At 40.4% G+C, this 60,773-nt stretch overlaps 1 protein-coding gene across 6 annotated transcripts; it reads left to right on the forward strand.

Moving 5' to 3' along the window:
* Nucleotides 1-16,279: 16,279 nt before the first annotated feature.
* On the forward strand, nucleotides 16,280-41,618 carry pax2b (paired box 2b). Of its 6 annotated transcripts, none has more exons than XM_028430596.1 (12): nucleotides 16,286-16,328; nucleotides 17,727-17,904; nucleotides 18,373-18,570; nucleotides 21,243-21,322; nucleotides 21,403-21,522; nucleotides 22,117-22,131; nucleotides 28,516-28,542; nucleotides 28,748-28,923; nucleotides 31,055-31,169; nucleotides 37,749-37,850; nucleotides 39,630-39,716; nucleotides 40,095-41,618. In XM_028430596.1, exons 1-12 carry the CDS (start codon nucleotides 16,286-16,288, stop codon nucleotides 40,169-40,171), a joined length of 1,218 nt encoding a protein of 405 aa, XP_028286397.1. In that variant the 3' UTR covers nucleotides 40,172-41,618. The 6 variants fall into 6 exon arrangements, with proteins under 6 accessions (XP_028286402.1, XP_028286397.1, XP_028286400.1 ...); XM_028430599.1 differs by having other exon boundaries at nucleotides 17,739-17,904; XM_028430601.1 differs by lacking the exons at nucleotides 22,117-22,131; nucleotides 28,516-28,542 and adding an exon at nucleotides 16,910-16,912 and having other exon boundaries at nucleotides 16,280-16,328; nucleotides 17,739-17,904.
* Nucleotides 41,619-60,773: the final 19,155 nt, after the last annotated feature.

Below are 60,773 nucleotides of genomic sequence, written 5' to 3' on the forward strand. Positions count from 1 at the left end.
TGGAGGTTGAGTTGAGTGCTGCTGTGTGTGGTTCTGTCATTTACTTAGTTCAACAGAAAAAAAACATGTTGGTCATCATCTCAGTGCACAGCAGGCTATCCATTAAGATCTAATTGATCATCAGAAGGAATGGAAGGAAGAAATGGAGTTGATAATGGTGAGGGAAACCATTTTGTCTCACTCCCATTACAGAGTAACAACATTCTTGTTTAGTTATTATTCTCCTGTGACTATGAAAACAAGAAAGTCGGGGGCCACATGCTGCACTCCTCTATTGAAAAACTTTTTTCATAACAGATCTGCGTGAATCTTGGAACAAAGACTTGACTCGGGAAAACAAAAGAGAAACTGATGGGAATTTCACAATCAGCATGGTACCACACTGTGCATGATGTTACAGCAATGATCCAAATTAGACTTACATGTAGTACAATGGAGCCTTCATGTCAAGTGGTTAATGCAGCCTCCCACCCTGTCACCATGTCTGCTCCCCTACTGCAAAAAAAGAACAGCTTAAAAACTAATAAACTCATTTCATAATAGTATGTGCAGCTGGCCTGGTAATAAATCATAATGGGACTTCTTGTTCCACTCATACAGTTCTGAAGCACTGACCCCAATCACAACAAATATTTGGAATTATACAAGCTGGAGTTGATTGATTTCAGCAGATTTAGAGAATCTTTGAGGAGATAAATGTGACTGTCTTTAGCAGCACATTTGCATACATAAGCTGCTGATGCTTTATCTTTTATTCTGGAAAATAATTTAAAGGGACAGTTCACAGAACAAAAATCCAGGTTTCCCCATGTCCCTCAGTGCTACATGTTTACATAGATGCCTAGTTATTTTGGTCAGTTAGCTGCAGAGTTTTCTGCCTTTTTTCCTGATATATTAAATATATATTAGTGTATTACATTAGTGTATTGAAGACATTTCTCTAAAACTCCAGACTACCAGATAAATGCTTGATAAATGCTTTAAGGCACAGTTCAGTGTTGTCCTATACAACACTGCATAAATTTAAAAAGCATGCCTAAATCATCTCACAAATTACATCCAAGCACTTTGATATTAACCTGGGGTCCCTGAAACATTGAAATTTAATGTCTCAAATATCCACTAATTTTGCAAGATCATGGAACTGGGGGATTAAATTAGATTTTAATTGTTTTATTAAAAACCCTTTGATTTTTAATGAAGAAGCTTAGGTTTAAATTTTAAGGATCAATTAGGCTATTTTAACCTTCGTTCATGTCAGTTCCACTGTTTTTTTTTCATGGAAAACTTAACTCTATAAAGGTAAAACTGCAAAGACGACCTCGCAGCTAAAAAACAGGCTATTAAAGATATCTTAAGTGTAGGAGCAGGGAGGGCTGGTTGACACTCATTGGGGAAGTGTGAACATGGTAGTCAATCACTTGTAATAGCAAAGGAACAAAAGTGCATCCTGAGGATGTGCCAAACTCCACTACACACATTTTTCACCAGCCCCTCCCCTCTAAAACAAAAAACCAAGCAACCTTACATGCAAGTCACACATCCATTCAGCTCCCTGGGGTTCAAACCAATCTCTCTTGTCTCCAGCCGGTCCCCCTGCTTCAACCTGCAACAGCCATCAAGCCCATTAATCCATCCGCCGAACATGACTATGACTGATCTGGCTGCCAAACAATCAATTTGTAGCTCTCTCTCACTCTCTCTTCTGCTGTGGATGTACAAAATATCATGAAAAAGTATCAATGGTAGTTCCACCAGAGTGAAATAATAGAGTAATATGACAATCAGCGTTTGACCTTGGAGGACAGCTAATTCATCTGCCCATCTGTCTTAATTATTTCCTCTGAAATGCATACATAAGACAAGCTGAACGTTTCATTCCTTCTCAGATGACAATTCCATTTTTTATTTGAAGGTAATGCTTCCATTTTTTTATATGATGCAGCTTTTCTTTGTCATGAAATCTCAGGAATGGTCAACAAAGAGCAAGCACTTTGTAGGACTCACACCGTTGACCCCAAAGCGAAGGAACACAGTGAGACAATGCTCAAAATGAAGCTCTAAAGTAAGATTTTCAGAATAAAAAAAACGCAAAAATAACAGAACATGCTGTCATTTAACATGGATTATGTTTTAGCAGATGCTTTTTCTCTACAGTTAACATTGCTACTTGCATGGTGGAAAAGCCATTGTTGCTATTCACGCTCAGGTGATAGCATAGCAGAGAAAACTATTCACACCCAGCAGAAAGGCTTTCTAACATGTTGACGTGAAAGAGTATTTTAACTCCAACCCATCACGTTCTCCTGAACTTGAGTAATTCTGTTGCCTAACTAGACAAACAGCGTCAGCATAAGTCATAAAACTGACATTTACTTTTGCTCTTATGTCCCAACATCCTCAATCCTAATTTGAGACCCAATGAAGGTAACAGGGATTGAGAATATCTCCCTACATCTCTCGGTCTAAACAGCACAATGTGAATAGACACTTTGTGATAATATGTAATCATAAAAACTATGAACAAACTCTTCCTGTTTCATAAACTACATTTTAGTGGATCTGAAGACTTCTCCAGAGGACATGATTGAGGTGTCTTGCTTTTAACTTTTACTGGGCCAATAACAAGCGTGGCTGTGCTGCCTGTTCTTCAGCAGTGAATCACTCAAGGCTGAAACCGTCTGCTGTCAGCTACAAAGTGCCGCTGAGCAGCAGTTGGAGGCACTTGTAGCTTGTCAGTCTCAGTTGGTCTCCATCAGCGGGAGTTTTTGAGAGTCTGACAGACGATTCAACATGTGGTGGGATCAGTGCTGGCTGACGGTCAGCTGAGGGTTAGGAGAAGGCTTCTATGATGTTGTAGAGGGAGGGAGAAGAAAGGGTTTCTTTGACAGCTAGATCATTACTTTAGCTTTGTATGTTTCCTTGTTTGTTCCATCATTCTGAAGAGGGGAGATATACCAATAACTACAAACTGTATAGTCTTGGCTCTAACATTTGATTTGTCGGTTTGTTTGGGGTTTTATATTTTACAAAAAAAGCAATAAAGAATATGTCTTAGCTGCTGATCTGTTAGTTGCAAGTTGGAAATGAGACATTTATTGTCTTGAATAGTTTTAATAAAGACAAAATGTAAGGCCTACATATTCTAAAATAAAGCTACAAGGACACGGATAGTAAATACAAAGAAATGGAATTTATTATTTAGATTTCCTTTATGTCATCTATTGACATTTATGTTGGGGTTTTGTTTTGTTTTGTTGTTTTTTTTTTATTGCTTATGTCTGTTTTTTTATCACTATAATTTTTATAAAAAAAAATTTCTTGATGTGGAGTCTAGAAAAAGTTAAGGACTATTGAGGAATATTATGAGTCCTAGTCAAATTGATCAGATTAGTAAATGTCATATATGTCCTCATCCAATCTACACAATGATAAAGTTATTTAACCAATTTAGGTCAAAAGATGAAATTTTTTATGAATAAAAACAGAATGTAGACTGTAAAATTGGTGCAGCACACATTAATCATGCATACCTAAGGCCTACTGTGTCTTAATCAGGAAAACAGTGGGTATATTGTAAATAAGAGGGTGAAAATAAAAAAAAAGATGGGAAAACCATCTAGCAGTTTGGACACAGATCATAACTGTGTTTGACACAACCCTGCATGATGCTGGAAGTGCAGATAAAGCAGCTCACAGCGATCCATGCGAGAATGCAAAGCAGGCCATCTGATAGCACAGAGCAGAAGGTAGGAAGGAGGCATGTGTCTGGGAGAGGCAGCCGAGGAGCATTTGTCAGGAGACAGTGACAAAAGGGGGTTGAAGGGGCCTTGCTCGATGCTATTCAGAGACAATTTGTAAGCCCGGCTGTTGAAGCCAGGCCAAAGACTCCCGAACAGCTGGAGCCCTGCCGTGATTGATAAATGCAGGCCTCCAAGAACTTCATTTTGATATGAATGAAGACAAAAGCGCGACAACATTCTGTGAGTGTTTAATATTACCGTCATTAAGTGGCGTCAGTGGACAAATGCTCCTGTCCTCAGCTGGGGATACACAAACGCCAAAAGGGAGGTCAGTACCCCCTGGTAATTAACATTTTTATGACAAAATACCCTTTTTGAAGGCAATTTGTAATTAATTCAGGTTTCAAGCAGGGCGTTTAAAAGAGCATTTAATCTGGATTACACTAGAAAAGAGTGACAAGTCCTATAATGGATTATTATTATTATCTCTATTTTTATATTAGATAAACATTACACAACCTCAAGTTTGTTTTTTGGATGCTTTTTGGACCCTACAAACAAGGCGAGAGGCCTCTTTTTTATCACATAAACACATCTAATTTCTCTGCAGGCAGTTTGTCATGCTAATCATGCAATAACCAAATTCTTTATGTATTGACAGGGAAAGCATAAAGAGTTTCTCTGTCACAGGCTTTTGCAGATGTTGTGACCCATGCTCACATGGGTCAGTGAGAGCGAGGGTGACCAGCTATGATCCGATCACTTACTGGGTTCACTGACTTTTAAACCTCTTCATCAACTGATTTATGCTTTATCGAGTTCAAAGTTTGGAAGCAATACAACAGAAAGAATTTAATGAGCTAATCCTTTTTTCTTATTGATTATGCTTTTTCAAATAAGCTGTTTTTTTCAGCATAACACAGGATTTCTCCCATCTCTTTTATAGAATTGAGAGTAAACTATGCACATTCATCCCTGACCTATTTAATGGCTGGATAGTGCCACAGACCTACTACAGGGAAATTGAAAAGTTTTCCATCATTAAGTGATATATATGGCTGTGACAGAAGTCCATAAAAATTGGGAATTGTTCTATTCTAATTTAAAATTCCATTTCAGACACTCCTCACAGTGACAAAGGAGAACATCCATCCAGTAATACAGTTGAGAATTTGCTGCCAGGATTCACGATGAATGAGTGAATATTGATGAAGTTGAAAAACTCTGCCGGGTCCGTGTTTCGACATCACTCCAGTGGAGGATGGGATGGAGTGGTTATGGTGGATGGTGGATAGGGGGGATGGGCCGGCTTTTACTGGGTTTCCATGGAGAGAGGCACCTTTCTCAATATTCAGAATCCCAGTGTTCTGTGCCGAGTCTCAAAAGGAGATCAATCTCACTTTGAAGCACTGGGGGCTTCATTTGTTTGTGAAGGATGTGAGGTGCTGCCTAAATGACTATGCCAATTCTTCAAAAACCCCACTTGCAGTTGACACTCGGTGCCTCTGCAGTCATTGTTTTTACTTTTTTGTGGGGGGGGTTCAAGTTCACAGACACATGACAGAATCCAGCCCACTTTGGAAAGGCTCGCTCACGATGAAGGTTTAGACACTTGGCACTCATATTAGTTACAGAACTGAAGCCTGAACACTGCAGAGATCAGGAGAGAAGGAAAAGACATTTGGTGAAGTGGGAAAATAAAAAAAGATATGAGCAATAGATTTATGTAACATTAATATTCAGACAAAAAAGGTGAGTATAAGGATGATTTTTAAGACAAGGAATATAACTGTTGCAACATATCAGATGATGTTTTTTTGTTTTGTGTCATTCTTTCACATGCTTCTGTTTATTTATAGCTTTTGGATGCTCAAAGTTGGGTAAATATGTGGGCAAATGAATAAAACAAATATTTTACAAATCTATCTTACTTATTAGAAAATAAAACTAGGCTGTTTTTTGTTTGCAAATATAATTTTGCCAAATTTTGAACTGCTGGAACTACAGTTCAAGACAAGCTTTACTTGCTGTTTCCTTAAACATTACAATTCATATTTTTCTCATTTTTATACACTTTTGCTTCCTAATGTAATTTTTAAATTATTTTTTTAATGTTTTTTTTCATTTGTTTGTTTCTGCTGAAAAATTCAAGGCAAAGAGTCAAAAAGCACAAATAAAAGCAGCAGCTACATTTGACACACAAGTGATTTTAAAAAAAACTAAATCAACCGATATTTTCTGTCAGTGTTATTATTAAACGCAACAGTGAACACTGGAAATAAGTTCAAATATTTCTTAATATAATCCAGATCAATAGTGGATTTTTGTTTTGAAATTGGATAATCAATAAATGACTGTGGATCTAATCTTTTTATGACAATGTCATGCTGTGCCACCTCCAGAAAATTGAATGCATGGCGCCCCTGCCTGCAGTGTAACAACACAATACATGGATTTTAACCAGACACTTTCAAGTCCTGATGAGGTGACTGTAAGTTCGGAGGGTTTGGACTCCCCTCAGTGTGAAGCACTGCCAAAAAAAAAATCAATACTTTTAAGGTTTTTCTGGGAAGAAAATATTGAAATGCAGACTGGACAGAAGTGAAGAGAAGGCACAGAAATGAGGAAATGAGAAAAAAATTAAGTATATTTTGGAAACATATACTTTCAGAACAATAAACACAAAGCAAATATCTCAATAGCAACAAGCTTCTTTGCCATCTTTTTATCCTGATCAGCAGATTTTACATGTATTTACACAGGAAGGTACGTATCTGTGTACTGTGAACATGCCTTGCTGTCAATGTTCTCGATCTGCCACTGAAAATAAAATTTTATGTTACCTTATGTGCTGTGTTTAACTTCCAATAAAAGATAACAATAAAATGCATCCTCCATTTCTTTTGCTTTTGTTCAGGCAGTGGTGTTACAACAGTCTGATCCCAACATAAATAAGTCCTCCCTCAGCTGCCTGTGCTTAAGTAGCACCGCGTCAAGCCATTCTTCTCCCAGTTTTAGCAGTGCAATGGCCCATGCGTTTCCCCTCTCAGTGTGTTTAGAAGAGTACCCTGTATGTCTGCTCAGTTGTGCCTGGTTTACCAACACTATTGATTGCAGGTGATGTTCTGGACAGAGTCCATCTGACCTCTGTAGGGGCTTAAATACATCATTGTCCAGAGAGGGGCCTCCTGAGACTCTGGTTATACTGTGTGTGCAGCCCTGCGCCTCACTCTCAGACACACTGATGAAGTGGCAACAAAAAAAGTCAACAGGACACATGGATAAGCACTTCTTACTCCTTTTTACTGCGCTGCAAAATCTAAAAATAATGCAGGAGGACAGATAACCATGTTGGTTGAAACTGAAGCTTAAGTTCCAGCCTCTGGACACAGGAAACAGGATAAGAAATGGCACGCTGACTTGGCTGTGATACCTTCCCTCTTGTCACAGTTGCGCTGATCTGCTCTTCTTCCTCTCGTTACCTTGCTGTGAATTCTAATTGGCGTTATTAATCAGCAATCATGTTAACACTCTCCCTAATCTGTGTGGCAAGCTTTTCTTCCATACACACCTCAGAGCCATTGATGGAAATCCAATGAGACATAGGTTTACCTGCCATGAAAGTACCTCAGTCATCAACACATTGCAGGGAGTGAAGGGGGAAGTACACTTTAAATTAATTAACATCAAACCTCTTGTAGCACTTCATTTCTGTAAACAAACGGTCTAATATGTGGTAATTAATTAAATATGCCAAGCTTCCTCAATGTTTGTGTCGGCCTTTTTTTCCACTTGGTCAATTTAGGGGATATAAAGATGTTAAAACACAGTCATAGAAATGACTATATAATAGAAAAATGTTGAAAAAGTAGAGCAAAAACAAATAATTATGATTTCTGGAAATAAAAACTAATAAAATGTTTCAAGGGTGAGGAAATCATCAAGTTTGTTACCTAGACCAGCTTAGTAGGCTAGCTACATGCTAACAATGCAATAACAAAGAATGAGAAACCATTAATAGCAATTTTTATTTTTATTTATGGTCTCTGTGTTCTGTGTTGTGACAGCAAATTTTAATTGTGTTTTTTTTTTTCATCTTTTCGGCCCCTTTTGTTTACATTTGCATCAGTGATTGTTTCATTTTTTAAGCACTAAAAGTTATTTGTGAGTTTATTTCTCAGTGGCACTCCAAAATAGGGCCCCACTTTCTGTTTTCCTGATTTCCATTTCATATCTGCAACCCTCACACACCCAGCTCTGCATGAGAGCTGCTCATGGGTGATGATTTTTGAATCGATTTGCCATTCTCACAAACGAAGGGCACAAAAGGCTGAGCAATCAGTCCAAGGCTGGCTGCTTTTGGCCCAGAGAGAGGAGAGATACTCTGTGAGTGGAGGGCAAGCATGGCTGATCTGAATCATGAAGAATAATGTTTAGCCTGGCAGATGATTAGGGATGTTAATTTTTTTGGGTGGTGGGAGGGAGAAGGGGGGTGGGGGATGCAGGGCAAAGGGGGCTGGCACTTGGTGATGTCACTTTGGCTATCCGAACAATCTGGCAGGGCCGATGCTGGCGAAACGCTGCTCAATTTGCTGGGGCTCCTGCTCCATTTGCCTGTTAATGAGCACTGTTGTTGGAGGTACCCATGTGTACCATGTCATGAGGCTAGCAGGCAGCACCTTCACCTGACGCTCTGACCACAGAGGAAAATGGCAGCCGCCGTGACAGATGTTTTCACAGTCCTGGGGAGAGAGCCACGGGAGGCCTGTACAGTCAGAGGGGCCGGGATATATCTCTGGCAACAACTGCTACAACATGTGTCTGCCTCAGTGTACATCCACGGAAAACAAGGAGTCAGCTCTTTTCTTTAGAACAATATCAAAATGACAAGAGAGGCTGCCTCAGTATGACTAAACAAAGAAGAAATACAAATGTCTTCCAAGCAGAAAGACTACAAATTCTTGTTTCTGGTAAAAACAGGAGTGGAAAGACAGTGATATTTATAAAAAGCTGTGTGTATCAGTTTGAGCTTTTAGTGTCACAGGATGGATGGCCATTACGTCACAGCATGACAGCAGCACTTAATTAATAATGAAAGAGTGATATCTTCACTGTTCAAAATGCCATTTAGAAATCAGTACAAATCAATGGCTGCTTGCTCAAATGTTCAAAGACATCTAGAAATCTCAGCATCTTGGTCCAATGTCTGTGCAAAATAACACAAGTATAGTTTTTTGTGTAATTTTAGAAATATTGCACCTGCTGTTCATTAATTTACCCCATTACTATTCACTACCTTTCTATGGGTATGTTATATACAACATTTGTCAATGCAACTACATCCACTACCATTTGAGCCAACCCACCACATGTGCGAATTTTTCCAAGTCTTGTATTCAAATTGATTACTTTATTAAAACTACACAAATTGTCAATGTTTTCCACATGAATACAAGTTTCCCACAAATCTTCACATATATGGAAAGGTGGGAAAAAAATCCTCATGTGGGAAATATTTTAACAATATGCTTCACCAGGTCTCAATGTAAATTCCATATGTAGGCTATGTGTACATGGTACCACATGTGATCCACTATGTTATGACCACATGTGAAGGAACCACTACTTGTATTAGATTGCTATATTTAAGGTAAAGGATCCCAAAGTGAGCACAATCAGATTTGGGGGGGAGACAGAAGGAGCCACTAAGTTGAAAGTTGAAGGTTGCCATGGTTATTATATGCTAATACCTAAGCTATACATTTCAACATTATTACATGGTGCATCATTAAACAACAGATCCATAAAACAGACCACATTTTAACGACAAAAGCGCTGATCTGAGATAAGTATAAATACAGTGTAATTCAGCAGGGTTTCATGCCTGGTTAAGCATGTACATCTTTTGGCGGCCCACTAACAGATATTACTTCAGTGCAATATTTCAGAGCACATCAACATCCTGCTGAAATTAACTCTGATGCGTGAGCAGACCCGGGTCCAGCACTCTAAACTGTCTTATGATTATATGGAGATAGATAGAGCAAGTTGTATACAAAAATCCCCACAGTCTACAAGCTGTCCTGGCAAATACAAACACACTCCTGGAAAAAAAAGAAAAAAGAAATCATTCTGTAATGTTAACGCTGCTGGAAATAGATGGATGTTTTCGGATGTCTTTTCCTCCTTGTGATTACTAAATCCAAGGTTGATATACAGATGTAAATATGCTGCTCTGAGGCCCCCTCCTCCTCCTCTTTCCATCCCTCCCTCCCTCCCTCTTCTCTTCCATCTGGCAGACAATAGTTTAAAATTCTTAATCCATGAGCAACCATTGAACATTAGTGAATTGCAAATTACAGATGTTTTACTGTCTCTCCCCCTTCTTCTTTTTTTGTGCCTGTTCTGATCTGTGCATCCCACTGTCACTCAGTGTCGCACACGCATCCTTCGCTCCTCTGCATTCATTAGACACCCTGTGCCATCATGGCACCATATGACACTGTCATCATTTGGTAATTAAACCTTTGCTCGTTTAAATATGAAAAGCTGGCAAGGGTGTGATCATAAACAATGTTGTGCAAACCAGATTTTCCAGACTAAATGAGAATTCAAGCAGCATCATGCCAGAGACGTTTTCTTTTTTTCCCCTCTTTCCCTCACTGTCTTCACTTGGAAAACAAATGTAGGAGAAGTTGTTGTCTGCCAAACGTATTATTTAAAGCACCATAAAAGTGTGTGTGATATGATCATATCTTTCCTCTTTCATGTAAAAAATGACCCACAATAACATCAGGATTTTTAAATTCTACCTTTGAATGGTAAGTGCAGGACATAACATCCACGTTTGTGTCCTCTAAACACAGTTATGTGCTTAATCATGTTGGACAATAAAATCTGCGCCCTGCCTGAGGACAGCATCTCACAGATTCTCATCTACATTCACACAGAGGCCTCCATTGCAGGAGATTTAGCCAAATGGCTGCAAAGAGGAGGAATGCCCAAACCATTACAAGCCAAACTACTGGCTTTTTATTACCACTAAACAATCTTCCTCAGAGCCGTCCTTTAGTGCACGTCTGGGCTCAGAGCCGGCAAAGGAAGTACGTGGGAGGAGGCCATTCACTCACATTATGGCTTTCCATAGATCAAGGTCACAATTTTCATGATCATTACACCACTGAAGGTGACAGGAAGCATTTACAAAAGTGATCAGGAGCTTATGTGGGAGCTGCTCATCCGTAGATTTCTGGGGAGAGGAATATGTGTGTACTATACACATATTCACACACACACAATACACACAAACTAATCAGCAAATCACACTGTGCAGCCATCACTCCTCATATTATCATGTGATCATTACAGTGAAGATAACTAAGCAAGGACAAAGGACGGGGAAAAAAATCAAGAAATCAACTTTTGAGTTCAAAGCCTGCCACCAGGAGGTGACTGCTACATTATGCATTCACATGCCATAGGCTAACACATGTCAGCGGCCCACTGGACAGAAGCTCTGTTTCCCATATTGCTGACATGTGATTGGAAGCTGTTGGCTGTCTGGTTGGGACAGAGGCAGCTGGCGGGACACCTCCAATCCGCCTCAGGCTGGTCTCTGCTGCACACACACACAAAGAGAGAAGGAGAGAGACACTATAGGATGCCTGCTTCTCCCACAGCGATGAACCCAGGGCCTTCTGGGAGGGCTGGCTGCCTATATCCACTGAAAGACGGGCTTCTGTGCATCCTCCACTGTGGTTTGGGTGATGTTTTATTTTCACATGTGCAAAATAATAAAAGTGAGGACTTTTGTTGAAGGTCATTGTCGCAGTGATGATAAGTTTTATAGGAAAAAAATGAACTTTCTTTTACAATATTCTTGACTTTTGCCCTCACTATCCTGCTGCCAAGCCTCTCCAGTCTTTGTTAAGTTACAACCAGAGGGGCACACATTTAACTATTCATGTGGAAAGTTTGATGGGGAAGAGAAGGGATTTAGCTCTCGTTCCCAGTACAATAAAACATGCAACACGGAGAATACTTTTGGAAAATGACAAGATAAAGTCCTATTTTTAATCCTGGACTGCAGGGCATATTTAACAGTTAACTTGCAAATCTGCATAATGAATGAAGAGATGGAGTTTTATTCCCCTTAATTTGGTGACTGAAAGCAAAGATGGGAACATTTCTCCAGCTTGGTTTTTGTGTAAATTTTCTTTAAAAAAATAATAATATTTAAAATAATTTGTTCCTTTCATGTTTAAATGCTAATGAGATGTTAATTTCTCTTAATGATTTGCTGCACCCTAGGCATAAGAAAACTGCAGAAACTCCAGTGTCTGACTGCTTTTGTGCTCAGGGTGTGAAAAGTAATTTAACAAAGTGTTTCCTAATCAAAGTAATGTAACCTGATCTCATTTGTGACATGGAAACACTGATATCAGCACAGAAATGAACACTTTTTTCCTTTTTTCTTTTCTTTTTTTTGTTACAGTAAGCGGTGGGAAACGTCTTCCCTGTGTAGGTTTTATCATCTGAAATACGAGCCTGCATGGCTGCTGTAAACTTTCGCATTGACTTTTACGTCTGTTCTTAATTTTTGATGATTTGCCATCAAAGACAGTAAACGGTTAAATTGGCAGCAGTGGGGCGACACAAAGCAGCAGTATGGTGTAAAAATATAGGCATCAGACAAAAAATACATTTCAAAGAATTTGCAAATATTTTACAAATATTTTACTTGACAAATTTTAGACTTTAGTGGATGAACTGAATTTTACTTAAATGTAAACAGTTTGAATAAATACTAATTAAGGTAAAGATCATTTTTCCATGTTTATTCTTTATTGTGAGGTACAGTGTTCGTGTACGATATGTATGCATTAGTTATATATTCATTATATATTTTCAAACACTTGTGGCAGTTTTCACAAAAACGTAAAAGATGATTGATCACAAATGAATATTATTGGAATATTTCCGGTTTAAATCTTTTAATACAATCACAATCATCACATAAAAACCTCTAAAGATCGATACCAGAAAATACTGTGCGTGCGTGCGTGCGTGCGTGCGTGCGTATATGTGTGTGTGTGTGTGTGTACTGAAAATCAATAGGCGCTCTGATGTTATAATGATACACAGTATTATACAGGAAACATGTTCAAATGGGTGGTAAAATATTTAAAAATATGATTTTGTTTGTTTGTTTCTTCATAGGAATAAAATATACACACAGACACACAGATCACGTTGTAATTTCACGTTTAAACTGGGAGATCAATTGAAAATAGTTGTAATGATCCAATTAATTATGGGCAAAATTAAAAAGCAAGTGCAAAATCAATCTTTCACGGTGTCGAGGATGGAATCAAATTGATGCTCCATCTGTTCACCCCAGCGAGATTTGTAGCCCGGAGTGTAGCAGAAGTAGCCTGGCTGCTGGAGCTGCAGGACACGGTAAGCAAATGCAGCATACACTCTGCATGTATATTGTGTTTTTGTATTTTTTTAACATGAAGCTGGAACTTTTTAAAATTTTTACGCACTGGTGTATTTTAGGATCAAGTGGCAGTGTTTATTTTTAACAAATGTATTTATATAAAACACATGGAAATGTTGTTATAGATTATTTTTATTCATCCATGCAAATCATGTTCTGTTGTATATAATATTTGAAGATTGTGGACGGAATGCGTAAACAGTCTTAAATCAGCCTCAGATCTTCCTTAAGTCCAAAAGGATTAATGTTTTAACTTACAACCGGTGCTGTCAGCTAACCTCTGCAGGGAAACTCACATCGATTGGTGACGTTGCTCGAGAAGACCACCAGCCCGCACAGGAGGTGGAGAGTGGTGTGACACCTCTAAAGAAATCATAAAAAAAGTTATGTTGCTACCCGCGGCAGCAGCTCTCCACCACTCAGACGCCGCATCCTCCCCAAAAAGTGTGAGCTGATGTTCGGCGGGTGGACCATCGGCTGCTCCTTCCTCCCTCTCCTCCTCCTCCTCCTCCTCATTCCTCCTCCTTCCTCCAACCTCTCCTCTGCACAGGCCATTAGGAAGGGGGGCAAAAGATAAATTGCTCTCTGTCAATACATTACACCTCTCCTAATGGGTGCACGCAGGCTCCAAAAACATTTTCCAAACTCTTGACATGCGTCCTCTTAAACGCTGCAGCTGCGTGGAAACGACTCAGTGGTTTGGATTTAATTTCTACCAACGTGTTTTCTGGGTTAAATAATCACAAATATGAAAGTTTCATTATTACAAATATAAATAAGAAATGATAATTCAATCACTTTCGTGATTTTTATTGACTGACTTCTCTGACCCTGTTGTAGCTGCTGAATAGCGTCCCCCCCTCCTCCATAACACAGGGAGGGCCACACTAAAAGCACACGTGCTGCTTCAGCACGAGCCAAACAAAGTAAACACACAAAAACGGTGCATTCATTTGTACATGTGTTAAAAAAACAATTTCAGCATTTAGCCTCCTCCCCACACCCCCATACTCCTCCTCCCTCTTCTTCCTCCTGCTTATTTTATTTATTTATTTGTAGTGGAGAGATCAAAATGTGGGGAGCAGGAGGGCACGAGAGACACACAGAAAGAAAGGGGGAGAGAGAGAGAGAGAGAGAGAGAGAAGGGGGGAGGAAAGTGAGGAAGAGGGTGACGATGGAGCTGGTGATGGTGATAGTGGTGGTGGTGATGGTGGTGGGGGCGAGAATGTAGCTTTAAGGGAAATGTGCAGCCGGGTGTGAAATTACAGCCTATAGTGCTACATATTGTACCAGAAGCTCTCTCCAAAAACAGTAACAAAAAGAGAAATCATCCTCTAACCTGACCAGGAGGCAGCGCGGGAGATGTGGCCGTCTGCCCCTAAGAGATGTCCCGCAGCCCCATCCAACCCCACCCAACACACACTCCGCCCAAAAGCATGATGATAATGATTATTGGTAGTAGAAGTAGTAGTAGTAGTGTGTTGTAGTTGTTATTGTTGTTTTTAAATATTTTTAATGTGTTTCTTTTTAGCTTTTTTTTCCTGTATTAGCCTTTTTTATGTAGGCTATACAGAAATAATAAATAACTTACTGACAAGACATTTTTAACAGATGTGCATTAATGTGTATTTAAAGCATCTTAAAACTTTACTTTTATCAATATATCAATATTATTATGATTCATCTACAAAATTGTAGAGCAAATTGTTTCAATATATGTTGAAACAATTTTTAATATAAGACAAATGTATACATTTTGAGCAAACACTCAACTGAACACCAACTTTTACTCTTTTTTTGGCCCCTTTGACAGCACCCTGTTAAAATTGAGAGAAACTCTAACAGCGCCATCTACAGAAGCTGATGGGCACTGCAGGCGTGCAGAGCAGGTTCATCTCCAATCACTATAGTCCCAGTTTGGACCACTGCAATCATCACACCATCAGCTGAACGTAACAAAGGTCAATACATCTGCATTTAGCAGCCTACAGTAAGCAGTTGTAACATTTCGAAGGAAAAAAAGGAGTAAGTAGGATTATTTGGGGCCCACTTGGGTTCAACATAAGGACAAACTTTCAAATCTATAAAATAAAAAGATACAAAATCAGTCTCAAAAAATAAATATTTGAAGGGACATGTTGTATATTCCCCCCAAAAAAGCTGTTAGTCCGCCTTCAAAGAAAAAACACAAACTCAGATCCAAAAAATAATAATCTCTATTTCATTGATTTAAAACTTGCAGTAAGCAAGCATGAAATTCACAGTTGTTGTAATGTCTACTAAACTCTGATATCTCTTCCTTATTTATCTCCCTCCCCTTCCTGCCGGTGTGTCAGACCCTGAGACCTCCTCGTTTGGACCCCCTTTTTTTTCTTTTTCTGGCGTTGGCGAATCACAAAGTGTTGGCATCTATTGCCTTTGTCTGACAAGTCATCCATATAAGCAAAAAGGGGGGTCTGCAGAGGGAAGGAGGAGGAGGAGGAGGAGGAGGAGGGTTGCAGCTTTTAGAACCACAGACACAGAGAGAGGCTTCATTCCCAGCCCAAAGATCCAGCCTTACGCATCCAGCGCGAAACAGAAACCTGAGGTGTGTGTGTTCTTACGTGTGTGTGTTGCATGATTTCTGCGCCGTTTTGACACGTGAATCAAGGCCACCGGAGCTGAGGAGATACCGGGCCACGCACGCTGGAACCTTTTCCGTAAAAAAAGAAAGAAAAAGACGCTGGCATGCTGTGAGAATTATCCGGTCAGCGCAGGCTTTTTGAAAACACACCGCATTTACTGACAACAATCCTTCGGTCATGCTGCGCACCTGCCACCAGAGCTCCGCTGCCGGACCGGACTGTTAAAAAACAGAAGGGCAACTTTGGTGGGGGAAGAAGTTGCCATCAGATCGTGCTGTTGTAACGGGGGAGGTGGAGGGGCAAACTAAAAGTCCCTCCATCGAGAAGAATCACCTGTTTTTTCTTCACATTTTCATCCTTGATAGGAAGGCGAAACGGCGACTTCAGTTGATTATCTCTCTTTCCTTTGCTATCCAATGGATATTCACTGCAAAGCAGACCCCTTTACAGCGATGCACCGTAAGTAGCACAACCTGAGTTTCTCTGGCACTGCAGCGTTTGCATGCATGCGGGTAAAAATAATAAACAGGAGATGTTTTATTTCTGCAGCAGAGACTGAGAGAGAGAGAGAGGGAGAGAGTGGAGGAGAAGCATTTTATGTGTAACCAACATCTAAAAAAACAAACACGAAATTGAGAGTGGAATTAAAGCTGTTTTTATGCGTGTATCAGCCTGGTAAAAATTTCAAACAAGCAGCTCCACGCAGCAGCAGCAGCAAGGTGCACAAATTAAGTAAACAAAGAGCATGCGTTGGCAGGTATACTCACACTAATTTACACGTGTAGCTTCCCGCGCAGTGTATTTGTGATGGTGTGTGTGTGTGTGCGTGTGTGTGTGTGTGCAGGCCTAATAAGTCAGGACACATTAGTTACACATGTATTATTCAAATTATCCAGCTAACAGCAACTTAAGACCACATACAGTGAGGTACGTGTAATTTGGCGAATGTCTGTGAATTATTAACAGCATCTTCATTTGCTAAATAATATGTAATATGAGTAATCAAACTTGTTTAATTATTTAAAAATAGCACGATCGAGCGCGTAACTTAATATTTAACACGAGCCGTGGAGCTGATGAGAAAATATCACGCCTGCGAGAAAACGTTTAAGATACAAACAACTTCAGTGTATTAATATTTGTAATTAGCTTCAGAAAATAAATGTATGTATTTAAAAAAAATAAACAACAAAAGACTGAATTAATAGTCCACATTCAGTTAGGGTTAGGGCTGCCTAATTACTGTGTGAGAAATAAATAATAATAACTAAAAGATATGCATGCACGTGCAAGAATATTAATATTTTCATTTGGATTTTATTTTATTCCACTTTTATTTTGAAAATATTATTTAAAAATATGTTGATGACAAATGTTTTTAAAGGAAAAATATCAATTGAATTTACTTTTCTGGAAAATACTACATTTAAAAGTCTATTTTTTAAAATGCATGTTCAGTAGTTGCTGTGTTGTGATAATGTCACCAACACTTCCAAGCCACCTTTGACTCCTTTAATTATTTAGAATAATGACTGATGTCTGACACAATATTCAAATCTGGTCAACAGGGGCTCACAGAAAATGTGTGCTGGCTGAAAGTAACTTTCTAAATACATAAAATTGAATAAATATTTATTTCCCAATGAAATATAAGCGCTTTTATTAAGCAGCAATTTAATTCATGCCTTATTAAAAGTGCTAACATAGCATGAATAGGTTATAGTAGCAAGGAAGGAAGTTAAATAACGATTATTATAATAATAAAAATCATAATTTAAAAAGTACACACACTCACCTGCGCATTCCTTTTTTCTGACGACCTTATGTAATGTTACGTCTGTGTGTGTGCTGCTGTTGTATCCCACGTAGGGCACGGAGGTGTGAACCAGCTCGGCGGGGTGTTTGTGAACGGCAGACCCCTCCCGGACGTGGTGAGGCAGCGGATAGTAGAGCTGGCCCACCAGGGCGTCCGGCCCTGCGACATCTCCAGACAGCTGCGGGTCAGTCACGGGTGCGTCAGCAAGATACTGGGCAGGTAGGTGGTGAAAAGTCTGCAGGCAGAGCCAGGTAGATTCTACTGGATGAAGGAAAGTAGGCAAAAAAACACCACTTACATTTTCATTTTTAAACAGGTTTATATTTTTTTTATCTTTAGTGCTTTTAAAAGATAGATGGACAGTGGTAGCGTTTGGTTTTTCTATTTCTGGTGTGCGTAATTGCGCACAAAAAAATCAAAATGCACGCGCATTTTCTGAACGTTAACTATATACACATTAAACAAACTCTGTGTACATATATGCATAAGAGTTTGTTTAATTTTGAAACAAATACATTTCTAAAAACGCCATCTTTGTTTTTGGTTAATAAAAATATTTGACTGGACACTTTCACTAAAAACTAAACTATGATAAGAGCTCTATAAAACGTGTTTAAACGACCACAACATTAAACACTCCATGCACTTTCAGAATATAATAATAAATAATGATTTTTTTTTTTGCAGATATTATGAGACTGGTAGCATCAAACCGGGTGTGATTGGTGGGTCTAAACCCAAAGTCGCCACGCCAAAGGTGGTGGAAAAAATCGCAGACTACAAGAGACAAAATCCAACCATGTTTGCCTGGGAGATCCGTGACAGACTGCTGGCTGAGGGCATCTGCGACAACGACACTGTCCCCAGCGTCTCATCCATTAACAGGTAGGAGGAAATGTACAATATTCAATTGTTTTTCCTTGTGTGAATGTGCCGGGCCGCCTGATGTAAACAGTCTAATGAAGAGGGCCGGCTGAGCGCAAATTGAGAATCATTTATCATCAGCATATGTGTGTTATAAGCTGCAGCAGCATCACCATCACACACAACACAGAATATTGTTTGACCAACTTTGTGCTGCCCTGCTTGCCGAGGCTGCCTGCCTCCCTGCCTGCCTGCGGTCTCAGAGGTACAATTCAATCTTTCAGACCAAACTCCCTCAACAATCAGCAGTACATCCAGGACTGAGTGAATCTGTCGAGATGAAAACCGATCAATATTCGGTGACCAGATCCCGTGGCGCTATAAAGCAGGCCAATTTTCTTAGCACATCTAATGTGCTGCAAGGAGCTGCTGCACACACAGACAAAAGGAGAAGGATTTTTTTTCTGATTTTTTTCTTTCCTGAAAATAAAATAAGGTCATGGAGTAGGTCAAAATTAATTAGATGGCTTTGACGATGATGCCTTGGAGTAATTAATAAAATGCGTAAAAGTGCGTTATAAATTTAGCCCTAATTGTGGCACTAAAACGCGCATTTTGTGACTCAGTGTAAGGCGCCTTTTCATGCTAAAAAATGTTAACACTTTGAGAATGGCAGCTACAGGACGACCCCACTCCCTCCTTCCACCACCACCACCACCAGAGATCCCTTGTGATGAACTTTGGTTAAGAGGCACTGTTCCATAGAGCCAGCATCAGCATTACATTTTAATGAGCTGATGGGGAGAGCATGGACAGCTCCGCACAAGACATCTTTTAAATGGAGAAAAAAAGGCTGAAGAAAATTCATTTCATGCTTCGTGGCTGCTTAAAAAGCCCCATTTAAGGAGGCTCAGACACATGTATGTGATAAATTCAAAATGTACATTAATATCATTAAAGGAGCCCTATAAAGTTTTTCAATTCCAATTAAAGCTTTCTATTTTGGAAGGAAGCTCGGAGAGGGGAGGATGGGGAAGCCTTATGTGTCTTTGTTTATGTGGAAAATTAAATTGTGAATACAAAGAGCTGTAATTCTACCAGCCAAATATAAGAGCTACTTTGAATTTCTATTATGGCTTAATGCTGAGGATTTTTTTTTCTTTTCTGAGTAGCAGTGACACACATGCGCATTGTCACAATTGAGTATGAGGTGACACATGCATTTGTTTTGATTTAGCTGCAGCAGACTTTTTGAATATGTTTGAATGAAATGAAAACATCCTCAGTGGCTACATATCATCTGATTAAAGTACTTTAAAATCAGTGGAAACTATAGAGAGAGAGAGAGAGAGAGAGAAATCACTCCAGGTGCTTAAACAGGGCTTTCCCAAAGAAAAACACACACACACATGCACACATACACACTAAAGACTGGAGCCAAAGTCTTTTCCAGTTGGATGGTTCAGACTGGGGCCAGTTGTGGGTTTCTGTGGCAGACAGTCTGACCTCAGGACTGTTGACAAAAGAGGATGCTCGATTTAAACACCTTTCCCCTGCATGCATTATTAAATGCTACAGAGATAGTGTTGTACTGCGCATCAGGGTCACCAAACAAGTGACGCTGCCTTGCTGCTAGACATAAAGAAAGAAGAAAAAAAACGTCCTCAATGGCGTTCAATATTATTGATTCAGAAGTAAAGCAATTTTAATATCTCTTCAGGGGATTTTCAGCAACAGCCAGGCCATTAATTCATTCTCCTAAATTGCTTATTCAATATCAAGAACATGGATATCAAATAAAGTCTTTGAATTTATGTAGCACACACAAGTCAAGGGGTCGAATAACTGTTATGGGGGAGAAGTGAAAAAAATTAAAACATCAATATGCACTCTTTGGAAAAGCATGTTGTTAGGTGGCTTTGCCTCCAAGGGGAGTTTTTTTTATTTATGACAGTGTCAGATTTTTTTCTCTGAAGGCTTCTGGGTCATACAGTAACATCAATATGTGTTTCTGGGTGTGAGAGAAATAAAAGCAGTATTTTTCACAAATAAAAATATGCAAAGCAGTGGGAATCTCCTCTGTTCTCAAATAGCTCCTATGAACAGTCTGAAAGTTTACAAATTATTGTGACAGCTCTCCCCAAGTGCCATTCACATTAAAGGAATCTAATACTGGCGTAAGCTTGTGCAAGGCAATAAGGAACTATTGCTTTCCTGTCACATATAATTTATAGCTTTCTATTTGCATCTGTTTGCCCGTGTGACTAATCCCCAACTTTTTCTCTCCAAGCCCAGATCAATACAACCTCATCCACATTGGCATATTGGGGGGTTGCCGGTTTCTACGGAGGTGTTTGATCTGGGGAAGCAAAGAGGGCTGCTTATAGGGCTGCGATCGGCCTCCATGCACAGTGAGAGAGAGGGGGGTGGGGGCAGGGGGGCTGATTAGTGTGGGCCAGGTAGAGTCAGTGAAGCTGATCATTGAGGTGAATTGATGTGATTTCATGCTTTGTTTGCAAGATCACTCAGACCAAAAGTGCAATGAAGACTTTTCTCCCCAGACCTCACCTCTGAGGTAGAACTGCAGACCAGATCCCCTCTTATGTGTATGTAACTTATGATTTGATGTCTCCATCTCACATTGTGAATTAGAAGGATCAGTGACATTTTTTTTCTTTTCTTTTGTTCCACAGGATCATCCGAACAAAAGTCCAACAGCCTTTCCATCCATCCCCAGATGGGACATCTCTCTCAACACCAGGCCACACTATTGGTAATACTTCATCAGCATCAGCAGGATCTTTACATGGAATCAGCACATGCATGTATTAACTGTTAAATCCCTTCTCTTAGTACCAAGCACAGCTTCTCCACCTGTAACCAGCGCCTCCAACGACCCTGCAGGATCCTACTCCATCAATGGGATTCTGGGTATTCCACGATCCAACGGGGAGAAGAGGAAAAGAGAAGACGGTACGAGAGTTTTTTGTTTTATTTTTGGGAAAAAATCTAAAAGAAATTAAGCTATAAAATGCTCTTTGCTGAAGTTGCAATCACAGCGTAAAAACCTGCTCAGTTGCAGCAGATGACCCTTATAAAACACCTAAGTCTGAACTCTGTTACACTGCTGTGTCAACCTGCCAAGGAGTCTTTTGATTTGAAGACACGACCTCCACTGTTGTCTCCTGCAATTAATCTTTATGGAAGTGATTAAAGGGCTTTAGATAATTACATGTCAAGATGATGTAGCCAACCACCCAGGTCAGTCAAGAAAGCCGCTATAGCTCTGTGGAGGGCTTTTCATTTTTTCTCTCTCTCTCTCACTCTCTCTCTCTCGCTTTCTACAAAAGTGGTTCCACTTCTGGTGGATATAAGAAGGCCTGAGGCGATATAGATTATTGGTTCTGTAAGCAATAGGCTTTCTTAATGTCACTACATAAGAAGCTGATGAGAATAGCTAAACAGATGCACTCATGTTACGAGGCGTGTATACAGAGGGATGATGTGGCTGCTGAAAAGGGGCAGTTATCTCAAACAGGGTGGGGAATGAGTGCCTTATTTCTGCAGTGCTCTGGAATGAGAGCTAATCAGAGCACGGCAGCAGTTTACATAGCGTCTTCTTTGTTCTGGCGTTTGTTGAGAAGCACAAGGGGGGTTTTTGCAGGGATATTGAGTGGAATTGATGTTTTATGTGCGTGCAGGGAGGGAGGAGATGACTAATGACCTGTCAGAGGTAGATTTCCTGGCAAAGATATAAAAACCAGCATGACGTGGACATGGCAAATGACATAATCAAGCCCTTCCCTGTAAGAGATGCAATAGCGGAGGCATAATGCAAACGTCTGGTGTTTTCAAGGGTTCATTTTCAGTCGTTCGAGGACCTCTCACATTAGCCAGGGTGTAATGTCTAGTCACTGAATGATAGAATGCACACATTTCTATGCAGATTGCTACTGAAGGGCAAAGAGGTATTAAAGGGCATGGAGAGGAGTAAGGTGTGTGTGACAGAGAGAGAGAGCGAGAGAGGAAGGAGAGCTGGCCTGTTTTTGTGGAGGTCTTCCAGGTGACAGCGCCATGTTTCTATGGCTATTCAGTCTCAGATGATTCCCCTGATGTGCTGCCATTTCTGTGATTTAGGTGCTCGGCCAGTATTACGGTGAAAGAGAAGAAAGCTAGGTACACGTGTGTGTGTGTGTGTGTGTGTGTGTGTGTGTGGGACTTGTGCTGAGAGTGACGGAGGAAGGGAAGGGGAGCTTTGGTTCTTATATACTCTCTCTTTCAGCAGCCAGCTGAAGCCTACCTGGAACCACAGGGTCACGGATACTTTATCTTTCCAAAACATAAACCTTAAGGCCTTTGCCACACACGCATACATACACACACACACACACAGAGAGATACAAAAGCAATGTCTTGCCCCAAGCCACAGTTTGTAAGAATAGTATATTACACACGATGTGACCCTGCAGACACAATTGTCCTGTTGTCTCTTAAAGTAAAAAAAACAAAAACATCAAAATGTAAAGATTTTGCTTTTGAAACAGGGGCGATGGTAACTCGTGCTGTTTGCGCTGCACTTTCCAGAAGAAACATAATTTGTTCTTAATTAAAGTTTTAGTCTGTATAAGCTTGTGGTGTATTGGACCATAAATATATATCCATATATTGTTACATTTAAGTTTGGTACTTTGGTATTTGTTAGAGATGATATCAGCTTAACGTTTTTGCAAGATAAGATATATATGTTTATTTGAAATTGTGTGCTTTTGTTTTGAAAATTGAGGCTGTCGGAGACCTCTGCTGCTATTTATTATTAAATTTGAAGGGATTCATTCTCGACAGTACACCATGCAATAGATGTAATCTATGTAAAGTTTAAAGCATTGTACTGCTGTCATTAGAAACATGATTTTGCGTGAATTGGAGTACTTTTATTTTGAATATTAGGCTGCCTCTCCAGCCTGGTTTATAGGTCCTTATATTTCAATGTATTATTATATTCGTATGAGTGAATGCTATAGGTGCTGTTTGCTTTACATCTATTCAAGAAACAAGTTTTAACAAGTGTTTTTATCGACAAAACCTTTAGACCTTTAGACATATTGCTAAGTCTACCCTGTCTTCATTCATGTTCACATGTAAGAGCTCTGCATTTAGAAAATCATGCCTAGTGTAGACAGTCGGTGATGCCCTGTTTGCTTCTCACACATCTTTTCCTTCGCTCAGTAGTCTATAGTCAGTTAATGCTTGGATTAAATTTCCTCACAGCACAGTAGCTTGCCTGAGCCCTATTTAACTTGGTAAGCCTCATGATTATTATGGCACAAGCAGTCATTATCAAGGGTTGAAAACATGAACCAAAAAAAAAATGAGAAAAGGGAAAGGAGGGGAAGGGTTAGCGAGGGGAGGTGGCTGTACAACACAAGCCCCCGCTGAAATGGATTGGCTGTGTAGCCCAGAGTATTTGTTTTAGGCCGTCGCTGTGGCTCTCTGCCAAGCAGGCAGACAGCTCCTAAGTTTCCAAGTCAGCAGTGCCCTTAAAAAACGGGTCCCCCCATTACAGGAGGGATGTAGAGATAATGTAGTGTGACACACGTTATGTACACTGGGTCTCGGCAAGAGGAGCTTCAGGGACACAGGTGTCATAAGAGCCATTAATCTGCTATTGTCACGTGTTATTGCAAATTAAAAGTAGCATGTTACACTTGGCAGCCATTGTTGCAGATGGACAGAGTGTGGGAGAGAGATAGGGAGGGAGGAAGAAAGAGCGAGACCCCTGAAGATGGTTTCTTCAGTGACCATGGCTGTCCATGCGTTTTACAAATTGACATATATTAGAATTTACAATTCTGCAGAGAAAAGCTATTACCTCACAGATTAACCCTCCACGCACCCCACCACCCTCACTGCTTTTGACACCTCAGAAAAGACAAAGAAGCTTACGCTGCTTCACCCAAAATGAAACAAAAACAGAATATTTAAGTACAGTTCTTCTTTCATGAATGTTTTGTTAGTGTGAACGAGCTCATCTGACCTGCAGCTTGCAGCCATGAAGTGTGTCCGGTCACATCACACATCCCTTTCAGAATAACTCACAAATTGCACAAATCAGCTTAATTTCAGCCATTCTGAAAGCTTTCTTGCTTTTTTTGTTGTCTGACTTTCTTCTTGATTTATGAGAGAAGAGAGAAATTTCATGATAAGATGATCATCATATATTTCAAAAGCCAACAACAATAGCCAGTGGCAGTCAGAATGGATGTGATTCTGTGCTTCAGTAGCTGTTGAATTAATTATTTCTCATCTCTGAGTGTCATGAGGACTGAGCCGATGCGTGTGGATGGAGATGAGTGATGGAGCAGGCCTCCGTCACACCCTGCTCTGTGTATCAGCATCTGTTTTGAGGGAGAAGAAGGATCAACACAGGAACTCAGAGTGCAACAAAATGTAGGTACCTTAGTGCAAATTAAATTAATAAAGTCCAATAAAAGCTCAGGAATAACATAAAGAACACCTCACTTTGCAGTACTTACGTTTTAGTGATATAAAACCAACAAAGTTTAATTTACTGACGTTTGAGGAGCTGCACGAGGAGAATGTTTGGGCATTTTTCAATTATTTGATAATCAAAGTTGTCTTTGACATCGATCTGCAAAGCAATTCCCCGTCTTGTCTCTTTCACAGATCTTTGGTGATGCAGAACAAACATATCACACTGCAAAGACAGTATTTCATTTATGTTTACATGATCAAAACATTCAATTACAAAACCAAAATGCAGCTGAGTTCATCCAATTTGATGCAAATGAGTTTTAATTTGATTTGATTTAGCCAAGAATTGAATCAGGCAGGAAATTATAGAGGTGTATTATTGTGAAATACATAACAATGTGTTAAGGGAACGAGAGTGTATGTATTTTGACATGTTATTTAAACAAGGAGAAGACTGGGTGGGAGTAAAGCAGGGAGGGGGGTTAAGCTCATTCATCTGAGGGGGGCTTTCATGACCTGAAGGTGCCAGCTCAACTCCCTGTGCCTCTAACAAGAACTTAACAAGAAACTTAATTTTCATTGCATGAAAGAGTTTAAACTTTTATTTTGAAATGACTCTCTATATCTGTTCAAGACAGGCTTTGAGAAAGCCGCTATCCATACAAGGTCTAAACTTCATTCATGAGAATTATTGTGTATTCTGTTTGGAGGACAGACACACTGAAGTCCCAGAGTTGCGTTGGCTAAAGCCTCCTGCTAGGGGTCGTGACCTCTGGGTGCCAAACCCGCAGAGAGGAGACTGCTTTATAGAGCTGGTTATCTGATCTGATGAAGGCCGCTCGCTCGTTACCAGAGTGTTAATACAGACTGATGTCAAGATGAATACACTCAATGCCAGCAATGATCAATAAGTGGCTGCTGAGTGGGACAAGCATGTAACGCACCAACAAAGCCACTGTGGTCAAAGATTACTATCACTGATGTATAATAGGAAGATTTGAAGATGTCCAAACAGTGGCTTGGACTTCCTGCTGTGATAATGCAAAAAGACGCTTTAGAGGCGCTTAGGACTGTCAGCTTTCAAATGTAAATATATCTTTATATTTACAATTACATTTTAGGTTGAAAGGTCAAAGAATTGCCTTTCTCTGTAGCAAAATTATTAATATATGGTAACTTTTAACAATAGTGTTGGCTGTTTCTGTGTGCCTAAATAAATATCCACAGTTAAATCCTGGCTATAAATAATGGCCAATACATCCAAAGGCAATAATGTCATTTGCCCCCCAAAAATGCTTCATTTAATTTAATGTAGTTAAAATGCAATTACTTCTTTACACCAATAAATATTGGTGACTGTAAAAAGTTAAGAATTAAATGAATCTGCTTTTTCAGGATTGTATGCGTCATGCATTCTGCTTGCCAACAAATAACTGTTAACCATTTAGAGTTAAAAATTAATATGATCAACATCGTAATTGTATAGGAAAATAGCTATTAAACTATTAAAATAACTAGTGAAGCTGAGGGAATGATCATGGTAATGGTTAAACAGGTGTGTAAAACAAACAGTTTTTTACTTGGATGTAGTAAACAAATAATGTTTTGGGTTTATTTTAGAAATTTGCTGATGCAGTTTTTTTTTATTAGGACAGCCTCCAAACTGTTTAATCTGATTTCTGCCTGAGTAATCATAATTAGACGGCTTCATAAATGCTCAAAATGTCACCAGAGTCATCTTCATCACCAAAAAGCCGATCTCTGCGTGATGTGTCAGATGAATATCAGTGGTGGGGAGGGCAGATGGGCCTCATGTGTGAGTGGGTGGAAGAGTGTGTAGTTTGACCCAGGATGGTTTGTCTCGTGTGTGGGAAGTGTATTCCACAGTGGTGAATGACAAATATGGTGGTGGTGGTGGGGGGGTATTGATCAAGTGTTGTGGCTCAGGCCGGCTGATGGAAAGTAATTAATGACTCTATTTGCTTTGGTAGCAAAGAGAACAATTGAGTTTGATAAAGTGACAAACAGAAGCAGCAGTAGGTGAGGGCCATTCTGTGGCTGCACAAAAAAATGTGCTTATATTTACATGGAAGGATAAATTCAGGCTTTTATTTTTGTTAGACTGATGTTTTTTAAGATATTTTCCTTTTTTATTTTACCCTTGTGGAGCTAGATTACCTTCTCCTCCTGCTTAAAGCTACCTTGTAAATATACAGATTATCCCATCTAACTATGTAATGAACAGCAGACTCAACCATTTATAGCCAACCTTTTCATGCTTTTTGTGTCATTAGATTTCCAACAATGCTATTAATAATGTGCGAAGGGTACTCTTTACTTCTATCGGGACATGAACCTGCATTAAAAGTCCTGCGTTTGACCTATTTTCCATCACAGGCTTTGTCATATTCCTGCTGCCTCACGTGGCACTCTACAGCTCCAGGTGTACATTTCTCACCCAGGTGTAAATAGTTAACAATATATTGTTAGCAAACTCATAACTTCTATATTACATGACATTTTTGCAGCTATCAGCACAATTTCACATGCTCAGACACACTCTCTTTTATAGCTCCTTCAGCTCTTCTTTGGAGAGCCGGGTTCATCCTCTGGCCTCAGCCTGTGAAAAAAGGTCAAGCAGCTGAATAGAATGGCAATAACCCTCCCAAATGGTACTATCACACAGACATGATTGATCAATTGAATTCCATGGCAGAGAAAAATGTGGGATTAAGTAGAGTATTATACGCACAATGAGTTGAGGCATGATGTTCATTTCAAGTTCATTTCAGCTCCCTCTAGCCACCAGATCAGGCAATCAATAGCGGCCTTGCATATCATATATCACCACTCTCCCACTGAGGGGAGAACATAATCTGCCGCAAATTTAGAATGACAGATTTGTAAGGGAGCTGAAGCTTTCTGGGATCCGGGGAGGAGACCTACAGACACAGCTACTGCAGCCATGAGAGGTGGGGGTAATGGTGGTGGTGGTTAGAGAGAGAGAGGAGGGAGAGCTATGGAAGGTTGCTCTGTAAAGGTTTAAAGCATTGCACACAAGGAACAATGGGAAAAAAGCGAAGACATCCTTCTCCCAACAGTGGAGTAATCAGGTCAGGAGTCAAGAGAAAATTCCTGCATTTGGAGAGCAGCATGATTGAACTAGACTATACAATTTTATTCAGTCTCTTGTCCCCCGCCGACGCTTCCAAATGGAACCACACGCTCACACAGAATGAAAGCAGTATTGAATTGTGAAAGGGAAATTGTGCTTTTTAAAAAACCTGCTCCTGATTTCAGTGAACATCAGTAAGGCTTTTTGGAGAAGAGAAGAATGAAGGGGAAAAAATCCTCCAGTTCAAATGAAAAGACACAATAATGGACTAGCTGCTGTTTTCATTAGTGCACATGCTTGCCACAACATGTATATATTTGCAAGTGACGGTAATCCATCAATTACCAGAGGGCTTTCAGATCATGATGGTGTTAATACTGGATGGTGTGGAGGGGGAGTGCAGGGAAAAAAGCCTATGTGATGCAGCCAGTGGCTCACTACAGCCATTAAGGTGCAGAAAAACCTGCAGATCCCCCACAGAGGTGCTACAGAAAAGAAAAAAATACATGAGGAGAATATAAAGTTTATAGCTTGATTTAAAGGCCAGCTTCCCGGGGTCAGTGTCTCGAATGTTGCTCTTTCTTCTTGTAGATGGTTCAGATGGTTCTGGCCCAAACAGTGATTCTCAGGGTAGTGTGGAGAGTTTACGGAAACATCTGAGGGCAGATGCCTTCACCCAGCAGCAGCTGGAAGCATTGGACCGGGTCTTTGAACGCCCTTCGTACCCTGACGTCTTCCCTACATCGGATCATATCAAACCTGAACAGGTTAGTAACACTTGTCTCTCGCATCCAGCATCAAACACACCTTTGTCACAAACATTCCCAAACCATATCAGCTAATTAAACAAAGAGACGGCCAAGCACTGAATTACAGTCCTAATATGTATAATGCTGCAGGGATCACCAGGAAAACTCCCACACATTATTGATTTTGTGATGAAAAACACATTCCTTTTACCCCCTGTAATTGAGAATAACAGTGGAGCAACATGAAATTAATCGATAACTAGATTTTTCTTCATTTTTGCCCTGTTATTCTGCTGCTGCTTCTTGCCTTTGTTGTTTATTTTCCAATTCTGTGACATATCTTGATGTCTAATGACTGACTGGCTGCCTTTATTGTAACATGCAAGGCAACAATCTCCATCTATTCCTGGTCCTGAAATTATAACCACACTTGTCATCCATCCTCATTTAAAAAAAATTAAGAGACATTTGGGAAACAGCCACCCCCTCCACGCCAAAAACGGCAGCCAGAAAGCACTGCTTATTAAAAGCTCTGGGCTTATTACAATGGATAACCTTTATTTACTTTCATTATACTATTAAACAACAAGAGACTATTAATTTCTCCCACCAAACTACAAGTCAGACTCATAAAGCAAAAGCAGTCACCTAATTGAGTTCATTTTAATTTCTCTCCAATCGGGGCGAATTACGCAGGTGATAAATCAGTGGGACAGGCCTCACCTCCAGAAGAGGGCCTAATTTGCAGCTAATTACAAAACTGATTTCTACTGGAAGATCAATACCAAAACGAATTGGAAATGACTTGCAATCACAAAGAGCGTCAGCGAGAGTATTAAAAGGCACAGGGAAAAGTGGGTGAGTAAGAAAGAAAAAAGAAGGAACAGTCCAGAAAAATCAGCTTTAATTTAATGCAATATTAATCAGAGCACTTTCCCTTTCATAAGAGCCCCCTTTTTTTTCTTTAGAAAATGCGGCCCTATTAGCCAATGTCTGGGTTCTGTAGCGAGGCATTAAAAACCCATTCTGGAGATGCAAAACTCAATGGATTCACCCCTCCCACACTTCTGCTCGGCCATTTGGTCATCCTTTTCAGACCTATCTTTTCAGCCCCCCCCCCCTCCTGCCCTTTATCTGCATGATAAAACGTCTGTTTGGCGTCTGACGCCTGCGAGAAAAGAGGAAAACATCCGACATTGTGCCAGTGAACAGTTGTAGCAGACAATTAGAGTTTATCTCTGATAGTGGCAGACAAGAGTGGGGTCACAGGCGTCCCCCTGTGGGAGCGACAGCCCACCGAGCCACTTGCACGCTGTCGCTGTGGACAAACACTGTCAACATTCAGACTCCGGAAGTCTCATCTTATTAAAAAAAACACAGGAGACATCTGCCATCAGTGTCTTTAAGCATATTTACACAAGGAAGCAGGAGATTTTTTTTAGACTTTGATTAAAGGGTTAAGCTGGGCTTATAAACTCTTTTTCATTATTTACCGATCTGATAATGAAATAGTTTTTGATTGTATTTAGTTTTAGTATTACTTCTTTTTTTAGGAACAAAAATTAAATGAAAGCAGCACACTTAATTGAGAGGAAAGTTTGCCTCACTTATACTGCTACCACTGAAAGCATGTTCGTTTTGGGTGAACTACTCCTTTAAGCCTTAACATCTGAATGCAAACAAGCAGAAAAACCTCAAACGGCACTAAGGTAACAAAATGTACAAGTTGTACAAGTGATTCTATTCAGACATAAGAAGTAATGAAATTTAAAGGTGCTTCCAACTCCAAATTAAAAGCTAAAGAAGAAAGTGAATGGTGTTTCTCAAACGGGGCCACATGGTGTGTCTGTAACAAAGCAGAACTGCTTTCTCCCTTGGCTGATCAGGGGTAGGACTGCAGTCAAGCACAAAGGGCCAGCTGACGCCTTGGCTTTTCAACTCATCTCAAAATCCCACTTCCTCTCAGACAATACCAAAATACATTCATGATATGCTTGAACTGCCACCCTGCAGCATGAACACACACACAATGCTCTCATACAAATTTATACTCACACACACACACACATGCCTGTGTGGAGGAGGAGAAAGGAGGATTTCCATCTAGGTATTGTTTGGTTGTGTAATGATTCAACTGTCCTTTTCCCAGGCTAATGAGTACTCGCTCCCTGCCCTGAATTCCAGCCTGGACGAAGTCAAGCCCAGTTTATCCTCTAGCGCCAACCCAGACCTGGGCCCCAGCGTGTCGCAAAGCTACCCTGTAGGTAAGATCAAGTGCCATAACAGTACGCCTTTATGCTGCCTTATGAGCCACAGCTTCAGCTGAGGGTTTTTAAAAAAAAAAAAAAACAATGTATAAACAGAAAAGTCGACAGTAAACATGCTTGTGCAATTGACAAAAAGACAAAATGTGTGACAATAAAGGCAAACCAAAAAGTTAAGTGTGAAGACTTTTTTAATGACATTTCACTCTGAGCTGAAAAGGTGGTACGATGATGGGATAAAAGCTTAGCAGCTGTCCTCCGTCTGTTTTTTTGCTGAGCGAGCAGGGCAATAAGCGAGATTGGGAGGGGAGGAGAGCTGTTCAGTCACCACTGGACAAGGACCTTTAGGTGTCAGCACATCAGAACTATGACTGTGTATCAGAGCAAGGTCTCAGAAGAGAAAAAAAAGGCCACCATGCAGGACTGACTACTCATTGGCTGCTGCTGCGATTTGTTCACCAGGAGACAGTTTGTGTGTCTCAAAGCATGAGTAATGTGCCTCGGTAAATACGCTCTGGCATTTTCTGCCGCCTGACTCTAACACCATGATCATTTATTTCACCCTCCTATCTCTCTCTCTCTCTCTCTCTCTCTCACTCTCTGTCTCTCCCTCCTTAGTTGTCTCCTCTCCTTGTCACAGTTAATGACTGCCTGGCTAATTGAAATATTGTTTCGTTGTTGCAGTGTTATTACCAAGAAGAAGGTTAAGTTTACTGAAAGTTTACGATGACTGTCGGGGGCCCTGAGATTAATATACAGAGCTTTTATTAAAATTCATATAATTATGCAGCAGCCATCAAAGGCAACGGGTTCTGCGTGGGGGGAGGACAGGCTGATTGAAAATTGCAGCAGCCCTCCTTCTCAAATGATAGCCAAGCAGTCTTATGAGAAAAGAAAGGGCCCTTTTCTCATTAATATGTGGGAGGTAGATTTCCCCTGTAAGGCAGGCCTCCTGAGAAGAAAGGTGTGTGTTTGTCCTTTGTTCCTTGATGGCCTCCGTGGAAAGCAGGTCTGCCTCTGCAGGCGGCTTTGTTTGCACCTGGGATATTGTAGATGGTCGCTGCAGAGAAAGGGTCTCCTTACTGCTTTACAGGTGCAAAGAGACATGTGGAGGAAGAAAGATGGGATTGTATGGATATCAGTGTGCAGTCCAGACTCACAAAAAAAGGAAATAGCTGGTGGAATGCTGCAAATAGTTTCACAACAAAAGCTCAGAAAATGTAGATTGTCCACATTTTTAGGGTGCTTTTTGTCGGGGCATGACCTGTGACCGTAGCAACATTGAGACCAGCAGACAATCTTCTTGTTATCACATCATTTGTTAAGACATAATCATCAAACACATTCCCATACATGTGAGGTTTGTGAGGCTTAACTCTTACTTGAAAATGTCAGAATTTTATATAGTTTTAACCCCAGCTTTCATGAAGACCATTGACTGAACATGAGTCCCAGATATATGAAAGTCCTTTATACACATGTGCATCAGCCACTTGTCCAGGCTTAAAAAGCAACTAAAAATGATGAAAAAAAAACAGTGGCACAAAAACTCATAAAAGAATAATGCTTCACCACCTCCTCCAATCTCCTAAAGTGGGCTTTCATCAAGCCACAATAAGACAATGATAGAAAAATATTACACCACAAAAGGGCGCTTTTATTGTGAATCACTACGTTTTTGTATTAGCTTGTTGTCGCAGTGGGTATTTGTATGCATTCACATACATAAAAAAACATTTTTATTTTTATTTATTTTTTTTAATTAATAAGTATATTAATTTAGTCCCCTCTCCTGTTCTCATTGGAGGCAGAGAAATAAAGGCCTCGTTCACACTGGAGAAAGTCATTCCAGCTAGAGTAGGATTGTATCTGGATAGTCTTTAAGCTGGATACGTTCAGACCTATTTTTAAATCTGGCTATCACACAAGCGTGTCCGCACTCAATCCGGCTTAATCCGGCTTGTTTGCGGTCCTCCAAACCACTAGGTGGCGCCTCGTAATATACAGAGTCCGTTCAGGCCGCTGTAGGACCGTGTGTGCGTCGTGCGTTTTTTTTGTCCCGTGTCGCTCCCCGTGAACCGGAAGTAGTACATTGCTAACCGGAAGTAGTGTGTCGCTAGCCGGAAGTATGACATCGCTAGCCAGATTCGCTATCTGCATTTGCGCTCAGACCTGAGCCACATTTGAGCCAATCCGGTTAGATCCACCTCCATGAGGTGGATTGAAATCAAGCTGGATATAGCAGGATTCACAGTATTCACACTCAGAAAAAAACTATCAGGATATATCCAGATACTGCCCGAATCCTGCTCTAGCTGGATTGATTTCCCCAGTGTGAACGGGGGTCAAAGTGTCCAGAGGTCAAACTAACAGGACAAACATTGCTCTGACTTCCACTTTGTAATTACTATTTGGTTAGTGGCTCCTCCTGCTTGGTTTCCCCCTCAGTGCCTGCCTGTGTGGATAATAGGTGATATTCAGGTGTGTGGTCTCTCTAATGGCTGAGTATTACAGTTTACTTGCTGGTGATAAGCTTACCAGAGGAATTTTAAGCCGTGCAAAAAAGTAGTAAATTATCTGCAGTGTTTAGGCTCAGATCCAATTTCAAATTAATTGTGTCTTTACGGGAGGGGTGGGAAGAACTGGAGATTATGTTCATCCTTAAAATGTTTTTTCAAACACCAATTAAAACGCCTGCAGTTATTGATCTTGTTGATCTTTATGTCCCGGAATTTGCATAGTCTATTAAAAATGAATGATTCATGAAGTGTTCATTGACAGAGTTCGGGATTCTCACTGAACTGACAGACTTGAGAGATAGAAATCTTTTGTGTCCCCTGCTTATCCCATTAAGGCTCAAAAGTACCTGCAAAGCAGGCTTGAATAAGAAAAGGAATTGTGCACATCATCGAAATTCAGAGGCAAGAAGCCACTTCCATTAAAACACTTCTTTTCTCCTCCTTTCCTCCACATTAATGCTGTATTAACTGCTAAATAGTCCCTCTTACCCCATAAAAAACACCAAAGGGTTCCCTGAATATGTGGATAGGACAATGCATATTGTGAGGTAATTTCTATTGTTGATATGGGAAGTAATTTCTTTGATGAATTCCCTTCGAGAGATGGATTTCATCTCAAGTGCTTCTTATTCTTCTTCATTGAAATTGCTTAAAATTCAAATAGTGTGAGCTGTGGGTGAATAGCAAAAGGGAGGAGCTCAGAACTTTTTTTGTGTGTATTTTGCGAAATAGATGGACCCGATACGGCCAATTGTCCACTATTTCTATAGAGAGTTTCCTGAAATTAGTCAGAGCCCACCTGTTTTTCTCGATGGTGCTTCAGACATAAGAGCAATCTTCAGATTCCCCTGAGCATTCAGTGGGAGTTTAACACACCTCCACTCCAGTGTCTGCATACTGAAGACTCTTTAAACTTATTCCCTGCTGGGCCTGTTAATGGAGGCCATCTCTCCTCGTCAAGCATTCCTTCCGTTATCCTCATAAACAAAAATACATTCAATTAAAGTGAGCAAGTGCTCTCAGGGTGAACTACACAGACAGTATCAAGGCCTGCTTTTGTCCAGTGAGCAGCGAGCAACGATCAGGCGGTGAACCTGCCATCAGTGACGTGTGGCCCTCATGACAAACCGCTGGCGTGTCTTCCCACCGGGGAGAAGCACAGGCTTACTGAAATTAATGCTTATTTCGTCTTCACAAAAGCAAACTAACCTTTGAGCACACATTTGATAATGAATGACTTTCAGCCGGTGTTTGGGGAATTAAAGCAATTTGGCTCTCCAAACATTCTTTACTTAGTTGTAATTAATTAGGGTGCTGAGATTTTTTGGCTTGTGATAAATTGCCCCATTCTGCATATAGCCTAGAAAATGGAGGTCAAAATTTTTGGTGGTTGTTGTTGTAGCAAACATGAAGGTGTCCCTGTCATGCTAAATTTAATACTCTTGCAAGCAAAAGAGTCGTTCACAAATGACTTTGTTCACGTGCCAAATACAGAGAAGGTCAAACCTCTGCTTCAGTTTGTGCTTTAAGAAGCTGAGATGATGTCAAAGACTCAAGTGTTTCTGTGGTAAAATAACAAATTTCCCTGCACTTAACTCATCAGAAGCAAGGATTCCCAGCTCAGCAGCTAAATTAAGACAGAAATCAACAAGCTTTTCTAACGACAAAACAGGAAAAAAATCTTTGAATTGATTTTTGCAGGGCAAGGAGAAAAAAAAGAGGGCAATGGAGAAAAAATAGCTTTGGCGTTCAATCTAAGGGGACTGTCAGTGTAAGCAGACAATATGAAGAAGGCCCATCTTTTAATGAGAATCTGGACACACATCTCTGTTTGTAAAAAACAACAAAGGCTAGGAAGCAGCTAATGAGGCTATCATTGCTGTACAGAGAGTTCCCTGAATGTGCGCCTCTCTGAAAGAGGGCCTAAAGGGGTACATAAAGCAACAGTTACAGAGCTGCTGGCACTCACTGCCAACCGATTCAGCACAGGCTGCCATGATGGAACATCTGAATATTGTTTAGCTTTTAGCAAGCAAAAAAAACTGTATTCTTAAAACACACCAAAGTTTGTGTCTTATTGATGCCGTTTAAGGTCAGAATGAAGGTTGAGTTGAAACATATTGATCCCCGATCTGATGCAGTGGATCAGTATCAGGGATAATATTGATGAAGTGACCAGCCCACGTTAAGTACAGTTTCTTAGTCACAGCTTATAATTTAAATTCTATACATGTATATGATGCTAAAATAGAAGAAAAAGAAAGTGTAAGAAGGCTTAAGCATTTTAAAGAAACTGGATGTTACATTGAGACTGCACTGGTCAGAAGTTAATGAAGAGATAAGAGTATTTACTTTTATTAAACATGTGAGAGGCAGCTGTAGCTGCTGCAGAAATAATGAAGAAAAAGATCAGTGTTTGTGGAGACAATAGCTACTAGTGTCCACACACACACACACACACACACACACACACACAATGGCCTCACCCCTGCTGGACCCCCCACCTACAGTACTCCCACGGCTCCCTTTGACTTATGTGCACTGGCTTGTGGCTAACTAATTCTTATTATAAATGAAAGGTCCAGCATGACATCACTCCTCTCTGTAAAGCTCTTTAACTCTGCAGCCCTCCAGTCTCAGAGCCTTAACACCAAAAGACACAGCTCACCAGGCCTACCTCGTACAATGTCGTGATAAGTGTGGAGATTTGCAAACAATAGAGAGCAGTTGTTCAACGACGTCCCTTTATTATGCGATTCTTAATGTAGCAATGCTCTTTTTGCATGTATTTTAAGGGAGTTTCAATAAAATCTCTCTCTTCAACTGTCAAGACATAAGTTATATTTTCTGGTGAAGCAGATATGGTGTCTTTCAGAGCAGCATATTATTATCTATTATCATTTTTTGGAGTTTAGGAATTAAGTTACTTTTTTGATGCACATGTGCCCCTCTTCCTCTCATTTACAAAAAAAACCCTTTTATCCACCCGCCCTCATCTTACATTACATCCACCTCCTCCTTTCATGTGTATAATATTGTACATTATGTTTTAATTGTCTATAAAATGTCAATAATAGTATTTTATCTCTCAATAGCAGTGCTTGTACTACATAGATTTGTGTGAACATGTCATTCCTAAGGTCATTCATAATGTCATTCCTGAGGATGTACTCCAACAGTAAACACGTTGTACTGTATGAGATGTTGTTTTGGTTATCTACACTGATGTCAAACATTACAAAAGTATCTCAAAAACACCAGAAAGCAGTCGACTATAAAAAAGTAGAGATTTCATCCTGCCATGATTTCACATAAAAACAACCAAAAGTTCAATTAAGAAAATAAACTTGTTCTGATTTCTCTGCAACAACAACTGTTGTCTTGTGGTGTTATGGTGCATTTCCTCTGCTGGTTCCTCATTAAAGCTCCAGCGGTAGATGATTTTTCCCTTTCAGTCTGACTGGCCCTCACAGTTGACAATATAGCAGGGGCCCCCCTCTCTCTCTCTCTCTCTCTCTCTCTCTCTTACCCCAGCCACAGTGGAGATTGGGGTTACGTGCCGTAGTCCAAATGTTCCCTTGGCCATTCGAGGACGGCCCAACCGTCACTCTCAATTACAGAGCTGAATGTCTGCAGGCAGACGGGTGCTCTGCGGAGGGGCCTGCGTGCTCTGCCTTTACAGAAAAGAGAGGAGCCTTATGGGGTTCAGTGAAGTCGGCCAAATTTAGAGGAGTTTGAAGTGTTTAATGAGGGGATGTGTTTGTGCCTCACAGCAGCGCCTGTTTGTTTTTAGCTCTCCTGTTAGAGAGGTTTTGTGGTGTTAAGTAACACCTGAAGTGACACGTGAACCATTTGACTCTGGCAGGTCTTCTACAGTGAGTTTTTGCACTGACTGACTTGCGGTGGTGGTGATGATGATACATATTGATGATTAAGAATGGCAGGAGCTGGTTCACATATTTATTTATGTTTTCTTTACAGATCCAGGTTATATACATTAAAAGAAAAATAGGGAGAGACCACTGACCACTCTCCTGTTTGTTTTCTCTTGTCTCTGCAGGTCGAGATATGGCCAACACAACCTTACCTGGGTACCCTCCTCACGTTCCCCCAACAGGCCAGGGCAGCTACCCAACTTCCACGCTCGCTGGAATGGTTCCTGGTGAGTGTGGCAACATCAAACTAATCAATAGGGTCCATTTAACAGGTGCACACGTTGCACACGTGTAGCCCTGAAAAGCAGAGTGAGGAGACCTTAGTGCCAAATTATGCAGCGGTGAACACTGACCTGAGCTGCACACATCCTAGTATTAGCTGTGTGCAAATGATTGAATTAGACAAGCTGAATACGTGATCAGAGACAGGGGAAAGGACAGTGGCCCTCTCTTCCTTCCTGCTTTCCTCTCTGCCTTATTGGCTCATTATTTCCCTGCGCGGCCTCCATAAAGAGCACCACCCAGCCCTCCCCAGCCTCTGCTGCGCTCCAGAGCATATCCCTTTCCCCTCCTCTACTTAACCTGCAGTTCAGGTTCACAGCAAATAGTTAAGGGTCAAAAGGCAGAAGCATGGGAGCCCAGTAAATATTCAAATCTCTGTCTCTCTGAGGAGGTCAGGCTGGTGTTTCGGTGCCAGGACGCCAGGTTTTGGCACTAAGCTTCTTCAGCACACGTTCATAGCGCACATTCAGGCGGCATTTTGCTTTGACGTGATTAAACCACATGGACGAGGAAACCAGTGGAGTGTGTGCTATGTTAGCATATCATTTACCAATCACACTACCCATCACAGACTCTGGCTGTTCTTTTTTTTCTCCATTATGAAAGGCAGCCATAACATGTTTCATGTTATCTCAGACAGCAGGGTTTGTATTTACTTTCCATTTGTTTTTTGCAGGTATCTGCAAGTAAAAACATTTATTTTTTTAAAGGATCAGTTCACCCAAAACGAAAACGTATCTGGCCAAATAAAATCTTGTTTACATGTTTATGTGTAATTTTGCTTATCATTCTTCCCCTGAACACAACCTTATGCTTTGTAACTGTATACTTTCACGCAAATACAAGGTTTGATTATGAAGGCATGATTTAGATTCGAGCGTCTGTGTAGCAGCTCCTAGTAAATACAAAGAGAGATGTGGGATCATACACAGTGGCAATGCAGCCCAGATTTACTTTTAGATTTTGCGTAATAAAACTGTTAAATCATGTGGGCGGAAAAGTCAAACATACTTTTACTTTCCATTTGTTCTTATGTGGCACAAAGCAAAAGATGAGGACCTTAATCCCATGGCTTGTGGTTTCGTGTTACAGGCGATTCATCCTATACACAACAGCTAAGATTTAGTGACAGGCGCAAAACTGTTAAAGCAAAGCCATTTCTCACCAGCTTCATATAAAATCTAGCCTTTATTGTGTCGTAAAAAGAAAGAAACGTGTTGAACCAACAGCAGTGACATGCTCTCCAAGTAACTTCCCCCCTGCAATGTGTAATTCTGTTGCAAGAAACACCAGAGCTCAGAAGCAGAGGGTGGATTCAGATTGCAGATGTTAAAAATTCCTCCAAGAAAGGCTGCAGGATTTATTGCAGCATATCAAAAATGTATGCATGAAACTGTTTATTACTGCTCTGTATTTATTAGACCGGTTTGGAATATAGTGGAGGAAGAAGAATGGCTAGATATCCATAAATGGGACAGGGAAAAGCTGCCTTCAGTGTCACATCCTGTATTGTTCAGTGTTGCATAACTTAAGTGAAATGAAAAAGAAATAAATTACTTGCTTGACTGGTCGCACGTCGATGACTATCATTTCCACCCTCAAATTGCATCCTGTTTTGAATGACGAGAAATGACTGCATGTGAACGGGTAATGGCTTGACGCATTGAAATGCTAATTGATTTGTTGTTTCGTTTTTTTTTTTTTGTTTTTTTGTTTTTTTGCAGGGAGTGAGTTTTCGGGGAACCCCTACAGTCATCCGCAGTACACAACCTACAATGAAGCCTGGCGATTCAGCAACCCAGCATTACTAAGTGGGTATAGAAACTTGATGAGGACAATTAATTGACCATTGACTAAATCGCCACTCTTCAACAAAGATTGTCCACTTTGGCAACTGTAAGCTTTTGGTACTTTTTTACATGCCAAAGTGGGATGAATGAGGCACTAATGAGAGTTTGTCTTTTTTTAATCAAGTAATCTAGACACCAAGTCAGCAGATGCCATTTTTAGCCAAGGCATGGACCAAACATTAGCTAGCTAATGGGGGGGGGGCACTTAGTAAATGGTCAATATAATGTGTAACATCCTAATAATCTGTTTCTTATATTGATACTTACATGTTTGGTAACTGGCAGTAAAAGCTGTGTTTGATGTTTTTTCAAATGGTTCGTTCTTCTGTTAACTTTCAGGTTCCCCTTATTATTATAGTGCCGCATCGAGAGGCTCTGCCCCGCCCACTGCTGCCACTGCCTATGACCGTCACTAGTTACCATGGAAACCAAATCAACCTGCAGGACCATGGCCTCAGCCTCCATATTGCCCCGGTGTGAGCGGCATGGTCCACTGGACACTGAGCAACTGCGCATATAATGTTCCTCCCGGCTCACACAATAAGAAACTGAACATTTTTTTGGGGGGGGGGACTCAAGATGATTTTCAACTCATTATCATCGGCTTTTTTTGGACACCTAAAGCCAAAAAAAAAGAATCATCAAGGACACTGAAAGACACTACACTCACATAATGAACACTTGTGGCTAATTGCAGTGATTTAAAAAAGAAAATGGAAAAAAACAAGAGAACATCCTGAATTTATTTTCCCGTCTATAGCAGTGTCATGGTTTCATCCCATCATGGATCAATACTGTACATTCCTTTTCTTGATGGCTCTCAACAGGGACACTGTCCAGAGCTTAAAATGTAGCAGCAGCCTTTTATTTTCCTTTTTCCATTTGTCTCCCACATGATTCAAATGGCAGCACAGAGAGAGATCAGAGGAGATTAGCAGCCAGCACATGCAGGCTGTGGCAGGCTAACATTGTTTTTATTCATTTGAGCAGTCACCGATCAAACATCCAGCATGAGTAAAATCGATCGCTTTTGATGCCATGAGAAGATTAGGACATGTTCTCTGTGATACACAATCAAGATGTAAAAAAAAATGAAGATGAAATAAATAAAGAAACATCAGTTTGAAAATAGTGGGAGCCATGAAAATATAGCACCATGGCCGGCTATTTGCAAGATTTCAAGAAACTAGTAAATATATTCTTAAAATAATTTTTTTATTTCATTTTTATAATTCCTAATGACTGAACTGCAGACTGCTTGGCTAGTGTTTTACTATTTTTTATTTGTCAGGATTTAAGAAGTCATCAGGCAAAGCAGGTTTTTTTGTGGGGTTCTTTTGTGTTAATTTTGCACTATTTTGGAGGTTTGCAAACACTGGAGCGTTCTTATGCAGAAAAAATAATGTGCATATTTTGCTTTATGTCACCCAAACTGGCTGTAAGTCTTACAAGTCTCAGTCTGAAAAAGGCACTTACAGTTAATGTAATCCAAGGCCCATCATGTCACTGCCTTGACGTGCACTATACTGTACTACTGTATGTTCTCACAGCTTACATTTCTCTTTAAGTTGATTAAGTCTTTGGCATTTAACCACAGAAAAAGGATATAACAGCCATTTCAGAAACAAACCACCATCACCATTTCGTCTAGCATCTGTGACTCTAATGACATCAAAATTAAAAAGAAGAAGCAGCAGGGCAACAATTTCAGCTAAATGCCTTAAACATGTTCCTCCCTAACTTCAGCATCTTCATGTTTCAGACTGAGTCTTTTCTTTGAGTCAAGCTGGAACAATGGTTTCTTCATCTGTCAAGTGAATGTATTTGCATTTGCCAAAGACTTAGTTCTTGTTAATGTTTATTTACAGGCCGCCTATATGCATCATGAAATCAGTATTATTATTATTATTATTATTATTATTATTATTATTATTATTAGGTAAAAAAAATCCCACATTGTTCATGAGGAAAAGTATAAATGTATAAATTCTATGCAGTGCAGAGATGGTCATCATATGCATATTCAGCTGTAAACCTAAAGGTAGGTGGAGTTTATTTAATGTTATGTTATTTACAGATTGTTCATTTTGTAGACGCATTTCTTTTTGTGTGTGATGTGAAGACACTTCTCTGTAAATACAGTAAGGAAAAAATGTCTTTCATAGGTATTATCACTTTCATTATGCTGTTATCACTTGTACAATAATAAAAGTGTCTGAAATCTTTTACGCAAAATCAAACTGCAGGCTGTTTCTGACTGACTGGCTGATGTTATACTTATTAAACTGTAATAATAATAATAATAATATAGGTAAAAACAAGCTAAAGCTGGACTGTTATTGAGTTTTTCAAATTGGTTGATTTTATCTGTAAAAATGGAATAATTTGTAATTTTTTTGAGATTCTATTAGACAAATAAGCAGCTTTCTGATCACATAAATTCTCATTGATTGGGAAAGTAACCAAGAAACAAAAAAATAATCCTTGTTTGTGAGACTTGCATTTGGACAAAGATATAAAATTTCAACAAAACAACAAAAACATTTTTTCAAGTTGCTCTGTCAACATTAAGTTAATTACAATATAATTAAAATCCCCAGTATTGTATTTAAATTTAGTGAATATTCAGACTGGATTGGTGACAAATCTGCATTTTGCATATTCTCCATGGCTCCATTTGACAGATAATCCATCTGCTCTTTTTCTTACACAATATTTACTAGTGTAGTGTAGACGTACTATTTTACCTACCATTCCTTCTATTATCATGTCCCCAACAACAATGATGCTTTTGAGTGTCAACAATAATACTCACTTGATCCGACTAATAATCAATGTAATATGGCTATGACTCTATTTGATTATATGTGATTGCATACACTACACAACAACTTTACAGTGAGCTCATAAACACATATAGTAACTTTAAATATACAAGTTATCATGTGGGGCTTTAATGGCATCAGGTTAAATGAACAAAATTAGCGTCAGAATTAACAAAAGTAATCAATCGCTTCAATCAGTTATCTGTTAAATGATCAGAACCAGGTACAGAAGCCCTTATTTCATGGTTACAGGAGATGCAGGATGTCTTTACAACCCTAAGAAACATTTGCGTGTAACACCATTAAGTGATATACTGCTCCATAAAGGGCTCATTTAAAGTATTACACTGTTAAGTATACACTTGATGTCTATAAATGCTGCTTGAGATAATAAGATGTTTAAGAAAAAGTTTTGCCACAGTGAATTCAGGCACCTAATGAGACTGTTTGGAGATAAATGTATTTACTTTACAAGTATAAAGATCACACAGTACAGAGAGGCTACAGTGAGAATGCCTCTGAATGTTTTCTCCATGATTTGGATCACTGAGCAGCACATAAAGTGTTTAACCTCTCCTCGCTTTGTAAAGCTGAATTAATTTTTCTAGCTGTGTGTGTGCCTGAATTCAATTTGTGCTAAGTTGCAGTGAGAGATTTATGCATGAAATCCCTCTTAGAGCTTATTTTCACCCTTTCTTCACTCCGTAATCCCTCCGCCACCGCGTCTCGTACGACTTACTTATATCATTATTGATTTACAACAAGTGGACACCATCCTGATTAGCAGCTGTGCGATTTGCAAAGGATTTGGGTGGCGAGAGCACACAATAAAGCTGCATGTACGTGTGAAATGAAGTCAGTAATTCATTCGGACATCCATTTCTTGGTCCAAACACTATTTTCAGACTTGCTTAAACGGCACAAAAGTGAGAAACTTGAGCTGGAATGGAGATTTTCTTTACCAAGTTTGAATTTCTATTCTTATGTCACATCTTTTCTGCCAATTTTAACACTGTAAAAATAGAAAATGAGCCTCTTTGAGCTGTACCCTGATATCTCTGGGTCCTCGACTTTTTCTTTTTTTCTTTGTAATTCAATTTCTCTGCCTGTTGTTTATTTCATAGCTCCCCTGTGAAGCATCAAAAGCTGATGTTCTGTCAGCCTCTAACTGTCGTATATGTTTGTCATTCACAGCCCTTGTTAAAGGAGGAGGAGGGGAAACATGTGAGAGCTTGACTCTTTCCTCTTCCCAGCTGAGAATTCCCATAAGCAGAATTATTCTATTTTGATGGAAACTTTTTTTCTTTTTTTGTCACTTTGTGTCTAAATTGGCATACAATATCTGGCTCTCTCTTCTGAAACCAATAAACTGTGAACCTGGATGTATCTGTCAATCAAGCTCAAATTGACTGCAGCATGCCAGATGACAACAGCATCCCCATACATATATATATATGTGTGTGTTTGTGTGTGTGTGTTTGTGTCTGTGTATGTGTGTGTTTGTGTGTGTGTTATTAACTGTATGTTTAAAAAATTGGTGGGATGATCTGATTGGCTGTAATCAGCACCCGCCACTGTTTTTGCTCATCCAACATTCAGTTAATGGTTTGTGAAAGCTTAGGTTGTCCCTCGGACTGACTGGATGATTACAAAAGTAAAAGCTCAGGTAGAAAGAAGATTGAATGAGTTGAATTGAATTGAATTTTTTTTTCAGATGAAAAAACACTGAAGTAATCAGCCTAATGCACAAGTGCTGAAATCTTGACTTACTGTATATTTTATATATAAAACTTTGATATATTTGAGCGAGAGTACTGTCATTAATCCTCATTCAATGAGCGGTAATTACAGTAATGTGTATTCTTGAAACTGATATTTTGCTAAAACTATGCATATGAATTTATTTCCATTTACAAACGATGCAACAGATCTCTCACATGGAACACACATTACAATTCAGCTAGTGACTCCAAAAACAGTATGTGGTCACATGGTCTGCAGAGGGCTTTAAAGGCTGTATAAGACAATCAGTGCAATAACCCAGACTTTCATCCAGCAGGCCAGAGTTAGTGTCTCCTGAGAAATGGTTTGGTATAGGCATCAAAACTATTTTGGCCAGGTATAGGATAACGTCCATTAACAACAAATGCTATACAATCCCATTAGTGCCAAGCCCGCCCGTGGAGATTTTACATGTACTTCATTAACATTGAGTGTAACAATAGTGTGAGGCAGCTACTCCTGCAAAATAAATGATCTTAATTGTGGAGAGTAAAGTTGTACCTGACTGCAGGAAATTATGAATTAGGTTAATATCATCAATTTTTGTCCAAATGTATTGTTGTTATTGTGAAAAATCATAAAGCAAAAATCTGGTATTGTCACATAATATTGCAATATTGTGGAATAATAATCAAACAGAGAGGAAAAAGCAAGCAGCAGCTCTGCACTGTGTGTTAAATCACAGTTTTGACAGTAATAAGAAACCCTTGTTCTTTCAGGTAACAGTAAGGCTCATCACTTGAAGCCACGGTGTCAGATCTAACTGTTGACCTTTGGAGCTGCTGCACACTAATACATGCTGACTGAACACTCTTTGTGTACAATTTGTACAGTGGTTCTATGAATGTGCCGCAGCGACTGAATTATAATTTGGTTACTGGTGTGTCAAATGTACAATAAATCCTCAGGATGTTATCATTTGCAGTGACACACGAAGAAGACGACGAGGGAAGGGGGGTGGGGGAGAAAATATGAAAATGCATTTCACGTCTTAATATCTGGACGTTATGAAAAGAGGGAATGGATCTGCTGCTTTATGTGCTGTATCTAATTGGATATGGCAATATATAATATGATTCTCCAGTATCCATCAATTCCTGTGTTAGACCTGTTTGTATGGCCGTGTCAGTGGGGCAGCCTAGCTTGTTATGATGCCTGAGCAGCAATTATGAGGTAATTTTTGACTCTTGCTGTGTGAGGCCATCCAGAGGATACTTGAGGGGAGGTTCCTAATGAGTGAGCATTGATTGATTGGACATAATAAGTGCCCTGCTTGACTGAAAGTGAGTGTGAGAAACAAGAAAAAAAAGGATTGTGAGGAGACGTGGGGGGTTTGGATGACAGCATATTTCCAAATGAATCAAATGACCGGCTATTAGATGTGTTAGTGTATAGGTGAGCGCCACACCTCTGCCAAAACCAGGCTGGCTCCAGCGCCAAACCTCATTTACCCTTCACCAGTAAATAATTACCCTAATGGCTATTGTGTGATACATGATGCAATTAAAGCCTAATGCAATGCACCTCACTTAGCGAATGTGTCAGGTCCCACATAGCAGGCGTTGGTGGTCCTGGGCTAACGGGGGGCTAGCTACCTGACTGGCCAGTAATGGGGATATCCTCCAAAGCAGACAAAAGCGCTCCCTAATCAGTTGGATCTGTCAGCCAGGTGTGTTTGTTTGCAACTGGAGGGGAAGCTGGGAAATATTCAGAGAGAAGTGAGGAGCGGGAGAGCAGAAGTTGATGCAGGCTATTCCTTTTAGCAGAAGAGGGAATAATGGAAGCGGATAGAAGAGAGGGCAGAATCATCAACCCCCATCCTCTCCCCCTTATAACCCCAGCTTCTCCTGCAGCTACCCTCCTCCTCCTCCTCCACCACCACCACCACACTCCCAACACCCCAGTCACTGTCAGGCCAAACACATGATGAATTGCCCTGTCAACAGAATTCATTCAGGGACCAATTAATTCAGCAGAAATGAACTAGAGCCATCAGTCGCTGAAAAACTCAGAGCAAAGAGAGCAAAGTAGCTCTCTTTGGAAGATAGAGAGACAGTGTACGTGTGTGAGGGAGAGAGAGAGGAAGAATGAGAGAGAGGGGTGCCAGGGGAGTGCAGTGGAAGTTAGCCTGACAGGAATTGGTCATTTAATGCTTTAGCGCACTGGAGACAGCCCCTGTCATAGAGGAAGCCATGACAGGACTCCCCTGGTACTTTATTTATTAATTATCCAGAGCAGCAAGGGGCATTTAACTGTCTCACTCCAGGCCTGTCAACTCGACTTCTTGTCACTTCCCTTCCATAAACAGGTCCGTTAGAAACAAACCCAAATCACATGAAAATGTAATTATACACAGCAGCAGACAAATATTTTTGTTGCAACAGCTGTTAGATTTGAAAAAAAACTACAATTGTCATATTTAGTCATATCCGAGTGTGATCCAAACATTTGCTTGTGATCGAGGTAACAATATATGCTGATATATCACTCATGACATAAAACAACACAAACAAAACACATTTTACATGCCATTTATACCATTAGCACGATTAAGTAATTTGCCTTTTTTTACGGTGTGGTATGTTCGATGTCAACATAGGTAATAGCTGTTGCATATTGCAGTCGCTTATTGTTTCTATGTAAAAGGTAATAAGAGTAGTTTTTTCCATACCATCTTTAACACAACAAGATTTTATTTCTGACAGACTTTCAAGGTCTAGTATAAAATTGAACCACAATAAAAAAAATATTACAAAAAATCCACCTAGTATTCCTGTCAGAAAGTTGCATGTTTGTCTGTGAGCTCCTTACAGCTTATTGTATGTTTGCATGAAATGAAGTTTCTCTGTTTATTGTATGTGCAAAACTTTCAGCAGAAAGTTACAAAGATCTTTAAATGCATTACAACACAGAATTAAATAATTTGCATCAAATGAGAACTATTGTCTTCCTCCAGCTGATACGGTTCAATTTTCTCTGCTAGAAACTCAATGAGTCTGTGGTTGACCTATTCAGTCAGAGGTTTGATCTTCCGCTATTGTGCTTGTGTTGATCAGGTGGTAAATATTTGATGGAAGCTTTTCTTTAGCACATCATGCATCCCAGTGTAACAGGAGGATGAAGTGTAGCAGCTGGGAAGCTGACTTGGTGCTATCAGGTATTCCTTACCGGGATCAAACAACAACAACTAAACGTCAACCTCTCCATGAAGCACTACAAAGAACAAAAAGAGATGGAAACTTCACCGAGGAAAATGTTATGGCATGTTGTAATAGCACTTTGTGTGCCTTCAAGCAAGGTATACATCCTGAAATGTGTTAAATCCACACACTGCCATGAAAGTCACAACACTTGACTGAACAGCAACCTTTAAGTGAGAGCTGATCTTCTCTGCAAGTTAAAAACAAAGGCGCTGAAATCCAGAAGAAGCCAGAAATAAGGAGATGTGCTGCAGTATATAATTAATTAAATGAGACTAATTAGGAACATGAGAGCAGGTGCCAGGCTATGGGCTGACAGCATAGACAGCCAGACAACAGGAAGGGGAAAAAAAACCTATGGGTAAGGGGTGTAACGTGACAAGAGGAGGGACAAAGCAACTTTCTGTGTTTTGTCACATGAAACCTCCAAGGAATATATGTGACAGAAATTGTAGACCCACACACCATGGGGGTCTCTCCCTTTTGTTTAAGACAGATTTTCATTTCACCAATTTGAGGTTGATGTAAGCAAGAGATTTTCCTCCTCATTATTCCTCTATGTGGATTAAAAAAAAAAAGAGATGCTAACATGTGTATAGCAGCTCAGCAGAGACAGGCTCACACATTTAGAATACTGTTCATATACATGATCATGCAGGGTTCAGAGCACTGCAGCACAAATCCTTCAGAAGCCAATGTCATTTTTACACGATAACAGTAAATCCAGCAAACAGGTTCATGTGCCAGAGTTATATTAGGACACATATTATCATAGCAATTGATATGAAGCATTCTGCAACAGAAATAGAAGAGTTTTCGCCTACCAAAGCTCCATTTCTGTTCCACCAATGTGCTTCCCAACATTATGGAAAGTCCAGCTTGTTCAGCCACAGACACTCAGAAGGGGCATCAGCCTATTTTATCACAATTTGCTCGCTAACCAGTTACAAATGTGGCATGTGATGACAATAATGAGGCTCGATGTCACTTAGCCTTTGGGCCATGTGTGTGTGGAATAGCAAAGCAGGATGTCAGGGTGCTGCAGGTCCTCCACTCTGGCACTGAGAGGCCTCTCCTGCACATGAGGTGACAGACACCTCGGTTAGAGAGAGAGCCGCCTCTCTAACAGCATTATAAATTACTGTAGATCCTATTTGTGTCAGTGGAGGCAAGTGAGGGGAAAATTCAACATCAGCCTATTTATTCATTTACTTATTTCCTGGCTCAGTCAGGCTCAGTGCTGCAGGAGAGGAGCTCTGCTCTGCTCTGCACTGAACTGCCACTCCGCCTCAGAACAAATGCTGTGTGTTTACAGGCACACATGGGCATTTCATTTTAGGAGCACTGATGATATCAGAGTCAATCAGGCCAGAGAAGAGAAAACATTACAGCACAGTGAAATTGTCTTTACTCAGTCTGGACCCAGGCTGCAGCTTCAGATTATCAGAAAATGTGAATACAGCCAAAAAGTGCAGCACATCCACCACGGACAAAACTTCTTTACTGAGACGTGGTAGATGTGCCATATGTAGGCCGACCCCGATTGACCTGGTATATTTTCCATGGAGCCTGCTTCCAGAACTCCGATGGTGGACACATCATCTGGCGAACCCCAAGTCTGGCGCTCAAACTACAAATCATAATTCTGCAATTCTGCATGCTCAGACTGCTTTGCTCAATGTTGGTCTTAGACTTGTGAGGCTACAATCAGAGAAAGAATGAGGGATTTGTATGATGAAGTGCCTTCAAAGCTTGACAAACCTGTTGCAAATTTTTGTTTTGAATCAGATCAGAATCAAACTGCCTTCATAAGTGAGAGATTTTAGAGCAGATGCTGTGAAATCAATAAACAGGCTCACCTGAAGTTTTCAAAACAAGAATGTTTCTCCCTTTGCTTTATCAATAACAAGTGACAGAGAATGGATTCAAGAAAAAAAAAGTCATTTCCCAGCTAACAATGCCACAAGTGATTTAAAGTAACAAAGTGATCGCAGCTCGATATGTTTTTTGCGTGAACCTGTTAATTCACCCTCCTAAAAAAAAAAAAAAAAAAGCTAACAGAAAAAGAGATGGAGCTTTTGTTTAATTATCAAGGGATGGCTTGGACTGTGCATCATCATTAGTTTGACTAAATAGCATCGGTCAGTGACTCAGGTAGTGGTAAATGGCACAATTATCAGGCTGAGCAGGGAGAGGTATATTCAATTTGAAAGCCTTCTTTCTTAATCCATCTGCTGTGATTATGAGAAATGCTGAGCTATAGACTTTTATGCTCAATGACATTAATCAGGTTAATTCAAGTAAAATGTCAACATTGTAATCAAGAACTAGCACACTCCAGCAAAACATAAATGTCTATAGGTGCAATTTAAGTGTCCAACAGCTTTTATCTTCTTAAATCCTTCTCACTCTTTTCCTCATCTTGCACATTTCCTCTTCAGCTGAGCATATTTGATTAACAGCTAAGAAACAAAGACGCACAGATTAGTTTGAAACCTGCGTAGCAACCACCAACAATGAATAGCTTAAGTACAGACAGCCACCAGGGAGGTGTTGACATGCTTCCTTAACATGAATCTGTTGTTCCTTGTTCTACTTCTCCCAGTGCCCCAGTGCCCCACTGCTTAATCCCTCAGTGCACTTGCTCTGTAACCCCAGCAGGTGCAGTGGGAATCTATAAACACAGCTGGTGCGTCTCAGCGCAGAAACCCTCAGATCTAACCTCACCTCCAGCCTCACCCCAAAGAAAAAAAAAAGCTAGTGTACCCAGAATACCATGCATAACCCAGAATCATGATGGAAGCTGATTCTTCTTTTATAAGGCCTGAAGAAAAGACGATGGTTCATGTTGACTAATTACATGGGTTTAATCAAGACTAAAAAAGTATAGTGAAACTCTCTGAACTTTGGTTGGCACCAATATAAAGCAATGTGATCCACAAAATATGATGCCATAATTGATTGTATTTTGTATGGCACTAAGAAAGTCTTCTAGCTATCATATTTGGGACTTGATGAACACACCCGAACACAGTTGTCATTAGGTGTTCCACGTGCCAGCTATGTATTTCCAACTTTTTACACGTCCTTTCAAATTCCACAAATTCCTTGCGTTCATACAAGCCTTTTGGATTCAACATGGAAATGATACACCTGCCATACCCTCCTGTTCCACTGTAGAGAGACCCTAACCCTAAAGGCTGTTCCATACTCCGCGAGACAAAGAGCGGAGAACGCGCTCCACGGGTGGTAAGAGATACAAAAAAAGGTGTGTGAGACGCGTGTGTGCAGAACTCCTCATACGGCCCGCCCACTTAACTATAAGGAAAGACGTTACTGAGTTTTTTAACAACACTTGTGCCATGGCAAGAGGGCATTATACAGAGAGGGTGCCTGCAACAGCGTGAGATGTCCGGCGATGAGTTGTGAAAATGCGACATTAAAAGTAACAATAGCAAAGATTCAGTGTTTGTGCCTTTATGACCACATTTGCACATCTACTGTGTTCCAATGTGCCTGCGATACTTCAAACTGTCCGGTGATGAGCTGTGAAGATGCAACATTAAAAGTAACAATAGCAAAGATATACAGACATTGTTAACGAGCCTATTATGCCCGGGTATGTAGGAGTATATAGAATGTAATAACAGTCACCATCTGGTATGTGTGAATGGCTGTCTGGAGTTATTGGTGACAAATCACCCTGACTTGCCTTTCTTTCTTTCTTTTATTGCTCATCATGCAAAACCGGTATGGTCTTATCTAAATCTGTTGAATCAGTGCTGTTTATACACCTACCTATATACCTGGAGAGGCTCTTGCGCTTCTCCACTTTCATCACGCCCACAATAAATTCCGACCAATCACAGCATGGTTGCCGCACAGCCTTGAAAGACAAAGTTCGCCCGGACCCTGTGCACAGGAGTGCGGATCAGCGGGCGGTCAGAGACAAAAAATGACGTCATTTTGTGGGCGTAACGTCTGCAGGGGGGAAAAATGTCTTTGTCTCGCGGAGTATGGATCCAGCTTAATCCACTATGTGCATTATGTGAAAAATGGGTCATGTTAAATTGATACTGTACATTTTCTATGAAATAATGTTTAATTTATAAAGTATAACCTGCAACAAGGGCGGAGTGGGTAATCGGGAGAGTTGGGAGGATTCCGGGTGGGCGGCTTGATTCATGAATGGGGGGGGGGATATTGTTTGATTGTTTGTAGCATTGTTTGAGGATGCTGCCAAATGTGCAAAGCTCACTGACATATTTTCAAGAAGACAGACAGAAGAGGCAAATGTTAAGGGAGATATATCGTTAGGCCTAATTGATAATTTAACTAAAAACTAGCATAACTACATTAAGCTACACACATGTCACTTTGAACGCTGTGCTATGTTACCACAATTAGTAACTAAACTAAACAATAGGCTAGCATATAAAAAATAAATATTCATGCATTGTATACATAGGCAATGGCTATTGAAATGAATTTACATAATATATAATATATTTAAAAAGTGTAGCCTAATCCAAATAATTTAATACATTTAAAAATTTAAAATAATAATTAAATAATTTAATGTATTATAAGTGTGCTGTAAAAGAATCCCTTTATGGCTTGCTTTTTGTAGCATGTGAGGAGCAAAGCCAGGCAGACTAAATTGATGAAACCGAGATTAGTGAGGGCACAGGCACAGCTGAATGAAATGGTGGTGAGTAAAAAGGACTGCTTAAAGTTCATTGTGTTGATACATTAACATAAAAAAGATGCTGTTTGTGTCCTGGCATTAGTATTTCCATCTACATATTATTTCATAGGTGAAGCAGAAACTGAGAGAAGGGAAAGAGTGACAGTGCCCAGTGAGTCTGCAGTAGCCCAGGGTAAAAAACAGGCACAGGGACAAGAAGAGGCCAGGATTTATTTGTTATTATTTGTTATTTATTAATTCTTTTCCATACTGTATTAAAACGTTTATATTACGTGCTAAATTTTTGCCTAATTTTTCATGTGGTGAATAATGGGCCGGTCTTGGCCATTAAACTCCCGGGCTAAAAAGTTGTCCCACTCCACCTCTGACCTGCAAGGTCTATAGGGCAATATTCAATATTAGTCAACTACAATTTATTATTATGCTGCCTCTGCTTTCTGTTTTATTTATCTGTCTTTTCTGGAAGCTCTGTGATGACTCTGGTACTGCTCCTCTCATTCACTCTGATTTAATATTCTCCTTGGCTTTGCATTTTTACTCGTTAAAGTGTCGTAGTCTATACCTGCCAGGGAATGTTAGTCCTGATTGCTTAGGAAATTCACTGCTGCCTCCCTGTAATGAGAGCGGACAGAGGTTAGAACAGCTCAATAGAAGAGATAACCAGTCTTTGATCCAAACAGCCATGCAGAACATACAGGCAATACCATCAGAAAGTGTACTGTCAGGAATTTTGGATTTTAAATTACAGCTGATTAACCTGAAGTGAGGAGGAAGAAGAGTGTGGTGGATTTGGACAGGCTGAAAAGAAACATGGTCACAAATCCTGTCAGCTTTTCTTAAGTCTCAGCACAAAGAAAAACAATCCTGCTAAACTCACACATCTAAAAATAAAAAGCGAGCTCTCGCTAATGATGGATTTTATTTCATGCACCTGTCATTCACTTCTATCTCATGAGCGGCAGGAGTGTAAGAACGAACAGCCCTTGCTGATCAAGATCAGTGAACAGTCTCATGTCTGCAGATGTCAGTTACTATCTGAAAATGTCTACACGTCAGACTGCTGCCTTGAGACATGCATCATACAGAGGTTTGATTCAAACAAATTAAAACTTGAAACTATAATGAACCTCAGCTATTTGGCACTGCATCCTTTTTCCCACTTGCAAACAGTTCTTGGACATGACAGCAACTAATCGCCACCTGCAAACTCAGAGAGAAGACGATTCTCCCTCCGTAAACAGTGTCTTTCTTATTCTCTCAGAATAGGCCATTGTTTTCCAGGTCCAATGTAGTTTTTTTGCTTCTTGTTCATTCATTTTGCTTTATAAAGTCAGCAGGAAGTCTTGTAGCATCTTATATGGTTACAAGAGTTGAGTGGAAGTGTTTTGGCAGCAGGAATAGATGTCATGTGACACCCCTCAGCAAATCATATTTTACAATGGGCAGGGAGATTGATACTGTGCTAACCAAACCACGATGCTTCTTTCTAAACCTAGGTGATTTTATGCATACACTTAAAGGTAAGGTAGGAGATTTTGAAAACTCAGTGAGTCATCCAGATTTCGAAAGTAAACACACGCCCCTTTCTCTCGGAGCTCACCCCAAAGCCACGCCTCCCAAACACATGGATGCACATTACCTGAAGACGAGCGGCAGTCTGTGACTTCGGCCGACATGCACGTACCTCTCTGGTGCGCGCAGAGCAGGAAGAGAGTGACAACCAGCCAATACTCCTTGCAGGGTCATCCTGGAGGATTGGCTGATTTTAGTGTTTTATAGCTTCCACAGATGATTAATATTCTTCGTTGTAATGCGAAACTGCCGAACTAACGCTATCGGATTGTAAAGAGAAGTTACACTAATTTAACAAAAAGTGCATCAGAATGAAATCTCCTACCCTACCTTTAAAGCAGACCTGGGCAAAGACCCAGCCCCCTATGTTCCTCCAATGTGGCCCATAGACCGGTCAAGCCCGAATATTCATCCAGAACTTATTAAATTGCAGCAACATACTTTTTTAAATTAGTTTTTAACTCTAATGGTTTTCTCTAAACTGCATCCATGGTTTCTTCACAAAAGTTTATTTTAATTTAATCTGCTTTTATTAAAATGTTCTGCTTAGCAACAAAACTGTACAAGTCTATATAAACTGGGCTGAGGTTCATAATTAAAAACTGAGCTTTCTGAAAACCTTTTGACCTTGTGTATTTCCCAACAGAGTAGCATGAAAAACATTGAGGAGATATCATTACCTCATTTAATTAATATCTTTATTCAATTGGGACTTTTTTCGACAAATCTCCTTGTCTGACTTTTATTAAAGCTGTAAATTGATACTAAATATTGTCTCAAATCCCTCGGCTCTTGAATATTCACAGGGGTCAACTGAAAACAGCTTGATCAAACAGAGTTGCCAACACATTCACAGACCCGATCTGCCTTCCAAAACACCTGAGGGGGGAAAATGATTTCCTCATCGTCAGGCTAATGGTGTTCATTTCTGTTAATCTATAGCCCTGTGTTTTCCAATTTGGAGGGTGTATCCTCACTCTCCACTGTCTATTATGCTCCAGGGCCGGGGAAAGGCCACTTTCTTCCCATCTTGTGCCACTTGAGTTAAATGGAACCAACTTGATTGCTGGGAAGCACAAGGCTAAGTGAAAGCAATTAAGACTCTCCGATTCTTGGCCAAAAGATGGGGCAGCAATGGCTCAGGAGAGAATTAATTTGTATATAATGATATCCTCCAGTCTTTTTATTCACATTTTCTTTCATTGGCTCTTTGGGGCTCTTTTGTGTGGAGAGTACACTCCTCTCTTTGACTGTCAGGCAGATGTAAACAAATCTGTGGTTAATAGGTCCACTGTGGACAGAGGAGGTCTATTAGAGGAGTGAATAGGAGGACTGGATGAAGAGGCCTGGAGAAACATTTCAGACACTGAGACTGAAGTGGAAAAATGTCAGCCATCACAGACTGGCTTCTGATCACTGCCAGTCGCAGTTAACAAATGTGTGAAAACAAATAAAAGAAATAAACCCTCCATAACCAGATTTAGAATTGGTTGCAAATAGAAAAGCAGAGCAAATACAAGTAATAAAAAACAGTTTAGTAAATATGAGCTGATGGATACTGCAAGTCAAAACAAGTATTTATTTTAAAGATTTTACAGTGGCCCTAATCCTCATTCTACCTGTTTAAATATCAGGTCTGCTGGTATTTATGAGCGGAAACTTGGAGACACCACCCATTTTTGCTAGCATGACCAAACTTCTGATGTAATTAGTTGTCCCTATCACCCTGGTTGATCCACATGAAATGCACTTCTACACTATCATTAAACATACTTTCTGAAAACTAGTTATCACACATCTTGGACAAAAAAATTACATAAACAAATAAATTAAAAAAGAGGAACTGAATGTAATTTAGGCCTAAATAGCTAACAAGGAAAATTACTTGTTTTCATAATTTGAAATAGCTAACCTTTTAGGTTTTAGCATATTCTAGCATGAACTAAGCTGTAACTGGAATTTAAAAAAAAAAACAAGGCCTTCCAGGAGTGATAATTACTTTCTAATCGTGAGTGTGATGGCTTAGAGACACTAAATGTTTGAGAGCAAACAATTTTCTCCCCAGCTGGCCTCTTTATAGATCATGAAAATATACAACTTAAATCAATGCGAGACGTCCCACACACAATGGCAGCCCTGCTGTTCAATGATGGCTTTTGTATTGGGGATAATCTACAAAGGTCATCAATCATGCCAGGCGTCCTCCCCTTAAAACAAAAAAAAAGCACTGGCTGATGTAATGGATTGAAACAACCTTCTTCTTTCCTTTGGTGAAACAAGATGTGGGTCCTAAAAAATATTGTCTGTAAAGAAATATATATGCTTAGCACAATACTAAAGAAAAACACTACACTAAACACCAAGGGAGCCAATAAGGCAAATTGTTCCAGATTCACTGTCAGGCATGTGGTGAGACAGGCATTTTCACAGCAAAAGACTCCCTGGTTGAGCTAGAAATGTACAATTGACCCTGTCTGCCTCTTCAAAATGGTGCAACATTATAACCTGGGGGAACGTGTTGTCATCCAAATGAGATAAGTTTATTTTCTGCGATGTAGCATTTGTTCCATCAGGCAGGGAGGCTATAAAGCTATAAGGATCAGTGGGGAGTCGAGCTCAGCACATGTGGCGCGAACGAGGAGCCTGACGAAAAGGCTTGGCCACCACCCAAATCTCTGCCTCTGCCTTCTGTGCGGGCCCAGCCTTGGAAAGCAGGAGGCCACAATATTGTGGAACAAATTTCCTCTAATCTGAATGTGCTGGTCCCAGGCTCCGGTGGGAAGGCTGCTCTCCTGTGCCCTCCCCGCCTGTCCCACAGATCAGCCCAGTTTACCCTTCACAGTGCCAACACACTGCAAGACGGATGAGATGTTGGTGGCGGGGGGGATTGGGGGGAGGGTTAGAGCTGTCGGGATCTCGGCCCTTCCGTGGACCGCTCATGTGTGCTCTCAGCAGGCCAGCGCTTTGCCCTGGAGTAAGAAGCTGAGTGAAGATGGGCTGACATGAGATTGGCCAGCTCCCACCTGCATCCTCACAGCCACCACAACTTTCACAACTTCCACTGCCACCATTATTCTGAGAGAAATTATTGTTCATATTTAAATTCCTTCCTGTTCAGGATGCTCAAATTAAACCACAAAAAAACAACAATTTAAGCTGTCAATATTAAGATTTGGCAGAAAAGAGTAACTGCAAAGATCCCACACAGCCAAGTGAGGATCCTCCTGTTGTCAAGGACTACATTTAGATTCAATGTGCTGCCATAGGCACCGATGGAGACAGGTCACGTGCTCTGCTGGGGACTGTATCCATCAGCTTCCAGTCATTTTACAGCAGCATGCAAGGCTCCTCGGCTCAGGATTGATCGAGACAGGAAAGGAGTGGGAGTGATGAAATGTATAGCAGATAATTATTTATGGTGGCGATGCTATGAAGCTCCTCCTGGCACTTTTTTGTTTCTTTTTACAGGCAGCTTGTTGGGAGATAAACAGTTTTTATTGTGAGTTTTAAAACTTAACTAAAATGACAGCTTAAAGATGAATTTTCCAACAAATCACTGAAAAGTAAAGCTTGTCATGACACTCCCACGGAAAAGTCTAAATTTAAACTTTTAACTTTTAAATTTAATTTTATCTCTATTCTTTGTAATTCATTTTTTCATAGTTCCCTTAATAAAATGCATGTTACCATGTTCCAATGTCAACCTTGGTTCTCTGCAACAAGCTCCTCCACCATTTTCTTGGTTGTCATGGCGACAAGTCCAAATGTGACTAGAAAATTTGCGGTCCATGCTCTTACTCACACAACCACATGCACAGCTACACAATAACTTACACAATCGCCTTAACAATTCAACCACTGCTGACCTTGCTCCAGTCCTTCATTGACCTTATATGGTCAACAGCAAAACCACAACATGCAGAGTATGAATGAATTGTACGAATGTGTGTTTAGCCCTCAAACAGTGTGTATTTCCCTTTTTTTCTAACCATCTAAAATAGATATTGACTGTGAAGCCAACAATTTCTCAGTCCCCATCTCTAGCATGCTTACAGGCGCCTATTCTAGGAAATTTTCCAGCTGCAAAGCCGAGCTGAGCACCGTTAAGCACCCGTGCACCCGGAGCCATTTTCCATTTGCAATAAACCCTGTTTGAAACAGGGCAGAACAACAGAAAAGTTGACTTGTTAACACAGGGAGAAAGAGGAGGACTTGTATGGTCTCAAATGAGCAGTCTGGGGCATTTTCATCCACAAGGAGGGGTGGATGGGCAAGGGAGGAGGAGGAGAAGGGGTGTGATTTCCATAGCAACAGTCAAGTCCCCAGCTGTCATGTTTGGGCTGAGATAGGTGCTGTGAGCACAGGGACCACTTAACCCCAGCCACACTTCAACTTAGGAAGTTAAAATGCTGCTGAGTGTCTGTGCCGTGCCTCACTTAAAATGCAAACTCTATACCCCTGGGAAGATAAGGGAATGCTTCTGAATTAACCCGGGGATACAGGAGCTATGCAGAAAGCCTCCTCAGAAATAATTAACCATCAATGTTTTTGGATGTCATTGAATGAAGTGTAAAGAAAAAAAAACAGAGAGTGAGAGCACCCAGCCAGGGACACAAACACAATGAATTCCCAGTTTATCATCATGTGTCACTTGAAGCATATTCACTGGTCGATAATAAAAGAAACTGGGGTCTATTGTTCAAACCCAGGTAGAAATACCGTCAGAAGTAGCAACACAGAAAGACTATTCCACAGTTGTGAGACTTTGTGAAAGGTATAGTATTTTGTTTATCTCCCCAGACAAATCATTTGTCAAAGTTGACGACATCCACCTCAAACTACACACATGAATACTAATCCAAACCTTTTTCCAACTACTTTCATATGAAGACTGTGTAATCTAAAACAGCAGTGGGACAGCTGCACAAATGAACATCTTTGATCTAAGCCAGAACAAAATACTCTACCACGTACTGTAGGTATTTTGTTTTTTCGATTTCTTAGTCATCGATGCTGCAGAATAACTGATGGCTGTAATATTAAGCTTGAATATTAGCAAACTAACAGGCAAAATAAGCAAAAATGCCCTCCTCCAAACAGACCATTAAAGTGATTTATGCTTAAACAGGAGTGACTGCAGTTTGGACAGCCAGGTGTCTCTACATGCTGGATTGCTCAGGCTCCTCTGAGCTTTTCAAACAGCCTTCCTCACCAGAACAGATATTGCCCGCGACAGGCCAGACAAAATGTCCCTGTTGTTTTGCAAAAGAAAATGTGGCATTGTCCCTCCAATGGCGGGTCCCCTTCTGGGTGTGAATGGCCATCTAATCAAGCTCTCCCTTTCACTGCAGCTGGTTTACAGCGAGCAGTGGGCTGACCTCTGAGGGGCCCGTCTCCCCCTCCCCGTCCTCTGGGACCCTTCAACAAGCTTTAGAGGCCAAATGAGGTGTAAGTCTATTAAAAGGGAGTTTGTGTGTAGATCACAGTCCCTCTGGGGGTGGGAGCCTTTGCCTTGTCATTCAGGTGCGGCTAATTTCCTTCTGCTCCACATGCAGACATGAGGTCTGCCCGTGGTCCTCATCGCACTCAGACAAGACCTGCTGCTAGAATTTCAAATGACAGCTTCTTGCAGAGGCAGCAGGTGATTTATTAAAACAGAACAGTGAAACAAAGAGACGCCTTAATGCTGTGGATTATATTCACAATGAATACAGTGTGAGTGTGCAGTGTTCATGATGCATGATCCAATTCATTTATGAGGCTCATAACTACACCGCAAATATCACGCTATGCAAATTAGACTATAACATTTTAAGAAAGAAGAATTTTGTAGCAGCCACAGAACTAAATATTTGATCTCATTCACAGCCTGCAATCGAATTGCCGAAGAAAGAGGCTGAAGGGGCTGACAAGGGGAAAAAGGAAATGTAGGAACAAGGCCACAAGTGATGCTTGAGTGAATGCAAGTTAGAATTTGTGGCATAAATTGATTGGAACCGAGCGTTGTCAGAATAACATCATGTTCTACCAATCAGGCTCCTACATGTAAAGAGATCTGTTTATCACATCTCCCTGTGAGGCACCTCCAACCTCACAGCACCAAACACAGTCACAGTCGAGTGCAGTAGCGTAATACCTGACAGTTACAGTGAAGTCAAGACAGTGATATGATTTTCCCTCTGTACTCCAGCTCGCCAAGATTTGAAGTGAAGCTGCAGTTTGCGGCTGTTTACATATGTGAACAATGTAGGAGTGTAGGAGGCAAGTGTTAACTGGCACCAGGCTTTAAACCAGCTGATCATGTGCTTCGCTTCACAAGACTGAAGCCCCTGAAGTGAAAATCTGCTGAAAAAATGGAATGAAAGCCGAAACTTCAGTGAATAATTTCAGTTCATTTTGATATGGTTCATATGTTTGAAGTCTGTAACTTCTACAACTTTTTTGCATCTCTCCGTTGCATGCTCCTTTTTTTGCGACACAAGACAAGACATCTGAGTTCTTTGATCTGTAAGTTCACAAACATGCTCCCAACTTAAACAGAGCTCCTGCAGAAGGAATACTACTAGATAACTGTTCTGAATCAGAAATGTTACAAGACACTTGAACTCTATATGAATCTTTAAACACCACAGCAGGCACCATCTAAGCAGGCTGATGTGATATTCGGCTGAGGAAGAGCTTTTCTGAATCAAGCATTGACAGTATTTGTCAGAGGGGACCGGGGTCAGCCGAGCAGCATTAACCTCTGGAAGGCCATCTCTGTGAAGTGCATTAGTCACATAGAAGAGGAGGAGGGATGTCCTGTAATAGATTATTGACCAGCGGGCAGCGGCCTGCACCGCACCATGTGGTCCTAGCCAGCTACTGACCTCTTCATCACAGATGGAGCAGAGCACCTGCAGACCTGAGCAAGGCAAGAGGAGACACTGAA

The sequence above is a fragment of the Parambassis ranga genome, chromosome 19 (genome assembly GCF_900634625.1).
Source record: "Parambassis ranga chromosome 19, fParRan2.1, whole genome shotgun sequence".
Taxonomy (NCBI): domain Eukaryota; kingdom Metazoa; phylum Chordata; class Actinopteri; family Ambassidae; genus Parambassis; species Parambassis ranga.

What these genes read in the sequence shown, in the direction of transcription:
- pax2b (XM_028430596.1), top strand. Translation starts at nt 16,286, where the DNA reads ATGGATATTCACTGCAAAGCAGACCCCTTTACAGCGATGCACC. An exon ending in GTCAGCAAGATACTGGGCAG is followed by an intron (nt 17,905 to 18,372) that starts GTAGGTGGTGAA and finishes TTTTTTTTGCAG; the next exon opens with ATATTATGAGACTGGTAGCA. An exon ending in CAGCAACCCAGCATTACTAA is followed by an intron (nt 39,717 to 40,094) that starts GTGGGTATAGAA and finishes GTTAACTTTCAG; the next exon opens with GTTCCCCTTATTATTATAGT.